Source organism: Lathamus discolor, chromosome 3 (genome assembly GCF_037157495.1).
Source record: "Lathamus discolor isolate bLatDis1 chromosome 3, bLatDis1.hap1, whole genome shotgun sequence".
NCBI classification, from domain to species: Eukaryota; Metazoa; Chordata; class Aves; order Psittaciformes; family Psittacidae; genus Lathamus; species Lathamus discolor.
Genome location: NC_088886.1, coordinates 150,211,166 through 150,283,254, shown reverse-complemented (window position 1 = coordinate 150,283,254; position 72,089 = coordinate 150,211,166). Strand labels below are relative to the sequence as shown.

Here is a 72,089-nt window from a genome sequence, read left to right as displayed (position 1 = left end):
AGTGTGTCCAGCCTGCTTTGAATCATTCTCGGTGTACTTTTAGCTAAGTACAAATTGGACGGGCAAAATCTCTTAGTGTGCACTTGGATTAGAAAACAGATATTTCTGCAACCACTGAAACGTTTTTGAGAGAGAGAAATGACAAAGCTGGCCTTTTTTCCTCCAATACTTAGAACATATCACACCTTTCATGCAAGCATGTCACAATACTTTAGGGAGTAAATAAGAATACACTATTTGATATGACAATTCAAAGAAGACATTACAGCTGAAGAACTTTCTTGCTGTCAGATAAAAGCAGATCAGTTTTTGTCCTGCACCAAGCAGGGCTCTCTGTGACCTGGCCATTGCTTAGAAAAAATCCTGTAATTCCTGCTATATTTTCACGTATTTTTTTGCTGGTGAACTGAAGCTGTTTGGTAATAGGCAGGATGAAGAGCTGAGGAGCTCTCAGTACAGCTCACACTATTCTGAGGCTGTATCTTTTCACTTAGAGACCCTGATTTATCATCAAAACCAAACTTCTGTACAAAATTCTCAGCTGGACATTCACGCTGACAAGTAAATACATGTAAGTATGTCCATACAGGTACCACACGCTTTGCTAAAATACGTGTGCATGCAAAATTGAATGAACATTCTCTGTTCCTATTTTATCACTACTGCACTTCTAAGACAATACTCTGCTACCTCTATAAAGAATGATAGGACAGGCAGGCTGGAGTAGCTGCAGGGGATCCTATGCCTGTTGACTGCCAAAGCTGCTTACTACTTAACAACTGATCAACTGGCCCCCAAGGCAACAGCTTAACAAGCCCCAGTAGAAGTGGACTCAAGATTTCTTCCTCAGCAAAGAAAATGAAACCATTTACCAGGTATGACCAATATCTAGAAATCAAGGGCAGCAGCACCAACACTTCAGCTCCCCAGCTCTTTAGAAACAGCAAGGTATTTTTAATCTGAATTCTGAAAGTTGAGCATGGCTTACTAATATTGCAGTAGGAAAAGGGAATGTGGTCCAGGGCTGCTTTGCAGAGGCAGAGCTTGGCTTGCACACTTAGTGCCTCCAACACCGCCGGTGAGAAGGGATGCTCGTGGGTGCTCCAGGGCAATACCGTGTCTGTGCGAGGGAGAGAGAAAGAGAGAGCTTCAGTACTGAAATGCAGCAATTCCTCTGGGGTGAGATGTGGCAGCTGTTTACCAGCACAAAGCAATTCTGTGCAGCAGTTTCGGGGAGGAAATGAAGAATACTGTACTCGGCTGAAACTACAGGGGGGATTTTAGGAAAGCAGAATTTAATTACCCGAGCTGGAATTTGGCCAGGACACCAGGGCTCACACCTCTGCTCTCGTGAAAAGTGCCAAGGGGTCTTTAATAGTAACAAACGGTCAAGGTTTGGGGTCAGTGCTTCACCTGAACAACGCTTTCAATAACATTTTGTTCCTTAACAGCACAAAACTTCATCCAAAGTCCTGGGTTTTGCGGTGGAGTTACCATGAAGAACAGCTTTTCTTAGGAATCATAGAATCACGGAATGATTTGAGTCGGAAGGGACCTTAAGGCTCATCCAGTTCCAACCGCCCTACCACAGGCAGGGACACCTTCCACTAGAGCAGGTTAAGTTTCTGTTCCTCTCAGGATCATCTAGAAATAGCCAACTTGTAACACGTCTTCAGGTCCATTGCAGGAAATGAAAGGAATATCTGGATTTTCAGGCGGGGTAGACCTTAGGGGCTGCCACCTAATATATCCAGATTAGCTGAATCAGTTCCATAACCTACCAATAGCCTGACACATTTCCTAAAGCATTCGTACTCCATTTCTTCCATCCCTTGAGTCAGAAATGTTCTAATTTTTTAAGGGATTTTTCCAAAGGAAGCTTGAGGCTGGAGGGAGGGTTGGCATTTTTCATTTGCTTTCTATAACTTGCTGTTTTATAGTTTTAATCCTGCAGCCATCAGGAGAGGTGTGAAGAAAACCTGCAAGGACAAACCCTATATGAAAACTGGAACAGCCTGTTGACAACTCAGCTTCCTACACACAGGCTTACTCACATATGTTACCTGGTGCGTTTAGTGGGGTGTGTTACATGGGTGACTCCCAATTTCTCCTCTGTTTTCACCTCTGCTTTTTCTTCTTTAGCCACGTTCTCCAAATTAAACTTGCAGCTCTTCAAATGTCCTTTGGTTCATGCCTCCAGCTCTTCATTTCTAGATCATTATTCACCCTCTCTCTTTATGAATATACTAAAGAACTTGACAATAATGAGGCTGCAGATTGCTGAAACTACCCTGTATGACATTAACTAGTGTCACATCATTTCTTCGTATTTTCTACTTGCAATAGACTCTTTACATTTAGATTGGAACAAGAAGTGCTTTGTGCTCCATGCCCCTGCATTGCTCTCTGTAGAAGCAGGCATGAACAGTGACCAAATTACTACTATTAATGCACAAGATATCAACTCTGGAAACATATTAAATGTCCGGATAAACTGCCATTTGCAAAAGCTTCTTGGAAAAAGTGGGGGCTCAAAAACATTGGCTAACTCTAAAATGTCTGTGACAGCTTCTAAGAAAGTCAGAGTCCTCAAGAAGATGGAACAGTACAACCCTGAGGTCCTAAGTGTTTGGATGAGCTGTGTCAGACCTTGCGGCAGCTTTTGGGGTCACCAGGCAGCTCGTTTCTTAAGGAAATACTTGTAATCAAGCTCGGAAATGCTAATCTAACACACGTTACAGCACTCTCGGTTTGAAGAGGGAAGTGCGGATGGTCATTAAGACCCATGTCAGGGAGGGCCAATAAACAGAAATCGAGCATCAAGCCAATAAACTGTATCATGTCATACCCAGCATCACATGCAACACATGAGAAAACGGATGTCATGCCATGTCTGCATTAGATAATCTCAGTGAAAGAACCCAAGTACAAAAGAAAGGAACAAACCAGCGTAGATTTACTCAGCAAGAACATAAACAAAACCTTTAACTCAGGATTCCAGGCATGACTGCTCTTGCGATGCTGCAGCAATATGTGAAATGTGAGCTCCACGCCTGCCAGCACCAAGAGGATTTCAATATCACAAGTCCTAATGATTTCTATTGCCTCATTGTAGCATCCTCTGAAAGGAAACACAGGACTGGATCAATGTAGTCATTGACTGACTCAGTGTATGGATAACTGATGCACATTAATACAGTCTACATTCAACTGGAGTGGTCCTCAGAATTACAACTAAAGGTATAACAATGCAATCTTCACTTTAACCTGAGCAATAGCTGAATTGACTTTTCCTGCTCCGTTTTCAAGTAGACACTGCTAGCTTCACTGCAAGCCCCCAAGCATCCTCTCCATATGACGTGGAGCATTGTTAGGTGAATTAACCCCCAAACACCCCCTCACAACATACATCTGCTCCATTGAAAAGTTGTTTGTGCTTCTAAAGTATCTCTGCAGAGTATACTGATCTATAAGTGCTTTATATATACTCTTAAAAACCTCACAGGCAACGGTGAGATAAGAATCAATATTCTCATTCTATGGATGAGCAATCAGATTAAACAACACACCAAAGGCTACACAAATTTTTGTACCATGTGTTCATAAATGATTCCTATTCCATTGCTAGGATGCATATAGGATTTTCTCCTAAGCTATAAAACTCATCTTTCTCTCAACCACTTGCTCATAGCATAGAACTATCTGCAACTTTACTGCTTGCCTTTTTTCATCTGTTGCTTTTACTGACCCAGTGTCACCTCCGTAACATGAAAACCCAGACAAACCATCAAGTTCTGCTTCCTGACACAGCAGAGCAAGGGGATTACAGAATAACTGTTCAGCCTGTAAAGTTAAACTACATATACCTCACATGCCATACCCCATTATGTGCTGCAGAAGAGATCTTGTCAGTGCAGCTGAGGCCTGAGCCAGGTCCTATGTGTTGCACTGTTTATTTCAAGGGAAAAGTGACCAGAAGGAGGAAATCCCTTTGACCAATAAAATTAACACCGCAATTCACTAGTACCCAGAGGCCAATGGCAAGCCATAGGTTTTAGAGGATGAATACCTAGCAACCAATAATTCACCCAGCCAAGATAACTATCCAGAGTAAACAGAGTCCCAAATGTAAGTCTGAAAAGAAATGAAGCCCTACATACCTTCCTTCCATGTGTTCATCTTAAATTTTGATTAGTTCAGTCCTCGGTCCATTGTTTTGCACAAAAAACCAAGGAAAATGTAATTGCGTGCCAGGGGGCTATTTTTAAAGAGAAATAAGAAAAATTAGAGTTTTACCTTTCAGGAGCCAGAGGATTTCGGAAAGCAGGACTCCAAATCGTGCTTCAGTGTGATTAAGTTGCATTTTTGGATGTTGGTTTGATAGATTTCAACAGAATAACTTCTTATCTAATGCATTGAGAGAGTAAATTAGCAGGGTAACGTACAATGCGATCACCCATACTACAACTACTAAAACAATTACTGTTGCAGATTTTCTTATTTGGCATATATCTTCTATATTGAGTGATGATATAATTTGGAAAATCATTAATAGTTAAATGCCTCAAAATAACATTAACCTTTGAATGTTTGAAATATACTTTTGAATACTTTGAAAAAAACCTTCTTCTTTTTCTTGCTTTTCCTTTGTGGAATCCTGTAATTCGCATCTCACCATTGGAAAACAGGTCAATCATGAAAGTCTTATCTACAGATTAGCTTATTCAGCGTGGTCTAGTTCTAAATTCAAGGCAGAGAGACCGTCACTTTTTTGATGTCACACAAAGTTTACCAAGTTTAAGCAAAATATAACTGTGACTTCTTAGCAATAATAAAGAAACCACCCTTTTCCTGTATTGGCTTATTTAGTACACGGCCATCACAACTCTGGGGAATCATGTTTTTGTACAGGTGCTGTTAAAGAGATCTATTAAGTAAAACAGTACCCACAGTACAAACTTCAGCTCCATTATTCTAAGGAATGCTGAGAAATGATTTATTATCTCTGCTATAAAAGCTTTTATTTCTTAAAAGAAGTCTTCTCACGCCCCTTAATTTTCTGCTTGTAATTTCAGAAGTTCTCAGTGACCATTTCCCAGCTATTAGCAACTCTCAAATGAGACAAAGCGCTATCACACATATATAATTATGGCATCTACAAAGCTAAAATACAGCTAAAAATCACACATTTAAAATGCAACATCTAACAATTTATAGATACGTTTGCATGTTTGCTCCTTGTATCTTCCCTCACAATGAAAAAAATCCCAAATTCCTGTCGTTAAGTGTGTGGAAAACTTTGCGAAGATTTTAACTCCAGCCAGTGAAAGTAAATTCATGATATTTTCGTGTTCAGGACTCCCAACAATTTTCCTTTTCCAGTGAAAGAATTTCGCTTAACATCATGGGTCAATCAAGTGGTTTCGTCTCAGGAGGAAGTGGAAGAAATCACTTGAAAATGGCTGGAAAAAATCTTCATTCCAGAAGGAGTTTTGAAAAGGTGGACTCAAGGTCAGTAAAGTGCTAAATGCTGTTCCTGACTCTCACCAATCCCTTGGTGATCCAGTTCATACAGCAAGTTGATTAGAACAAGCAAAGCTGACTGCCTTAAAGATGCCTTGTAATTGACCACAGTGCATCTGTTAGACTTGTAAAAATATGGGATATTTTATGGAAAGCTGAAGCATACTTGTTTACACATCTTAGAAGAGGAAGAACAGATGCTCAGTGCTTTAAAAGGTATAAATACGTACGCTGTGATTTAAGTAATAAAGATGCATAAACACATATTTTTTAGAATCCTTCTCAATTTCCCTTAAGGATCTAAAGAGCCGTGCTCGAAGTAGACAGCAGCCTTTATATCATCAAACTATTTTTCAGAACAGGACTTAACTATACAGCAGAAGCATTTCTGAGTTGGTTTGTCCCGTTTTGTTAAGCCTGTATGCATAAAGAGCGATGATCAAACTAATGAATGTCATAGTGTTTTGGAGGTGACTCTTCTAGCTGGAGAACAAATACTACTATTGACCTGAAACCCAATAAACTGACATTATTATGTGCTAACCAGTCATTTTTATATTAAGAATAAGCTAGTACATGTAGATTGATTATAAAAGCTAAATGCTCTTGGGATCCCCTACACTGAAATTAAGCTCAGCAAGCTCCTAGGAAAGCTAAACAAACTGTCCAAGCTTGTGAAGCTTTGTTAAGGCTGGGGATACTGGGAAAAAAACAGAAGAGAGGATTTTCAGCTTTTGAAATAGGTCTTCCAAAAAGGTCACCTCAGTTGTTAAAGCACCTGCTGGATTCCTTGGCTGGAAAAAGGTTTATTTTCCTTTTTATGTCTTAGCGATATATTTATTAATTTGATATATTCAGAGCCAGTTCAGAACGTTTTAGACTGCTGTAGTTGACCTAAGGATTAGCTGACCGTACTAAGCCTCTGACTTTTAACAGCAACTTATCTTCTTGTTGAACTTAAACACTGTTTTTTTACGTCTGTAGATCATCAAAGGTGAAGTCATTTACCCAACAGAAGAACTGAAATTTAAACTACAGTAACATAAAGTGTAATAACATAATCATATTCAGGAAGGAATCCGTGCGTTTTTACATGCATTCATGTATGTTTTCTAGACACAACATGCATGCAGCTTTCAACAATGATTTCAGGATTTTCATAACTAATAATTTCAGATTTTTTCTCCCGTAAACTTTCAAAATATATTCTTAAATACACTAAAAATAGGTTTTTACTAAAATTCCACCTGTACAAAGAAATTTATGGTTTAACGCATTTGAGTCACTGGGATTTACCATGTGAAAAATAGGGTGTTTTATCAAAAGAATAAATTAACAGCACTGCATTTTATAACTGCTCATTTGAATTTAACAGTAATTCAGTAAAATTATTTACCCTACTTCATAACACAGGGGTCTGACAAAGAACAAAGTCAAACCTCTATTTCAAGTCAAAATTGTTCTGTGATTGAAGTACCATAAAAGTAGGCATGACAGAGCTATCACAACACTGGGTGAACAAGCAGCGCAGAATGTGGACTGGAAACCAAGTCACTCATAAAATCACTTTGATAACTTTGTCAAAACTGCACAAAGAGCCTTTATCTGGACTCTTAACAGGAAAGACAATTTGATGCTTTCCCTTTAAGCAATATTAAAAGTCACTTCAACAGGACTGCAGTTTGGGAAATAACTCTGTAATGCTTGTACCTGCGCAAACCACATCTTCCTTACCTAGAGCTTCTGTATTTCTACAGATATTCTATATAAAAAGATTTTTAAGGCTATGAAGTCATTGTAAGCTTTTTTCAATTTGTATGGATTTCCGCAAAAAATAGCGGTTGAATGCATGAATTACTTGGTGGAATTCCATGACCGCTTATGTAGAAGGCCAGACTGGATGACCATAATAGTCCCTGCTGGTCTTAAAATCCATGAGTCAATTAATGTATGAATCTGATATAATTTAGAGGGTTGTTTTCATGGATCCACTTGAGATTAAATAGAAATGGCTAAGCTTTAATTATTTTAACATCTGATATTTGTCAGGCAAATTACTTCAAAATCAAACCATGACTTTCCATCCTGGTGAAAACATTTAATTACAGTAACTACTAGTAAAATTAGTTCAATCTGGTCTCAGATGCTTTTGGTTAGTGTTAAATACTGACATGTCTATTTATCATCCCTCCGGGTTCTAATGCTCAGTAACATTTCTCACTTCCAACTGGGAAAATGTTCATGCACTCACCTTCAACAGAAGCAACAAAAGCAGCTACCTGTGTTTTGTGAACTAGTAAGTGATTCCAAAGAGCTGAAAAGTAAGAAATACTATTACTATGAACGTGAAATCTTTCAGAAGAGCTAAAACCATGGATTTGTGTATAAGCTTAAGAACTGTTTTGAAAAGCCTTCCAAACAGTAACTCTAGATCAATAAAACCTAGGTTATAAGGTACCTGCAAAGCCGGTACCAGGAGAAGGCAGCAGTGCTTGGACACACAACCAGCTGAAGGGATTCTGATTATCAATAGCGTTCCTTTCTTTTGATATCATGGTCACAACTTTTTGATATCATAATGCACATGAAGAAGATGTTAGAACTGAGAAATACATTTTCAGGCATTCTTCGATCTGTTTTCCTTACTGTACCTGCAATTCTTCAATAACTTTGTTTTACATTGCAAACATCATTTTGGAAGCCAACTGACTGTGCTAAGTCAAGAAATAGAGAAAGCCAACTGTCTGAGTAGAGGCAGAGTGTTTGAGAAGTTTACAAACAGCAGTGTTATGTTAGGTTTCATTTGTGGTTATTGATATAAGTGTGATCACAGTGAGCTGAGGTAGCAGTTTTGCTTTCATTTGTTCATCCTGAGCATTTTTCTTCATGACAGTAAATTAAAGTTCCTTTGGAATAGCTCTAGTACTGCAGTAGCTGGGAGTAGTGAGGTGAAATATGGCAGAAAAACAACATTCAGCCAAACAAGGTGTTACTGAGCACTGTGACGAAAGCTGGGTTTGATTTCAACAAGGTCACATCTTTAAAACATCACACGTCCTGAATGCATAACTGGTTCTTACACACTGAGTTTCACTTATGTGAGAAGGCGGCCTGTTGCACCCTGATTTAAATGCCCAAACTGATAACAATTACTGTCATTGCTTTAACATGAAGAACTCTGCAAACCCACATATCCAAACTCAAAGCCCAACAACACCTGAGTAGTTGACTCAAAGTCTGGACAAACATTCATGAGCTGTTGAAGAGTCAGCTACAACCTACCCAATGATTTAAGCTGAATAGGTCACAGTCAGAGATAATTAAACTTATTTGTACTGCATAGAACTAAGTCAAATTAGAAGTGAGCATTTTAATATTGCAGAAAAAAACTTTTATTGTATTTGTCTAAAATGAGATAAATTGATTTAGGATTTTACAGACATATTAAAACGCATGAGGATAGAGTTAAGGTTGCATATGTAACCTCACCTTGAGAACTTCTCTCTGCAGAGATTTGTGCAGAAGCTGCTCCTACCAGTTTAAGTTTCCCTGTGTTGTTTTTTTCTAGGACAATATCTCTGGCAGAAAGGTGTAGTCAAATGCAAAATGCACTTCAGGCTGATAGTTCTAATCTCCTTTAATCTTCCTCTCTTGATTAACAGTAAGGGCTTCTGTGAAGGACAATTGACATGGTGCAATAGGTCATTTTCCGGTCTCAACCTTGACAGTGTAATCAGATAGATGGCATGCTTAATAGAGGTCAGTTAATGCAAAGATTAAAATTAACTGAAAGTCAATAAGGGAATAATAAAGGAAAATGATCACCCTGTTGCTCCTACTTTGTAAGAGTAAACCTTAACATTGCAGGCCAGTAGTGAAAAAAGAATAACCTAGTCGCAAGCTATCCAATAGGCCTTCATAAGCCCTCCAGCAAACAATTTAATGATTTCAGGTACCCTTTAAACTAAGTGGCCAATCACTGTTAAATCCTTTGGTATTCGTTGTAATAACATTGATCATGATGAACTCTTTTGGTATTAATGTGGATGTAATATATACCTTTTTAATTATAGAACAAGAAAATCCAATTACCCCTTTGCCTCATCAAAGTTCTTTGCTAGCTGTGACTATTTAAACATACATTATGAAACATTCAAACTTAAAGTGATTTTTTGTGCAAAGCAAGGGCCAAATCCTGCCAGACGCTGACCACTCCATGCAGGAATTATGGAAGAAAGCAAGAGTGCTGAGCATTGCTGACAAGATACATGGCTCTCTGTAGTACCAGCACATGGAAAGCTATTGGACATAGTGATGAGCTTCAGGAAGACCCTGATTAAAAAGGCAGAAAGCATTTCTTTATATAATGGAGTGGAAGCTGTTATAAGCAGTTAATGTGATTATTAGTTGGGACAAAGTTTATTCTGTAGAATAGGGAAGAAAAATGATGAGCTGAGCAAACTGATTTGGGTTTATTCCATGTGCTTCCACACTTTTTAACCTTGCTTCAAGAAAGAAGTTGTGTTCCAGCTTAAGTCAAGTGGAAGCAGAAGCTAGGGTCCTCTGATGCCAGTAGCCTACTTTGCAGCCAAGCAACACAAATGAACTCTATGATACAGAATCATGGAATGATTCAACTCAAATGAACTCTATGATATAGAATCATAGAATCATGGAATAGTTTGGGTTGGAAGGGACCTTCAAAGATCACCTAGTGCAGCCCCCCTACAATGATCTCCAACTAGATCAGGTTGTTCAGAACCACATCCAGCCAGGCCTTGAATGTCTTCAGGGATGGTGAATCCACCACCTCTCTGAGCAATCTGCGCAGGGTTTTACCACCCTCATTGTAAAACATTTCTTGCTGGGCTTTCTTACTTGGGTAGACATCTGCTCCCCACTCACTATGCCACGTGCGCAGGGACTATTTATACAAGTAAAACCATCAGGATTTTCCCCTGCATCAATAACCAGAAAGAATTATCTGGAGGAAAAAAAAAAAAAGAGTAGCCCCAAGAGATCAAATCCTGCTTTCTTATTCAGTTCCGACTTTGGGAAAACTGGCAAGCTGAATTTAGAGTTCAAAATTTCACTACTGGGAAATAAAAGCAAAAACCCCAAAGTTCTAGAATTAAGCAGTCCTTTTTGAGATGAGCTTCTGCTGTAAATAAAACCAGCTCCAGAAATCTATAATTACACAGTGTATCCGTCAGGTTTCCCATGCTCAGTGGGAGTCAACCTTTTGTGAAGGATGAGATCAGCCCGTGCCCAGTGATTACACTTCATTACTTAATACAGTTGTGGAGGGTTGCTCAAATACATTTACTGTTGTCCCCTCCTAGCAACTGGCCAAGCAAACCTCATGTCAGAAATTGCATTTCTTTTCATTTTGCTTCTTCTTGGCCACCCTGTCAAGCTCAGTCCCATAAAAGCAATGTTTGCCAGAACACTTCCAGCAGAACTTCATAACGTCACCAAGAACGCAAAATATTGCTGAAAGCTGATATTGAAGGGAAGCTATTAGGTGTTTTCTCTTATTCCAGTTGAAAACGACCACAAAAATCATACACAAAAGGAAAGTTTAATGACACCTCCAGTAGATTAATCTAGGCATAGTTGTCCCAAATGGCAAGCTATAACCGAGGTAGCAAAGCACACTGCTTGCAGGTAGGCATACTAGGGATCAGGGGAGTTATGTACTTACTGTGATATATAAATATACTTAAACAATACATGCTTTTACAGCAAAATGGCACTGTAATCATGTCAGACTGTAATTTGTAAGATATCACTGAACATTTATGAGATAATTGCTTGATTTCTATAGCTCCACTGCAACCAGAACCTGTTAATCTCGGAAGTCGCATTCAGAAAGAACAATACCAAATCGTCGCAATGCTTTAATGCTACATGAGGCAGCATAGGATTAATAAAGATATCTTAAACGTATGAAATGTTGCTCTTCCTTTAAGAATTACGTTATCAAAATCTTTCTTAACCATGATTTGAATAAAGCCTTCATTACTCACAGTCCAAAGAAGTTCATTAGGAGAAGACCACTTTGGAAAGCATTCAACCAGCTGGCCTTTCTTCTCAGCAGTGAATTACATTAGCTACTTCCTAGTTATTTAAATCTTGAAATAAAAGATGTAAACGCTACAGTGACATCTTAAGATCATTGGTAAGGCAGGTCTTGCATGCACAAAAATGCCCAGCTGGTGCGGAGATAAAACAGATTGATAATTAGTGGCAAAATGTAACATTTCATCAGGAATATTTTGAATAATCCAATTTATCTTTGTCAGATATGCACCACATATTTTTTTTCCCCCCTCTCCCCCCCTCTTTCCTTTGGAGGCTCTTTGTTCTTTAACATAATATTATAATTTCAGCCTCCTAATTAAAGCTCCAGTCGGTCGGACCTGCCTTGATGTCCCGCCACCGATCGGAGCCTGACTGCACTGCATGGAGATAAGGTGCCTGCCCTGAGCCACACGCCACCACTAACTACCGCAGCGCCCGCTGCCTCCCACCACCCCACGGAGGCTGTAACGGGTTTGATACGGGGGAGATCAAAGCCGGAGGGTTTGAAGGGAGGAGGGCCTGGCTCTGCTGGCTGGTCTGTGCGAGCGGGGCCGGCATAAGGCAGCTGAGACCGCGAGTTCCCAAAGCAGGAAAAGCATCCCGACAGAGCGGGCTCCTACAGGCTCGGCTTCCTAATTAACTGATAAACATGCTCCGTCCCCCCTCGCTGCTCCAGCGGCTCCAGGAGGGTTTGCCAAGAGGGATAAGGGAAGCCTTGAAAAGAGGAGGGTGAGAGTGGAGTGAGTGGGGCAGGAGGGAATGCAAACACATGCAGCGGTGCTACCGATGCCACCTCCACTGGTTCCCCCATGCCACGGAGGCAGGACCAGCATCACACAACTGGTATTGCCTTTCTTGTCATAATCTCATGCTTTTCCTCTTGGAAAAGTGGGATTCCGTGTCTGTGCGGCTCGTGGAGCTCCATAACATCTGTGATGGGAATGGAGATGCTTTTCACAGGAGAGTAGCGTCTTTGAGAAGAACCTACAGCAGGACTGGTGGTGAGGGCCATGACACAGGGCAGAAAGGAGATAAAACCAGCCACCCAGGTACCTGCTACCACCCTTTTCAGAGGTCCTTCTGCCTGAGAGAGGGGGCTGCTGTGTTAGAAACACACAGGTGCAGAGATCATCCTGAGTCCACCGCAGCTACAGTCAAACACCCCAAACTTCAGCCCTGGTGCAGCTAAAGGTATTCCTTAAGCAAACAGTGCTTTGAGTGCACCCAGTGCGGAGGCCACGTTTACGTCAGAAGTATCAGAGCTGCTCTTGCAGAGCCACTGAATGCCTTTCATAGAATCACAGAACTGACAAGGTTGGAAAAGACCTTTAAGCTCAAGTCCAACCCTTCCCCAGCACTGCGAAGGCCATCACTAACCCATGGCACTGAGGACTTTGCCTACACAGTGTGTGAACACTGCAGCCCTGCCCTGGGCAGCCTGTCCCAATGCCTGAGCACCGTCTCGGTGAGGAAACTTTTCCTCTGGGCCAGCCCTGCCCAGCACAGCCTCATTTCCCAACCTAGATCCACCCTGCCGTGTCAGAGAGCAGCCTACAAATACATAGAGACCCCAGCCAAACTGGAGCAAAGCTGTGTCCTCAGAAGCCCCACAGTAACCAAACATCTCACCTGGCAAAGACAAGGCTGAAAGCTTTGCCATTAGCTCTTGTAGTATGTCCTGCTCTTCCTCTGCCTTGTGATTCAAATACATGCTTACACTTGTAGAACGTCGTGCACAGTGCCCCTCAGTCAGTGTGGCCGTGTCTTACACTGTGAATGAAGAATGAGGAAACAAAGATGCATTTGTGACCTGCAACAACAACAACTCATGCGCTTTAAAATATTCACCATGTTGTTGGCTATAACTTGTACAATTCATTAAATAAACGCTGCTCCCCATGCAATGCTTTGACTTTTTTAACTTCATAGAATCATAGAATAGTTCGGGTTGGAAAGGACCTCAAGATCATCCAGTTCCAACCCCCCTGCCATGGGCAGGGACACCTCACATTAAACCATCCCACACAAGGCTTCATCCAACCTGGCCTTGAACACTGCCAGGGATGGAGCACTCACAACCTCCCTGGGCAACCCATTCCAGTGCCTCACCACCCTCACAGGAAAGAATTTCCTCCTTAGATCCAATCTAAACTTCCCCTGTTTCAGTTTTAACCCATTACCCCTTGTCCTGTCACTACAGTCCCTGACGAAGAGTCCCTCCCCAGCATCCCTATAGGCCCCCTTCAGGTACTGGAAGGCTGCTCTGAGGTCCCCACGCAGCCTTCTCTTCTCCAGGCTGAACAGCCCCAACTTCCTCAGCCTGTCTTCATATGGGAGGTGCTCCAGCCCCTGATCATCCTCGTGGCCTCCTCTGGACTTGTTCCAGCAGTTCCATGTCCTTTTTATGTTGAGGACACCAGAACTGCACACAATGCTCCAGGTGAGGTCTCACAAGAGCAGAGTAGAGGGGCAGGATCACCTCCTTCGCCCTGCTGGTCACGCTCCTTTTGATGCAGCCCAGGATACGGTTGGTTTCTGGGCTGCGAGTGCACACTGCAGCCGGCTCATGTTCATTTTCTCATCGACCAGCACCCCCAAGTCCTTCTCTGCAGGGCCGCTCTGAATCTCTTCTTTGCCCAATAATTTCAGCTGGTATTTATGAAAATACACGTATTTATGACAAAAATATTAATGTGGGGACCTAGATTTAAGTTTCGTACTAGCTCCATGCCAAACTGTCTTCAATAAGAGATGGAAGTCATGTAGTCTGCACCTCTGATGTGATAATGATATCTGTACCGCCCAGAAAGTAGGTCACAGTAATTCTTCACAGCAGTTTTTGTAACCTACTCAGGGACTACAAGGCCAGCTATTTTAAAGATGATTCTGAATTTCTGTAATAAGATTCTATTGGCTTCAGATAATTGATCCGATTATTGAAACCTGGGGAAAGTGCTATTGACCTGAATATATACATCACTAATTCTCTTTTTTAAATGAATTTAAGTCATTCCAAACTTATTGCCTCTGTTTAATGCCAGGCAAGGGGCTCATACAGGCCTGGTAAACAGGCACTGGTCCCATACTTGTGCATTTTCCATGGTCCTGCTCTTCCCAGACTACACGGGCAGCTTCTTCCTCCCACTCTCACTATGGGTCAGGGGACTTTAAGCCTGTGTTAAGCACACGAGGACTGGTTTCACTTTGACAATGAGAAATGTGCATTTGTCTCTTTTAAATCTTTAAATCCTTTTTCCTTTTCTCATTTTGCAGCATCAGCAGATGTCCAAGCCTCTGCAGTTGTGTGCTGTTTCTGGTACTCCAACCACTCCAATTGCTTTTCCACCTCATTCTTCGCTTACTTTCCACACCATCACCTACAAGACTTTCTTCCATCACCGATGAAATATTTGTTTCTACTGAACATAGCCCAACCAGCCCTCTCACACTCCACTCAGAGAAGGAGAACCACAGCCTGGGACTCACAGAACCATTAGGGTTGGAAGGGACCTCTGGAGATCATTCAGTCCAACCCCCTGCCAAGGCAGGGGCACCTACAGCAGGTTACACTGGAACGTGTCCAGGTGGGTTTGGGATGTCTCAAGAGAGGGAGACTCCATAACCCCCCGGGCAGCCTGTGCCAGGGCTCTGCCACCCTCACATAAAGAACTTCTTCCTCGTGTTGAGGTGACACTTGTTGTGGCTCCGTTTATGGCCATTGCTCCTCATCCCGTCACTGGGCATCACTAAAAACTCATTTCTAGTGACATCTCCGCATCATCCCTCTTGTCCATTACCTGCTTTGTGAGGAGGCCACTGCAGTGTGGTTAAGAGGAGACATCAACTCCACCACATGGGTCTTTTTGCAGACTTCCCCTGTGATGGGGGCTGCTTCAGAGCAGATGGTCCATGGAGATCTTTCCTGTCCCAATGGGTGATGGGGGCTGTTTCAGAGCAGATGGTCCATAGAGATCTTTCCTGTCCCAATGGGTGGAAGCGCTCTGGCTGTCCTCCCTTTCCCTATAGGCCTGCTGCTGTGTGGACTCACATCCACACACAAATAAAAGCTTTACCTAGGAAGGGAAAAAAATGACATTTCTCCATTTCTTGCAGTTTATCAAGGCTCAGTCCAGGGTGGCCGAGCTGCTCTGATTGCCTGGGTATGCCCCGCTGGCTGGGCTATTGCTCACCCTATTCCCTTGCTTTAATGCAATGCACTTGATTAGATCTCACACACCAGCTACAGCAGTGATGGGCAGGATAGAAATACACACGGAGACAGAGCGCTGGAACAGCCTCATTCCCACTGGTCATATATAATGTTACTGTAATTATTTGTACAGCCGTGTCTTGGACCTGCCTCTATCATCCCAGATCAGTTCCTGATGACTGATCTTCTGCAGAAGCTGCGTGTTGCGTTCAAGAGGAGTTAGGAAAAAGTCATAATTGGTTTATTATTGTTTTATCCACTCCTCAGCTGTAGAGTTCTCAAAACAAACCTTTCCTTGCCTATAATAACCTCATTTTTAATGGGACTACGCAGAGGATTTTTTTCTTTTTACTTGGATTTTGCTTTTTGCATGGATTTTTTCTTTCTTCTGTACAAACTCCAAGCCCCATTCCTGCTACTTTAAGCACCTTTTTGTTCAGATACTTTCTGTCCTGAAGCAAAAGACTTTCTCTAACTACTACAGTTCCAGCCCGTTAGCAGCTCCAAGCTGACGGCGTGGATGACCTCTTTGCATGACTTGAAATTCTGAAATGATAGGAAGGTTTTGTCTAAATGGGTATCAATACCAAGCTGTAAAGTATTAAATTATTACCAAGGTCAAAATAAAGGTAACTATGAAATCGCCTTTATGTTTATGAACACCTCACTCCATCCTCCTGTAAGGCAGTCGTAGGGAGCAACCAGGTCCCCCCCTGAGCCTTCTCTTCTCCAGAATGAACCCCCTTAGGTCCCTCAGCCGTTCCCCATCACACTTGGGCTCCAGGCCCTGCACCAGCTCCATTCCCTTCTCTGACCCCACTCCAGCCCCTCAATGTCTCTCTTGCAGTGAGGGGCCCAGAGCTGAGCACAGGATTTGAGGTGCAGCCTCACCAGTGCCCAGTACAGGGGCACAATCCCTGCCCTGGCCCTGCTGCCGCACTGGTGCTGATACAGGCCAGGATGCTGTTGGCTGCCTGGGCACAAGCTGCTTGTGCTCAGGACAGCCCCAGGTCCTTTTCCATGAGCAGCTTTCCAGCCACTGTCCCCCAAGTGAAGGACCCAGCGCTGAGCTTTGTTGAACCTCATACATACACAGATTGGGCAGAGAAGAGATTCAGAGCGGCCCTGCAGAGGAGGACTTGGGGGTGCTGGTAAATGAGAAAATGAACATGAGCCGGCTGCAGTGTGCGCTCGCAGCCCAGAAACCAACCGTATCCTGGGCTGCATCAAAAGGAGCGTGACCAGCAGGGCGAAGGAGGTGATCCTGCCCCTCTGCTCTGCTCTTGTGAGACCTCACCTGGAGCATTGTGTGCAGTTCTGGTGTCCTCAACATAAAAAGGACATGGAACTGCTGGAACAAGTGCAGAGGAGGCCACGAGGATGATCAGGGACTGGAGCACCTCCCGTATGAAGACAGGCTGAGGAAGTTGGGGCTGTTCAGCCTGGAGAAGAGAAGGCTGCGTGGGGACCTCAGAGCAGCCTTCCAGTACCTGAAGGGGGCCTATAGGGGTGCTGGGGAGGGACTCTTCATCAGGGACTGCAGTGACAGGACAAGGGGTAACGGGTTAAAACTTAAACAGGGGAAGTTTAAATTGGATCTAAGGAGGAAATTCTTTCCTGTTAGGGTGGTGAGGCACTGGAATGGGTTGCCCAGGGAGGTTGTGAGTGCTCCATCCCTGGTGGTGTTCAAGGCCAGGTTGGATGAAGCCTTGGGTGGGATGGTTTAGTGTGAGGTGTCCCTGCCCATGGCAGTGGGGTTGGAACTGGATGATCTTGAGGTCCTTTCCAACCCTAACTATTCTATGATGATTCTATGAAATTACATGCTCTATAAATAAATAGCCAGAAACCAAGCCAAACCTCTGGGAGTCCTGAGGGGTTTCCCTTCTCTGCAGACACCCTGTCCATTTTCAGGTTCCCACTATCTTTGCTTCAATCCTTTTTTCCCCTTCTTCTGCTGCCCAGAGGGGAGAATTTGTCACTAAGCAAGAGCAAATCTCAAACGTCTAAGAAAATCATAAGCAGGCTGCAGTCCCTCATGAAAGCGAAGAAAACAAACGTGTGAAAGGCAAAATCAACTATCTTTAATTTATCATGGAAAAGCTAATTGCATTCCTTCTTAGAAGCATCAAAAAGCGCCTCAAAGTATTGCAAAACATATGAGCATTTAGGCCATCCCCTGGGATTATTCCAGCCGGGTCCTGGTACACTCTGTCTGATGCTGAAGGAGATGGCTTGACCCCACAGGCTTCATCCCTCCAAAAAGTCCCTTTCTGAGGTGCTGCTCCCCATCACCCTTAGCTCAGGCAGTGGCAGAGCCTATGTTCCTCTAAGTTCCCATTAAATATATGCTTATATTTAATATATAAATATATACATATATTTTCCTAAGACACTGTTTAGGTTAGACATAAGAAGAAACAAGTCTTCAGCATCATGAGGAGGTTTGTGATTTGGCCAAACACTCCTTTAAGAATTAAATGTGCCTTTGGAGTTGTCCTATCGCATTCAACAGGCGCCTCAGTAAAGACAGAGTCAGCTCCTGCTGATGCTCCTCAAAAGAACTGAACAGAACTGATGTTACATGGGATTTTTATAGGAAAACAAATTTCTACAGTAAGATAAAACCCTCAATTAAATTGTATGGTCTGGTATAAAAGGTGCTCTATAAAGGCTGTTATTTTCTATTAACAATAAGGGTTTTCTTTAAGCCTCTCAGCTCAGGAGGTGTCTTCTCAGGCCTGATTTAAGACAGACAGAGATGAGACTGAGCCAGAGGCCAATTTTCCTGAAAGTCAAGTGAAACATCAGCTCCGAAGAGCATTGGCGTAGCAAGGGGGATAATATTCCCCTTCCCTATTCCAAGATGCACAGCGCATGGACATGGGAAAGCTGGATGGGAGATGCTGAAGGAGGAAGCTGCACATCCAACATAAAAGAGCCCTGATTTTAACACTGGGCAACTTGGAAATGTATAATAAAATACTTCTAGTATCTTCTACAAATATTGGTCCCCAAATACGAAGATTTTGGGGATTGCTGCATGTTCACAGAACTCTTTCTTTGCACTGATCGATAGTGAAAAGGTGCTAAACATAGAATCATAGAATAGTTAGGGTTGGAAAGGACCTCAAGATCATCCAGTTCCAACCCCCTGTCATGGGCAGGGACACCTCACACTAAACCATCCCACCCAAGGCTTCATCCAACCTGGCCTTGAACACTGCCAGGGATGGAACACTCACAACTTCCCTGGGCAACCCATTCCAGTGCCTCACCACCCTTACAGTAAAGAACTTCTTCCTTACATCCAATCTAAACTTCCCCTGTTTCAGTTTGAACCCATCACCTCTTGTCCTATCACTACAGTCCCTAATGAAGCTGTTCTTAATGAAACATGTGCTGTACTAAAATAATATCTAATAAACTTAGTACAGAAATGATATTTTTTCTCTGTTTTATATATATTAGTTTGCTGCAGACTCAGGAGAAAGGTCCCTATAAATCTCTATACCTCAGACTTGGGGTTTCACGTTCTCTTTGTTGATCCTTCCCCGGGACATTATTGCAAGTCTAGTTCGTTTGTGTATAATCAGTATCCTCCTGCCAGTGGTAATGGGACATGTGATAACATAAAGACAGTCCCACTCCGAAACAAATTATTGACTCTTCCCATTAATAATTTCTGAAGTTTGTTTTTCCTTTACTCCAAACCAAAAATAAGCAAGGAGTATGCTCTTTGTATGCATAAAGCCATCATTTGAGAGAGCTATGGATTATCTGTGTATAACACAAGCTTTCATCACAGGTTTATGTTGGATGGGCTGCAACGGTTTCTGTAAACTGTAAAGGGTTTACAACTCAGCTGCGCGCTGAGATGTGTCGTTGAGTTTGCAGGTTATCAAAGTAAATGTAGGAGTAGAGGAAAATTGCCCTTTTTTCAGCAGATAGAAGCCATCATCTTTTCCGGGACTGAATAAATGCGCCATTTCCAGTCTGAAAACCACTGTTTCACTAAATTCTCAGAGCACAGGTGAGATGCTTTAAAGGAAATCTCTGTGACATTGGGACGTTTTAGCAGCCCTCTTTAAAAGTCTTTTTTAATGCAAAAAAGTTTCATCTACTTCGTTAAAAATCCCACTTTCAATCATCCATTTAGGAACAGGAAAACAAATGTTACTTCTGCCAAACAGAGCTGGGATATACACCGTGATACACACTAACCTGGTGATCCTGAATTAATGGTAAAGCAAAAGCAAGTTAAAGTCAGTGTGAAAAGGAAAAAGTAAGACAGAAAACACCTAAATTAAAGAACTCTTTCTCTGCAGCAGCTCTGACTGTCATCAGGGGATAAATCAATTTGCAGCAGCTGTGGACAGCTATTTAAGTGTGAGCCCTGAACAGCTTAATTGGGGAAGTGTGTTAAAAGTTGAAGGCACAGAGTCACACCGAGTTCAGGGTATACGTGCAGGCGTGTGTGCAGGCGTGAGCACACATGTGCATGTGTGTGCACTTCTATGTGGACCTTAGGAAAGTCTCTTGCACTGAATTCCTGGGGTCTGCAGTCACAACACACTCATCTCTGGTCATCAGTCACAGAATGGTTAGGGTTGGAAAGGACCTTAAGATCATCCAGTTCCAACCCCCTGACATGGGCAGGGACACCTCACACTAGACCATGTTACCCAAGGCTCTGTCCAGCCTGGCCCTGATGATCAGTGAAGCTCCAAATATTGCTCTTATCTGATTTGCAGAACTCGCTCAAATAAAAAGGAATAAAGAAGCTGATGCAGGGGGGTTATGGACCTGACTTAGGTTAAATTTGAAGTTTTAAAAGAGCCAAGCCTGTTTTCTCCTTTGAGAATGGTGGTGATGGAGACCAGAGGGCTGGTGGTAGGAGCACATTCAGCTCTGGCAACAGCTTCCAAAAGCCTTGGAAAACATTCATGAGATGCTTCAAAGGGACAATACAACTCTGGTGTCGTGGTTTAAACCCAGACGCGCAGCTCGTTCACTCACTCCCCCCCTTCTTTCCCTCCCTCTACTCCCAGAGGGATGGAGAGGAGAATCGAAAAGAATGCAACTCCCATGGGTTGAGATAAGAACAGTTCAGTAACTAAGGTATAACACAGATCACTGCTGCTGCCACCAATAGTAATAATGATAAAGGAAATAACAAGAGGAAAGAACACCTCAACACCAGCCAACCGATAACTCGCCCAACCCCACCTGACTGAGCACCGACCGATACCTTGTCCAACCTTGCAGTGAACCAGCCCTTCCGGGTAACTGCCCCCAGTTTCTATACTGGGCATGACATGCTGTGGTCTGGAATACCTCTTTGGTCAGTTTGGGTCAGGTGTCCTGTCTCTGCTTCCTCCCAGCTTTCCCTCTCCCTGGCAGAGCATGAGGCTCACAAAGTCCTTGGTCAGACCAAACATTTGTGCTATCAGCCCTGTTCCCAGGCCAAAAGTCAAAACACAGCGCTGCACCAGCTACTAAGGAGAAAAATGTCTGCTACTGCTGAACCCAGGACACCTGGGGAGCACCTTCCTCAGGCCCAGCAGCTCATGGAGAATGGGATTACACATCCCTTAGCTTTACCTCATCTAAGGCACATATTGCAATCCAAATCTCTAACTGCTCAGTCTTTAAACCCATGAGCCTCCAAACTTCTTGAACTCTCTCAGGAGACCTCAGAGCAGCTTCCAATACGTAAAGGGACCTACAAGAATCCCGGAGAGGGACTTTTTACAAGGGCATTTTGTGATAGGACAAGGGGGAATGGTTTTAAACTGCAGGGATTTAGATCAGGTATCATCAAGCTGTTCTTCTCTGTGAGGGTGCTGAGGCGCTGGCACAGGGTGCCCGGAGAAGCTGTGGCTGCCCCATCCCTGGCAGTGCTCAAGGCCAGGTTGGACACAGGGGCTTGGAGCAAGCTGCTCCAGTGGAAGGGGTCCCTGCCCGTGGCAGGGGTTGGAGCTGGAGGAGCTTTAAGGTCCACTCCAACCCAAAGCATTCTGTGATTCTGCGATTCTTGTGGCAATGAATCCTATGCCTCACCTGCAAAATGTCTGTCTCTTGTCATCAGCCTGAGATGTGGTCCCTGCCTTGTCCTTTGGCCATTCGTGTATTCTTGTATCACCAGAAAGGCAGGGAAAAGGTGTCCTCAACAGTTTCCTGAGCTCTATTCATTATTTGATACCTCTTTACTATTTTTATTCGTGTTAGCAACAAAGTTCATCTTACAATCTTGACAGCCTCTCGCCATACACAAAGCCAGCCCTCTGTCTAGTCGTTTCCGTCAACCATCTGTGAACTTTCTATACTTCAGCAGTACCTACTCTGAAATGGAAATGAACACAGCGTTTAAGACAAAGACACATCACCCCTGTATGTAAGAGCATTCAAATAGTTCAGTGCGATTTTCCCTCCTGTATTTGCTTACATCCTACTCTATGGTTTGCTTTTTATCAGTGGTGCTGCACAGGGAAAATGATTCCAAAGAAGTAAGAGCAATGTTGGATTTGGTAGAGAGAAGTCATCCTATTATCATTACGGTTGACGAAGGGTTGGTAATCCATTTTTTCCATACTGCAATTTTGCCCCCAAAGTTGATAGTGATACAAAGATTAAATCTTCTTGTTAAAGTACTCTGGACCCCTCTCTTGTTGGGCACCCCATAGTACATTTAGCACACATCCTAGAGAAGTAAGTTATTCCATGGACTGCTAGCCCTTACCTTGATGTCCTTAAGGGATTCAACCAGGTAAGGACTGCAAGCGAAGGCTGTGTTATTTCTTGATTCAAGCTCAAGCCACTCCAGCATCTGACTTAATGCATTGTATTGGGCACTGTGAGAAACCATTTAGTCTGCTCAAAAATGTTAACTGCATAGCATAAATAATCCTTACTCTGCTTGTTGGGAGACCATGCTTGCTCTGTCTAAATCCATTTGCTTTCGAATGCTTAATAAAGGGACTTCAAAAGCTGTTCCATTAGTCCTGACTGGAAGTGACAAAACAGTATTATTTTTCCGAATATTGGAACCTCAACAATATATCACACTAATCTCCGAGCCACAAAGGTATTTTATAACTAAAGCAGGGTGTTTTTTATGGGTCAGATGTTGTTGTCCTACAGTACCAGAGCTTGTATCCTCTTGACACCACACATGTTTTTTCTCTACTTAATTTTTAATGTATGAATTTGTTTTTATATTAAAATTCAATAAAATTTTAATTATAAAACATAATATATCACACTGAAGTATATATATCTGCAGAGACACACATCTGTGGTTTTACAACAGATGCGTGTTCCTCTGCAACTATCTAAGATGCAGATTTTACCACTAAAATGAACCCACATCCAGCTTGCTCACACATAAAACTTTCAGGTAGGCCTAGGTTGAAGGCACCTAAGTGGGTCCCTGATCTCAGTGGAAGCAGAAAGTTGATAACAAGATACTGAATATCATCAGGAACCAGGGGGAAAAGGCAGAATCAGAGGCACGAGAAGCCAAAAGAGATGGAGAACATCTAACACGCTGAACCAGCTTTTCCCCAACTGTGGTTTTATAGATCTAAATACTCACCTCATTTGTCTGGTGTTGCTCTTCATTGCTAAGAGCACCTCTCACCCTGCCTTTTCTGGACCGTAGGTCCACTTGGTGTCCACTGGCACAGGAAAGATTTTCTGTAGATGTCTCATGTAAAGCATGCACAGCAGATTTTAATGGCTCCTTTTGGTTTATAAACCAGAATTTACTCCGCTGCCTTTGACATGAATGGGATGCCATGTCTGTTGTCCTCTACGTGTTATTTCCTATGAGCGTTTCACAGATGCAAAACCAGAGCCTAACACTCAATTCAGAAGAAACCTGGGATGAGAGAGAGGGAATGAAGATAAGAATGAACCTCCAAATTAAAGGCTGGTTTCAGGGTTTGTTCAAACTAGCCCAAAGTCTGGGCAATGGTCACGTACCTATAAATCAAATGTAGCCCCAGTGAATAAATAAATGCAATGGGAGCAGAAGCGGGCCCTGTGGAGAGCAGCAATGCAGCATTTATCAGAGCAAAACTATATCAAGATGTTTTTTCCAGCTTAAACACCGGCGTTCCCAGTTTCACCACTGCAATTTTGGAGCGGCTCCTCAGGTGTTGATGGAGCACTCTGGATTTGCACTGACATAAGCAGGTGCTAAATCTGGATCCTGACATGTAGGGAGGCAGCACTGGGATGTAATGTGAGCCCACACCACGGCAGCAGCCCTCAGAGTGGCCGCGAGGAGCCCCTCGCACAGCCCAAATCACACCTAGGTCTGAGGTCGGCAAAAAGCCACCATGGATTTGGGGCTCGGCCAGGACGAAAGGGCCACTCAAAGTTCCTTTCTCAGCTCCTTTATCTCTCTTTATCTCACAGCAGCTTCCAGTTTCTCAGCTTACACTTCCAAATGAGAATGTGGAATAGCGAGGTCCTCATCTGAATAATAAATAACAACAAATCCCCATCAATCATCCTACGACGGCACACTACCACTCGCTTTGCGGTACCCTGCGCACATCCAAACGCTTCAATTGGCACCTCACACTTAGTTTCACTAAGCGTTAGCAGCATTTTCTTTAAAGACATATAAAATTCACTTCCTGAAATGCAGATTTTCCTATTCATTGCCCACATCATAAGGCTGACCCACATAATTTTAAGCAAGAAGCTGAAATCTTAACCCAGCTCCACAGAGATTACATGTGATATTGTTTTAACTGTTTGCTGAACTCTTTCTGTTACTATTTGTCCTTAATTTGGGTGAAACACAGTGAATAAATGATCATCTTTCACCCGGGAGTATGAAATTCTAACGATGAGTTTTTAGCAATGAAGCCATTTTTGGGGAGGGGTGAGGGAGAAATCTGAGGCTGAGAGCAAGGTCTGCAGGTTGTCTGCGTGCTTCAAATATTAATCAGTTGGCAACCTTTCTCCTCTGGAACAGGAAAAATGAAGGCAGAAAGACGCGTTGCACAGAGCCAATAACACTCACAACTTGAGAAAGCGTAAGGTGATCCTTTCCTCAGCAAAATCCATCAGCAGTTTAACTCCGACAACAGAGTCAGTTCTCAGGATTGCTTTCCTTTAAGCACATGGAATAGCTGTTGGTTTTCTTAGGAGTAAGGAAAGGCCGATGCTAGCTATTAGTTTCTGTCATCAACAAGAAATTGCAGCTAAGCCCCTGCCTTGGCAGAACTCTTGGGAAGTGCAGCAAGAGCCAAAACTTCCATGTCAGACTCGTGCAGATGGTGCAGATTTATGCTCTCTATTAGACTCCAGTGTAACACGCTGTCTTTCACCTTATTTTGTAATTAAAAAGAAAACAAAAGCAGCTATTATTAATAATGCATAATATATATAATACAATGGCATTTACCACTCTGTGATTTGCTTCTTACAATAACTCTAATTGGAGTTTATAACTCCACAAATAAACTAAAACCTTCATGCTTTGAGGACATCAATGCTGTTTGTGAGGAGCTTTCCCTTGCTCCTTGCCTTTTGCTCCTTGCAGCGAAAGCCTCAGCGGACCGTCTTCTTAGACTTCCAAATATGACACGGGGATCTATTTTTAAGCATCTATTTTCAGACATAGAAATAAACTCCTTATTAGTGGCTTTTTTTTTTGCTTTCCTTATTTTAAATATTATGGGAAAAACGCTTGCTATGACGTTCCCTTCATTTTCAGCCCTCCCAGCCAACATGTTTGCCGGCACTGTATGCAATGCTGGGTGTGCGATGCGAGTATGTCAAGCCCAAAGTTCAGTCTCCCTTTGTCTTCATGGGTTAGAGACAGCACATTAGGGTTTGGCATAACACTTACTCCTTTGAGAATCATGGTGTTATAAATGCCACTGGTTTGTATACCATCATTTTCCTATTTCTTTATAATGAAAACTGGACCCTCAAATCCTTTGTAAGTCAGTCTAGGAGTCGTGAAAATACAACTATTTCCATAATCTGAGTGGGAATTAGAAATCAAATTACTTTATAGATTTATTTATATTTGTCCACAAGGGACTTCATCAAAACAGCCCTCAAAGAGCTGGAAAAACGGGGAGTTTTTTAAGCGCAGCTTTTCTCCCTCAATGTTAGGTTAACAGGTTCAACTTTGTGATATTGTAGACCCAAAAGGGGAGAAGGAATTGTACTCTGAATTTAATGAATTCACTACCTGTGGTATAAGGCATCTAAATGCATATGAAAGGAGCATGAACATGTCACAACACTGTTATAGTGGCGATACTCTTCTCGGAGTTACCTGGACAAGCATGTAGGTGAGATTCGGATGTGCCATAAATCACGTTCAGTACATCCCAGTCGTGATGCACCTAAAGCAGCTTAGTCCTGGTGCCACGGGGACTGAGCACTCCAGCTGTGTTCTCCTTCTCGACTGCATAACAGGGATATGATTTTAATCATGGCTTTGTAGAGAGTTTGCTGCTTTTCTTTTAATGTCTCACCTTTCATATTTGGGGGAATCTGGTCTTTTTACTGGTTAAAATTTGGGATTCTGAATTAAAAATAGTGACCTTTTGATGCAGTCTACAAACTGCTCCCACTAAACAGGCAATAAGTGAACCTAATAGACACCCCAACCCACTCCAAGTCCCATAAAATCAGGGTGTGAAGCATAAGGGAGAGAGGGATTCGTATTAATAATTCATTCCAAGCAAGCCCCTGGAGCAGTTTTACTATGATATGCTATGCAGAATGCTTCGACACACTAATTAATATTTTCAAAGTGTTCCACGAGCCCCTTTTAGAAGCACTTTTTGCCATTCATTGAGCATTCTGCGTTTTAGAAGGGAAAGATCAGTTCTGCCCTCCCACTCCCCCCCAAAACCAACCGATGAAGTGCCCCTCTTCAAGCAGGACTTGCGGCGCAGATGAAAGCACCGCAAACACCAACAGAGGCACCAACCATTCCACATGCGCCACGTGAACAGCCTGTGCTCCTCAAACCCAAAATTAACTGGAATAAGTGATGCTCCCTTTGCAATACATGGAGCCGAAAACGCAGGTGACCTCAAGAGATAGCTTGTAATTGCAGTGAAGAGTCCCTGCCGCATTCCCCTTTCTAGCTAACGCGGAATGAAAAGCACTGTAAATAACTTGGTATTGATGCAACGCTAACTTCTTATGCACATATCTGTTGCGTCTTGCAATAACTTAGAGTGTATCTACTAAATGTTCACAAACCAGCCTGATTTCTTACTTCAATTAACAAGAAAATGTAGGAAAGTTGTATTTGGCCATGACAAAAAGTGGAGTTTTATGAGTGATGGACTTGACCCGATTTGTGCACATCACTAGGAAAATAAATCTGTAGCACTGCCTCAGCATTGCTCTCTCCATCATCTTCCTATTAAATGCACCGTAACACTTAAAGAAAAAGAAGGAGCCAGGGGTGATGCACAACCTGCCCAAGGCTCCCAGATCCTAACAAAAGGATTTCTTCAGGAAAAATGAGGCAGAACATATCATGGGAGGGAGGGAACTCTGCCCAAATGATTGTTTCCTGCCTTATACAAATAATCTCTTGTCTAATTAAGTGCTGAAGAATTCAATGAGCGAATTATTATTAACCTGTGGTGTGCCAGGGAATGCTTTGCAAAGGTTGGGAAGGACCCAGGACTATGTTTCAGCAAAAATTGACTGGGTTTGGGTGGAAAAGATAAAGAAATAAGCTGCCTATGACACCTAGAAGGCCAAATACTCACAGATTTCCCACACCCATGTGAGATACAGGTCCTTTGAAGATCCGGTTTTTGCAGGTTACCTGCACAGGGCTCATCCTTATCTCATTCTGGGTTGAATGTAGGGTTTGACCCAAAAGAGGTGCTGTCAGCCAGCTGCTGATACAGATGGAACGTTAAACCACCCCGACATGAAGATAGGCTGAGGAAGTTGGGGCTGTTGAGCCTGGAGAAGAGAAGGCTGCGTGGGGACCTCAGAGCAGCCTTCCAGTACCTGAAGGGGGCCTATGGGGATGCTGGGGAGGGACTCTTCGTCAGGGACTGTAGTGACAGGACAAGGGGTAATGGGTTAAAACTGAAACAGGGGAAGTTTAGATTGGATCTAAGGAGGAAATTCTTTCCTGTGAGGGTGGTGAGGCACTGGAATGGGTTGCCCAGGGAGGTTGTGAGTGCTCCATCCCTGGCGGTGTTCAAGGCCAGGTCGGATGAAGCCTTGTGTGGGATGGTTTAGTGTGAGGTGTCCCTGCCCATGGCAGGGGGGCTGGAACTGGATGATCTTGAGGTCCTTTCCAACCCTAACTGTTCTATGACTCTACGATTATATGACATAGCAGGATATGTGAGCAAAAGCAGTAAAATAGGCTTGTCCACCATGTAGATGGATCAGCTGCTGCCCAACGGGCACCGCAGACGTGCGGCAGTGAGCAGTGCAGGGACCGTGTTTCTCCACACAAACCTACAGCAGTTCTGCCAATGCAAATATTAATAATCAAGATAATGGTGTTGATTTTGGACACTCCCTCAGGAATGGCCTCTAACCCCAGCTTGGCACTTCCTGAAGGATGCAATCTAGCACAGCTCTGAAACCTCTCGCTTTCCAACCACCCTCAAAAGTGGCCCCATGGGTGCTGGGCGACAGTAAGAACAGGACCCTGCAGCCCAGATAACACCCAGAGGGCAGCAGAAATAATAGTCAATGGGAAGGCAAGGTCAGGTTGGGTCTGGGAACCATTCCTCATTGCTCCGGCCCCAAACCGCCTTGCTTGCCATCCGCAGCCTAACTCCCCTTGCTTCCCCAATATTCACCAATGTACCAGACACCCCAACAACAGGTCTTGTACCTGCTGAGATCCCAACCTGGTACCAGCCCCTCTCCTAATCTGCTGGCACCTTTAGGGTATGTGTTACACTACTACCTTTAGGATGTGTTTCACACCAATACCTTTAGGATGTTCATTAACCTGGTACCTTTAGGATGTGCATTACACTGGTACCTTTAGGATGTGCGTTACACTGGTACCTTTAGGATGTGCGTTACACTGGTACCTTTAGGATGCGCGTTACACTGGTACCTTTAGGATGTGCGTTACACTGGTACCTTTAGGATGTATTTTACACCAGTACCTTTAGGATGTACTTTATACTGGTACCTTTAGGATGTTCATTAACCTGGTACCATTAGGATATGCATTACACCGCTACCTGGGAAGCATCCCCACCAAGGGCTCATTTGGTGTGCAAGGGGTCAGAAATCTGTCTTTTTTACAACATGTGTTTTTTGGCTGGCCTTGATTTTGCGGTGCAATGACCCTTTGCTACTTACGTTTTTAATATGGGGTTGTGCTCGGTTTTGCAAGATTAAATCTGACTCTGGCAGCTCGGGCTAGTGGATGTGAGGACGGCTGACACAAGGCTATGCTGGAGGCCCTCTGAGCTTCGCTGCTGGTTCAGCTGCTGCCCTGCCTGGCGATGATCCGTCCCTGTTTTTGCATGAGTGAAATGGTGATGTGAAGCTCTCTTCCCTTGCAAAACGGGTTGGCAGATGCTGCTCTAGCAGGAGCTGTGGCATTAGGTGCTAACGGTCAAGACCCGATGGAGATGTTCAAAGCACTGTATACTATAGGTAGGTGATACCCTCAGGTGAAGGTGGGAACAAAGGAGCAAGGTCTTGTTTTTCCCCCTGCCAGGACAACACATCAGATCAGCAACCTGCATCCAAATCCAGGGCAAGTTTCACCCCATGCAACCACCATGTACCATGGGGCTGCAGACCTGGAACATCCTTCCAGACCCCTGACCACAATACCCAAACCTGGCAGGTGGGGAGAAAGGAGCAGAAATTGCTTCCATGGCTATGCTGGTGTGCAGTGATTTGCTGACTTCCCCGACAGGCACACACATACCTCCCAGACAGGGCGATACAGCCATCGGGATGCATGCATTGAGAGGGGCAGGATCTGCCCCCACCACCTTCTTCCTTTCCAATGTGTGCTTTAATATGGAGTAAATTCAGCTCTCCTAGAAGCTGCCAGGTTGACAGCAAAGAGTTTTTGCTTTTAACCCACAGTTAATAGTTAAAACCCACTAAAACTGCTCAAGAAAACAGCCCACGCTCCTGACTTTTGTACAGCTTCGGCTGCGCAGAATAAGCTACAAAACAAAATATCTGACCTTTTTCCCCCCACAAATGTCCAAACACGAGCTTTGCTCTTGGGCTGTGGTGTTTGCAGCCTGCTTTTTGCAGGAAGGCTTAGCAGGTTGTTTGGTGCATCTAAAATAGCATTTCCAGCTGCTTCTCAATGCCCTTCAACTACTCAAGGGACCGCAAGATCGGGGTGCCCTGCTCATTGCTCGTGGTAGTGGTGGTGGCACTTGAGCTGCAGCCCACTAGGTCATGGTGTGGGGTGGCCTTGGGACAACCTGGAACAGCTGGGTTTCAAGGGGGACTCCAAGTTGTGTGTGTTGTGTCCATCGTCCCCCACATTCTTCTACCCCTCCTTTGCTTTTGGCAGGGGAAAAAATCGGGTTTGCATGAAACACTGAGTGGGATGAAATTGTTTGAAAGCTTAAGAGTGCCATCGTGTGGATAAGGGACTCCGAGCCTCCATTCCATCGGCCTGGGAGGGGAGCAGGGTCCAGGTTGCCCCCTTAGACCCCCAGTCACCCCAGAGCATCTCCAGGCAGGATGCTGGCACACATCACCCCCAAAACACAAGATGAGGGATTCAAACACTGGTCACCCCAAAACAGGGATATCTCACTTGCAAAGATGACCACTCCTCAGTTTTCCCAGTGTTCCTACACAGAGCATCTCGGGGATGGAGGAGGGATTTGGTAGCAGGCAAAAAACTGACCAAGGCTTGAACAGCACCAGCCATTGCAAGGGGTAACCCTTCCAAAAGGCTCAAGTGGTTTGCGAGCACAGATCCCAATAGCTCCCAAGGCAGCCTGTCAGCATGGGAAGCACAGAAATGCTTCTGAAGCGTCTTCCTCCCCTACCGTAGTTATATTTAACTCCCTAATGAATCTACTTTGGGGTCCCACCGCATCACCCACTCCGTATCCTTACAATACTCTTCACCTTTCTGCTTTATTTTCACCATCATATTTTTATCATCATTAGTTTTTATTATCATTGCACTTCATTACTGGTTTAACCTCTTCCCTTTTCCGTTTAGAGAAGGCGCTTTGTCCTGGCACAAATCACATGAAACTAAATAAACCGTGTTACAGGGGAGCAAGAAGAAAACAAATGTCTTCATTCTGAAGCCATTTCCTTTGTGCTTTTGGACTCTGGGGTTATTTGTGTCTCAGAGTTTCATGTTTGAGCTGATTTTAATTGCCACATTAAAACCTACAAAGATACACTGCTATTTGTGCCTGTGGTTTAGTAATATGCAAAAGATTGTATTTCTGACATTAAATATCTGCAAGGCTTTAAATTCCAGATATTTTTTGGTAAAAATGGAAACAACGGAGATATCCTAAAGCTCTTTCCCAAAAAGCCAAGTCAGGATTGGCTTTTCTCCCCTCTTAAGATTTGAATGGTCGTGGACAAGCAAATACACTTTTGTTTTTTCCCCATATTAACTGATGTTAATAATGAAATAGTGTTTACAAGCTATTCAAAGGATGGGACTGATCCTTCTCTAAACCTAATAGGCTAATTCCTTTTCAGCGCAGTAAATACGGGCTAAATATCGAGGGGTTTTGTCACAGAGTCTGAAATCCAGATCTGTTGAAAGCAATGGAATGAATCCCGTTGCCTCAAGCCCCCAGAGAATGTTTTGCCCCTCTATATCCATTATTAAAGGATTCAGGGGCCAAGTTTGACCTGCCTGCATTGAAACCGTTCTGCTCTGCCAAAAAGCAGCCCCCGGATCCCAAGTTTTTCCTTTCTTTTTGAAAGAATTCCCAAATTCAAATGCCACGAGGGGGTTGATAATCTTCCCCAAAAAAACAAAGCCATTGCCAGGAGAAAAAGCAGGATTTTACCCCAAATTCTGATGGCCCCCCACTGCTCAGCTTCATTACCAGGGCAGGTTTGGCGTGTCGACCTGTATATTGCAATAACATGAAGCAATCCAGAAAGTGAGAAAGTCAGGGTGGAAAATTGCATCTAATTTGTTTTAAATCCACAGAAGTCTTAATCTTATGGGACATATTTTTACTTTACATATTTGTTAATGTGAAATGTTCTCGCTGCCAAATATGCTTAATATGCAACTGGAAATGGATTCTGCTTTTTGCCTCCTCACACTGCCTGAACCAAAACTAAACCTGCTTCTGCATTACAGAGATCTCCCTCGTACACCAGTCCTTTAAGATGCCAGCTGAGAAAGTATAAGCACAAATGTCACTGGGAAGGTGGGATTTTCCTTTGCTCTAAACTAAAAATGTTGTGCCAGAAAATTCCTGCTTTTCCAACCAGATATTGTTGTGGATTTGGGAGAAATAGTGCAAAGCGTTTAATGCAGGGCACTTCTCTTCCGAGTGTTAAATCTCCGCAACTGAAAGTGGCTCTTCTAAACTTCATTTTAAAAGCAGACTACAGGCGGGCTATTACAGCCCTGAAATTGAATAATTCATATTGCTTGCCATCATTTAGGAAAGCTGCTGAAGGAGGGGGAATAAATATTTGGAAAAGTACTGAAGTCTGTCCTTCAACAACGGGGCAAAACAGAGAAGAAGGAAGAACAAATGCATGCTGAGGCACGGAGGCAGGAGTAAAAGGCCGGTTTAAAGACCACCCACCCAGCTCTGCCAAAGAAAGGTCCAGTAGCAAATCCTCTCTGGATGATCCTAAATGAGCATCCCCATCACTGGGCCTGAATCCAGCAGGGAAAAGCCCCAGTGAGGAAAAAGGCTTCCTGGGGAAAAACAGCAACCTGCTCAAAACCGCTCCACCAACCCCGCTTCAATAAAGCTTTAGTCTAAAGCTCGAAGCTCTTTAGGGTCAGGAATAAGCTGTCTCTAACAGACATATTCCTTCTATTCCTGCCTTTGTCATCAGTCATTTGATGGTAATAAAATCTGTAAGTGTTTCACTTACACTAGTGCTGCGATTTACCTAGTCTAATAGACAATGCAAATGCTAAAAGGCACATATACATCTTCATTATATAAGCTGGTGCCTGAGTCATTTGCCTCCAGAGACAGTTTTATTCATTTTTATACAATTTGCCTACTGTACAGTGCAGATGGTTTCTATTAAGTAAAATATCTGTTTGCTTCCAAATTTTTTAGTTTTCATGATTAAATTACTTTAAAATGATGGTACACTGTATTATCCTCTTTCATGGCTTAATTTAGTTGCAATGGCACACGTATAAACTCTAAACCCCAGTTTCATCCGCTCTGAAAATGGAGATTTTGACCACATGCTGAGGATTTCTTAGGTCTGTTTTATGCCAGCTGCAGCATTTTTTCCATAAGCTTTCACTGTGAGAATTATTTACTAAATGTATGGCTTCACAAGGGGTTGAAACAAAAGGGTTGGGCAATGACAGGGAAAAACGATGTGGAATTACTTTGGGATTGCAGGCGAGCGTGCGGTGGGAGGCAAGGCCACAGCAGCGGCGGGATGCGCCACATCCGTAGCGGTGCTGCCATCGGGTGGATGGCTCGGAAAGCTGCACGCTCCCACCGCGCCGCGCAGCCAGGGTGGTGAGGACCACCAGCTCCCAGCCGGGCCTGCAGCCACCCCTGTATCCCTGCAGAGCACAGAATCCCCTCCTGCAGCAAGCACATTCCTCAACTTACTCCCCATCCCTGGCAGTGCTCAAGGCCAGGTTGGACACAGGGGCTTGGAGCAAGCTGCTCCAGTGGAAGGAGTCCCTGCCTGTGGCTGGGGGTTGGAACTGGGTGAGCTTTAAGGTCCTATCTAACCCAAACCATTCTATGATTCTATGATTGCCAATTACCTGCCATTCTCCAGCTGCCATTGACAGCATTTTGAATGATCAAAGAAACCACCTTCACTTTCCTACATACTCAGTATCAGTCTTACTCATTCTTTTTAACAGAAATAGCGAACTATTCTGGTATGATTGGTACTTAGAATCATAGAATCATAGACTAGTTCGGGTTGGAAAGGACCTCAAGATCATCCAGTTCCAACCCCCCTGCCATGGGCAGGGACACCTCACACTAAACCATGCCACACAAGGCTTCATCCAACCTGGCCTTGAACACTGCCAGGGATGGGGCACTCACAACCTCCCTGGGCAACCCATTCCAGTGCCTCACCACCCTAACAGGAAAGAATTTCCTCCTTAGATCCAATCTAAACTTCCCCTGTTTCAGTTTGAACCCGTTACCCCTTGTCCTGTCACTGCAGTCCCTGATGAAGAGTCCCTCCCCAGCATCCCTATAGGCCCCCTTCAGGTACCGGAAGGCTGCTCTGAGGTCCCCACGCAGCCTTCTCTTCTCCAGGCTGAACAGCCCCAACTTCCTCTGCCTGTCTCCATACAGGAGGTGTTCCAGTCCCCCGATCATCCTCGTGAGGTGGATGGTTTAAATTAGTACTTCAATATGTTTGAAGTAGATGATTCTATGATTATCTATTTGCCCACTCGAATAACAATATCCTGAGGTCGCACCTTGCTGTTGAGGCATCCCCAGGACAAGGTCCTGCATGAATCTGTACTGAATAGGAGGTGATACCTTGCACCCAGGTACTGCTGCACCTGAGCAGACCTCAAAGCCCACGGCAAAGCCCATCACTGGCGTTTCTCCCATGTCTCCCAAACCCTTCTGCTCCACCACTAACAGACAACTGGGTTCAAGTCTCTGTAGAACACCCCGTGGCCACCCTGTACATGGGGGTTTACCATGATCTCTTGAACTGCCATATGCACAAAGTGAAGCACCAGCTCCTGTCACGCTGCATTACATAAAAAGCAACTCTGAGATGTAAATCTACCGTGTTTCACTGCTTTTGAAAGTCACAGAAGTGGCAGGAGGTGCAGGAACCCAGCTGTGGGGGAGGGATGGGGGACAGCCATGCCCTGACAAGGGTCCGCTCCCCCTTGGCAAACACCCTGCACCCACTTTGTGGCAGCCAAAAACCTGGTGGCACACGGAAACAAACAGAAACAAACTACAGGGTCCCTCTTAGCCAGTGCTTGATGCCAAGCATGACCTAAAAGGAGCTGACAGGACTTTCAGAGCTCTCCTAAATGCTGTCAGTGCAAGCAAGACAAACTGGCAAGTGATCCAGTGTCACTATCTGCAATGGCAATTAAAGTTCCATCCAAGGGAGTGGAGGAGAGAAGCAAATCCTAAGCAAGCAGCAAACAAGGAAAAACTGATACAGCCCTGATGGCTCATGCGAACGGTAGCACAAACCCATTGTGCTCTCTTCCCACCCCAAAAAGAAGGCTTGTTGTGTCTGCTGGAACGTACAAATCATCTGGAGGAAGATAAGAGAAAGAAACGTACATCTGTAACAAGTCAAGTAAAAACCCAGATAATCTACTGGCAATGGCAACGCACAGCCATAAATCAGACAAGCAAAATATTGCTTTCATATCCATTTGAGATGTTCAGGGAAATAAGGCTCTCATCTCTTCAGCTGACACAAAAATTATCTGTTACATCAGGAAAGGCAGATTTTGAATGTCAGCAAAAGCAACAAGAACATCTGTTCAGCCTGTCCATTGCCTGGGTTCTTGAGAGAAGCCAGAGAGCGAACCTTATAGCAACCAACAGCAGTTTCTGCTGTGGTCAGAGAGGGGCAGGCAGCAGACAGCTCACCAGAAAAGTTATTTGAGCAGCCATGACACATCCTCAAACACCATAGTAAAGGAGGTAAGAGCACCCTGATGTCAATAGCAGACCACCGGCTCAAAACTCCAATAGCGACCAGGCACACAATGTGCCACGAAAGAGCGAAACTGGAAGTCAAACACTTCGCCTTTGTTTCCAAACTGAGATATTACACAGATGAGTCTGGGAAATGTAGTCACACACACACAGAATGGAAAGCAACCACAGACGCACATCGTGATACAGGTTGTAATCTTACCCTGTCCCATCCCTAAATTTAGAGATCTGTTGAAGATGGGAAGCAGGACGTTAACTTGTACAACATGCTGGGTACCACTGAAACATAAAATTCCTGGTTTTCCATCTGCCATCCCTCAACAGGGTAAAGAAGCTCCTCCTACAACATCAACAATCTTCTGTGTTACAGCTTCTGAATGGAAAGCAAACAAAAACTCAAGCCTGGAGTTTATCAAAACCATCTTGAACAGCCTTCTAAAAGCCACCCTTTCTGATAGCTGCATCAGCTGCGTCTAATCACGCCAAATAATTCCTTCCCAGGTATGCAGTGAGATCAGGAAGTAACCAGAGCAACTGCAGTTTGAACCCATGTGATGAGTACAGGTGGTTGACGACAGTGGGATAACAACTGGAACAATGCTGCAAACAAGTTGCAGGTAACCAATTTAACTAAGGCCAATGTTGCTTTGAGAATCAAGTCCCATCATATAATAACCACAGAATAAAAGCATTTCCTGGCACCTAACACATGACCACATTCCCAACTACACTGGAGTTTAGCAAGTAATATCCAAAACCTGTAATTGCAAAGTTGCTGTCAGGAGGATGCTATTGTGACTTAAACCAATGCCCAGTATGAACCACATCACTAAGAACCACTGAAGAGGAGTGGATTGTGCTGGGTTGATCTGCGGACAGCAAGATCATTGACCTTAAATTCTGAAGACACCACTCCAAGCTTTTCATTTTTGAGCTTTCATGCTCTCAGGATACATCTCCATTAGCAATTTAATGCACCCCCAGGACAGAAGTGCGATGCTTTTGAAGGTCTCTGATCCCTGGGGCCAGTAGTAGTTTGAATTTTAAGTTCACCAGGATGTTTTAAATGTACTAAAAAAATGGAGCCTGCAGGATAAATGGAATGTACCGAAGTGCCACAGCAAAAGCACTAAAGGAGAATAAGTGTTGAAACAGCATTACAAAGCATAGACAAAACCAAAATTAATGTAGAGAGCTCTCAGAGAAATAGCCGATAATGTCTTGAGGAAGTGAAAGGGGCAGAAAGCAACATATATTCAAAAGTAAAGAGATTTTCAGATAAGAAGCAAAATTACGAGGAACAAAGGAATCAGGACTATGAAAACTGTAGAAGGTGGAAGCTGGTCAACCACAAGGTCTCAGATCTTCCAGTAGCCCAACACAACCAAAGTCCCCGGGTGAGGAATACCACAGAACAAGCCCTGTACATACACTAGCAGGTGGCTCATCTAGAAATGTCTTTTCCAGAATCAACTTAGAACTTGAATATGAATACAGATGAAAACCTGACAGCAAAAGGGAACAGTAGTATCAAACCACCCAACAATGGCAAAGGCATGGCGCAAACACCCTGCCATTCTTCTTCCGCATGCAGCAAGAGTATCTGGAAGAACACACAGCAACACAAAGCAAGCAAAAAAATACACAGTAAGCCAAAACTGGGATGGAAACTAGTTCTTACCTTGGAAACGTGGTGGGTTCCTGAGCAGATCTGAGTCCAGCAAGACCATACCACAGAAAGACAGTATCCAGTCGAGCTCTGAATGAATCAAACCCTGACCAAAGCAGAAATGCTCTCTCCTGCTCGGTTCAAAGGGCAGAGAATAATTGGCCAAGTGTTAGTGACATAAACCACAGTCACACCAATACAAACTCTTCAACAGAAACACTTTACACAAAGTTTCCTTCATGGCTGCTGCCATTTCATATGAAGTGTTTTTAACACACACTGATTACTTGGACTTCAATGGAAGAGGAAAGAGAAGGAGTGTTGGGGTCTAGTACTGTTCATTTTTTGTCATGTCTGAGTGAAGGTTCATCTTTTCATGACGAATGAGCACTTCTCATTTCATTGCGCAGACTTCCTGTGGCGTTATATCACAATGAAGATTTGAGTAATAATGCATAGACTGGAATGTAAATGCAATATTTCAGAGGTGGAGGATAAAAACTGAAGGGAGGAAAAAGGAAAACTATTCTCTGTGGAGGAAAAAAGAAAAACTCTCAAGGGTTTAGTAGAGTACACGTTAAACCATGTGAGTTTAACCAATGTCTAACAACTAACACTGCATGTCATAGAACCTTAGAATAGTTTCAGTTGGAAGGGACCTTCAAAAGTCATCCAGTCCAACCCCCTGCAATGAACAGGGACATCCTCTACTAGACCAGGTTGCCCAGAAACATATCCAGCTGTGGCAACGTGCTGAATGAATCCTCAATTCAGAAAAATCAGTAAACCATAATCTCAGCAGTACCATTCACATGCCTTTAGGATCAAGTTTGCAAAGGGAAATTAAGTCTTGATCTGAAAGTCTTGGAGTATGAAACAAGAAATATGCTTTTCATGCTTCAACAGGAGCAAGTTTCTTGCACAGTCTGGGCATCAATTAAAACCTTATAAAACTGCATCACTTCTGTCTTTGAAGATAAAATCATAGAAGCACTGAGATATGAAATATGGAGATCCAATTTTGGTTGAAACTACAATACAAACAATAGCTGTCCATAGATATTCACAGATCAAGATCAGCAAACCATTGGCCCAGTTCTGATATCACATCCACAAAAGTAGATACACACCTTTTTCCACTGGAGTTAATACAGATTTATATCCCCTTCAGCCAGCTGGTCAGTCCAGACAGCATGCTCTCTCTGTATCTCATAGGGCAGTAGTCATTAAAACCAATGATGGACTAACAGTGCCAATAGTAAAGAACTTGCCCATCTGCTGAATGTCTCAGGTTCTAGTGAAACAAGTGGGTCCATCCTTGCTCCAGGCCAGCTGGGAAGTAGAAAGACTTCTGAAAACTCAAGAAAACATTCCAAAGAGCTGTAATAGAAAGGAAATCCACACAACATCTGAACTGCAGGTTACCCTGCCACTCTGTCCAGTAATACCAGGGTCCCTCCAGCAACTACGTTATTTAATAGACCATTTAACAGACTATTGCGAATCCAGTTGTCTTCATTACACCAAACTGGCAAATGCACGGATAATGGAGCTATTTTGCAAGTGGAACAAGTTCTGGGAACAAAAGGTGAAACAACACACTGATAAACAGGGAAGTGTCACAACTGCCAGAAGCAAGAAAGTGTTATAAAGGATGAAAAACAGAAATTTCATGTACTTAATAATAAATAGCGCAATTCTTATGCTATCCTAACAAGTGAAAAGCAAGAAATGGATTAATACGAATAGGAGGGGGGAGGCATGTGGTGCTAATTACCTGACATAGATCACGTTTTTAAGTGCTTGCACAGATGTTGAACATTTTTTAGGATGAGTCAAGACACTGGCTATTTCTTCAGGACAACCCCACATCTGCAAACAATCAGAATGGAGACAAGGTCCAGCATTTCACATCGTTCTTACGGAAAGCGGTGATTTAATATTTGCAGGGTCATGATTCAATTCCAAAACAGATCGAGTGAGGATGAGCCACGTGGTGTCTGACCCAAGGAGGTACCCAACACATGAAAGAGAACAGAGGGAAGCATGTTCAGGAACATGCAGGAGAGCTCAGCACATGACAGTATCAGTTCCTAAATCAGCCTTACCGTGACCCTGCTGGAGCATCACTGGGAATGCTGGATTCAGTGGCTGGAGATTTTCAAACTTAAACAGGTGAGATTTAGGTTAGACATAAAGAAGTTCTCTAAAGAAGAGGCGCTGGCACAGGGTGCCCAAAGAAGCTGTCCCATCCCTGGCAGTGTTCAAGGCCAGGTTGGACACAGGGGCTTGGAGCAAGCTGCTCTAATGGAAGGTGTCCCTGCCTGTGGCAGGGGCAGGGGCTGGAGCTGGATGAGCTTTAAAGTTCCTTCCAATCCAAACCATTCCAGGATTCTATAACTCTTGACACAGCTTTTAACTGGTCATTAACCGGGCATTCCAGTATGTTTTTCAGTTTTAGTACTTCATAAAGGAAATTCAAGATTACTGGAGTCTTTCCTGCATTATAATGAAGCAAAATTCCAGAACTTATAGAAGTTACTTATTCCTAAAACATCCTAAAACAAATAATATAATTTCTGTTTCCAGATCTAAACCACTCAATCGTTTTACATCCGAACTCTCCACCTTTTCTAAGTCTGTGTCTAACTGGGACCTTTCCTTGGGGTTTTATAGAGGTTTACTATGGGTGCAGAGTCATGCCCACACATCCTGAGGCTGCTGCAAGTGGGAATCCTACACTTAAGGAAAAAGCAGGATTATTCTATTGTTGTCTTCAAGAGTTCTAAATGGTTATGTACTGCTGGACTAAACTTAGCCACTAATCTTGCTGTTCCATTCCTTATGGTGTAAATTAAAGCTGCTTTCAGACTACTTCCTTCAGAAAGACTACTGTTAGTAGCAACAAGCCATTTACAACCTCCAACATGAAACAAACAGTTTGGACGTTTTGATTCTCCACACTTTAGCTTGAAAGGGAAGTCAAATGAGCATGTGGACTTGCAGCTCTGCCCATGTGCAAACAATTTCGAAGACAATTAACCTTTCAGTTAGAAGGCTACAATACAGCGCTGTGTTAGAGCTATCTCTTGTGCCTGCGCTTAGGACGTACCACAGCCAGTAGCTCTTACTCCTGGAGATAATCATAGACTCATAGACACCTAGAATGGCTTGGGTTGGAAGGGACCTTAAAGCTCGTCCCATTCCAACCCCCTGCCATAAGCAGCAACACAATAAGTTAGAGAAAAGTTATAACCATAACTTAGAGAAAACCCAAGTCCGCTTCTCCAGAGTTTGAAACAAACAGGAAGCCACCATTATTCACATTAAATATGCTAATATAATCTGAGCAGAAAATCGGATCAGGAGGAAAAATGCATTCATATATGAAAATTTTACCAGAGCCCATCATTAACACAGATCAGGATGTCTAATGTAAAGTGTGTGCTCCAGTGGTCTTAAATACAAGAAAAAGTATGTCTTGGCAAATTAGTTCTCTGGAGGCCAAAGTTGAGAATGGAATAAGAGCATATCTTCATTTTCAGCAAACATCAATTCTTTTTCATGGTAATACCATTAAACAACCCTGTCAGTGTTAAATTTCTCTGGGAGTGTTCCAGGACAAAAGTACTTTTTCCTCTGGGATTTTTTAGCGTGCAAAGGAATCAATATTTTAGCAATGTTTCACCCATTTAAGTGCTAGCCTTGCTGCTGCAAGAAGACGATGGCGTGTTCACCCATGAGACTTTGAGGCGTTTCCAGGGTGAGTTATCGTCATCTGTGAGGGGCACATAAGGTTTGGATTCGAGTTTGTCACTGGGATTTAGCATAGGTAAGGGTGCAAAAACTAGGTATGTAATACATGGGGGATCTTCCTTTAGATTACAGGAAATCCAGCTTCATCAGCTTCCCTAGAAGGACTGGCCTTGGTGGTCCATTCCTGCTGAGAACTGGCAGGTATGGCATGACCACATCCACTAGAAAGATGGGAAACCGGGACTCAGAGCCAGTTCTCACCATCAAACCGGGAAGGTATGTTCCTACTGGATATTAAATAAGAAGCAGACCTGTGGTTTGAATGAAAACAACACCCAGATTTTACTGCCCCAACCAGATTAACTAAATTGTGCTTTTTGCTCTTTAACAAGGCATCAAAGCACACAAAAAAATTATCAAAATTACCAACATGAAATCGCAACCTGCTCTAGAGCTGATGATCCTGTAATTTCCTTGGAAAAAAACACATCTTTGGCCAAAACAGACAGCTCAGCAAGCGCTAAGTTTGTACCAGCATCTGTACCAGCTTCCTGGGCACCAATGCTGCCTCATGGAAAGAGCAATGAGAGGAGGAAAGATGAGAGGAGAACATGGAACGGTTGAAGGGTTTCTTACTTTATGGCTCATCTTAAACCTTCGATGGTTGAAACTTAATTCAAGATAAAACAGTTTCAAGAGATGGGCTTTGAAATGAAAGTACAGAGGAAAAGGTGTCACCACCTCTGCATTAATAACTGAACTCCCTTGTGGTACCCAATAAACGTTAAAACTTTGGCTTTTATTTGTCCCAGTTGCAATCCACAAAGTGCTACCACGTTTCTTCAACATCTGGGACTCATCTTCTGTCTTCTAAGGACTCACTGGTCTGCAGGAAAGGCTGCTGAGACGCAAATGTGCAGTCACATAGACCTAATGGCATGCAAAAGGAACAAATATAAAGGTATGTGTTAATGATTAGGGGGGTAAGTGCAGACAGTTTGGAAGGTGAAGGATTGACATTGGGAGCATGGAGGCAGCCAGCACAGAGGCACAATCAAGAGTAAACAGGCCTTTCTCACTGGGCCATGGTTACTAGCCTGGGTCCTGCTGCTAATGGGCTTCATTAGGGAGAGGAGCAGCTCAAGTTCTCAATGTCTTCCCCCCTCTTGATGCCGCTACTTGGCTGCACGTACAGGTGGGCACTTACAAGACATTTATCGTTGCAGCACACAAGGACACATCAGTCAAATCCTCCTTCTGCTTAAAGAAAAGGCAGACTTTTTCTGAAGTGGTTTGCTAATGGAAGTTTGACTTTGTCGAAGACATGCATCTTTGAACCACACTGCCAGAGAAAAAGCCATTTCAACAAGTACATCTTTTATACTAAACGCAAGGAGATTCACAACCAGAAAGGAAATTGTATTTAGGAATAAATTTGTGTTAGGATTTTATTACCAATTCATTACACTCTTAATCTGAAAAATCCTGAAGCAGCACAACTACTTGAGAATTATCATTAATAATTACACTGATACTGAATTCTTTTATGAAATAGTACAGTAGACTTAGAGATAGGACTCTCTGTAAACCTCCTGAGTGTTTGCAGGAAGTTTAATTCATTTCATATCTCCTTTAGTTTGCAAATGAGCTACGAAACAATTGTCTGTTTCTGGAAGGTGTCAGCATTCAAGTGCCACACATGGTACGTAGGCAGCTCGGTGAAGTTAATGGATTGGAGTGTACTGTCATCCAATATATCCAATGTCATGCAGTCACCGGGTGAGGTCACCCAGGTACTATTAATTATTACAATTTATTGAGTGCTGACAGCGTTCTTGGCACTCTGTAGATGGCCCTTGTCACTTTGTAGGTCTGTAAGTGCCCATCAGCTCTGGTGGGAGAGGAGGTAATGCGGAGGATGGAATAGGAGTGACACTGGTACCCACCTTGTAAAGAGGAATACTTCAGCCCATCATTAGGAACTCCTCTGCCTTCCCCAAGGAGGGAACGGCTTCTGAGCACGTAAACACCAGGATGGCTGATGAGATGCTGAATCCTCCTACTTTCATTTTTTTAAAGGAAAATACGCTGTTACCAAATACTTCTGTGGAGGAAACAAAACAATTTTGCTGAAGAGATTCCATTGGAATACGTTGTGCCTGAGCCTCATCCTGGAGTATCTCAGCTTTCCTCAGTCTCTGCTAATGAGTTTAGCTCCCTGGGTAGTATGTGTCTGGTAAATTTTTCAAGAACTGATCATTAGCGATGTTTTGTGTATTTTATTTTCTTGTTTTCACTGTATATAAAGTTGTCATTTTTAATTCATTGCCCACTGGAATTTTACGAGGGAAAACTTAGATCCTCTTAAAAACAATATGAGCGCGTTGGCAGGGATTTTAATAGGTACATGTTGTGCTGCAGGTGAAATCTTCCAACTCTAATACAAGTATGTGAGAAACCAGGAGACATGGACCACACTGAGAAAGTACAATGGTTATAGAGATAAGAAACTTGCTCTTACCACTAACCTATCCTTCCCAGTTCTTCCACATACACAATGTGGCCATTGCTGTTTCTGAAGTGCATCGCTGCTTCTGGCCTCTGGCTCGAGATTAGAGAAATTGAGCTCAGCAAAGTAGGGATTTTGTTGGCACAAAACCCTGAAAATGCAAGTTTAATCCCGATCTGGGGGGAAGGGGGGAACAATCTTCTTACTTCTCAGCATTTAAAAGTGCACAGCAGAGCCAAGAGGTTTGGCCTAATTCAGCTGGTTTTTCTATTACGTATCTAAAACAAGATGAACTAAAATTAGTGTGACCACGCACAGAGCATCTCCTCATTACGGGTTGAGAAAGGATTCTGGTAAAGAACTGTGATTGTAATAATGCTCGTTTTTAACTCTTTCTTGCTTTTTGGTGTACTACACCACTGTGACATCACAATCATAAATACAGACATTTTTCCATACTACATGATACAGAAGTCAATTTGTGGTTTGCCGCAGTGGCCCCCAAGTTGCAGTTGGGTGTCTAAGGTAGGCTCACCCTGTGGTGCTAATGGAGATTACCACCCTCCAGCATCCTTACACCATCTAAACCACAACAACATGAGGGAGTTGCTTATTGGCCATCACTGAGTTTGGCAATCAACTAGGAACTATTTTCTTACTCCACAAAGAGAGAGTGCAGCCTGGCCTGGGGATGTTGGTACCCAAAGCATTCCCATAACACTATGCCAATCTGCCCTTATCACATCCCATTCAAATGTCTTCCTAGTGTAAAGAACACAGTTTTTGCATCTCTCTAAGTGTCACAAACTAAAAGAAGAGCAACCAGAACCTCATGCAGAGCATTTCATAGAATACTAGAATGGTTTGGGGTAGAAAGGATCTTAAAGTTCATCCAGTTCCAAACCCTGCCACGGGCAGGGACACCTTCCACTGGAGCAGCTTGCTCCAAGCCCCATCCAAACTTGAAATCACAAATGCATTTGCTATGATGCTTATCGATCATGAAGCCAAGCATTTAAAAACCTGCCTCAAACCCTACTGACAACTCCAGTGTCTCTCAAGGAGCATAAAAAGCAGAACAATATAGACGATTTGCAGAAACCTGTGCATATTAAATGACAGCATATTTGTCTGCTTTTGTTTGCCCTTTGAAAACAAAGCAAGTTTTATCGTGACTGAAGAAGATGGATAGGCAGAATAAGCTACTGAGTAACTAAGCCCAGATATCGGAGGACAAGGAAATATTTGACAACTTTGTGGTAAATTTTTATCAGAAAACCTGCGCAAGAAGGAAGGGAATATTAAAACGATTCCACAGGAGAAAAATGTATGACTTCAGCCGTACCCCTAGTGTTCCAAATGGGCTTTGTCAGCTTGCAGTCTTACAAGGCTCATTGATAGTAAATTAAATTTGGTCAGTTTATAAAGGTATTGCTTTCAAGTTTCTCTCATAAGATCTTACATTCCTCCGAGGTTTGGAATCACCTTGCTTCTCCTAGCTTGTCTTCTGTCTTCTATTCTTCATTACACAACAGATGACCTATCAGATATTCTTCTTCTACGCCAACAGACTTCCCGTTGCCAACCTTCAATGAGAATAAAGCCTGCAACCCTTTTTATCTTCATTCCGCCGCTGTTTCCATCGGGGTTTTTCTGCCTTCCTAAAGATCGTTTGCCAGCGTTGCTTTCTCAGTTTTACCCAGTGGAACAAGCAGTGTCTTCTGAACTGACAATTCTGACTTTTTGCTGCTTGTGATTTTTTCTAAAGCATGACAACCGCTTGCATGAAGACATGGGAAACCTTTTCAGATAAGGAGCTCGAGAAAAGAGCAGCCTTTCAAAGAACGGTGGGAGCTACTGCAGAGCCAAACAAGTCTCCTATGTATTAATTTAACTCAGTCGCACCTTTTCCATGGCAAGATCGATTAGAATCGTGACTTTTTTAACACATTAAATTAATTATTTTTTAAGAAAAAGTGTATTATGATACAGATAAAACTTCTTTTTCTAGCAACATGAAAAATCTGACTGATGTTTGATACATTTTCTCCTGTATGAGAAGCATTAACAGAAATAAACAGGAAATGGATCACTATATTAGAAGTAAAGGCAGGTCTTGGGCAATACTGAAAAAGAAGTTTCCACTGTGTGTATCTCATCTTCCACTTTGTAAAGTAGTTCTTGATTCATGGGCAGGCATAAGAGGGTATAGAGGAATGTAATGTTTATTACTGGCTGTGCTGTATTTTTGACAATCGAGCCGAAAAGGGCCTACAAAGACCCAGCAGCATGTTCAAGCTCCCCATCAAATACAGGAATGGGTGAGGCTGCAGAAGTGAAACACATCCACCTCCTGCACTGGATTTTCTCTTGCAGAAGACTCTTCCTCCTGACCACCCCGTAGTGTTTCCTTCCACGCAGGCTGAAACAGAGAGGCAGCCACCACCTCTGCGTGTAGCATGGTAGAGTACATTTGGGTTTCATACTCTTAGCAAAACCTCTGAGGTTTTCCCCTCTTTTCCACCCTCCTGGTTTTAAAGAGCAGTGAAACTACCTCTCTGCCCCACCAGAGCTTGCAGTTACAACAGCAGGACATAGTGTCTGTTCTTCAAAACACCTCTGCAAGTGTTCAAGGTCAGGTTGGATGGGGCTTGGTCTAGTGAAAGATGCTCCTGCCCAGGCAGGGGTTGGAACTGGGTGAGCTTTAAGGTCCCTTCTAACCCAAACTAACCAGGATTCTATGATCCCGAGCTAAGAATTAGAGGAAAATCACTGGTTTCTGAATGAAAGAAAAGGGCTCTTGGGTACATGCCTAGAAATTGCTTCTTAAAAGTTCTTGGTGTGACTGAGCTGTGAGTAATGAGGCCAGGAATGGAGCAGGGACATGGGGAAACGTGCTTGAGCTGACACCATGGAGCTGCCTAATGCAACACCTGTGTGCTGGGGAGAGCCAAGACAGGCTTAAGATAACACATGAAATAAAGGAGCAGCCGCCAAGTCCACAAATCAGTCTGGACCATCTGATCAAGTATCTGCTGTGCAGATAGTGACCTGTGCTGGAGCTCAGATAGGGTGATGTGGCCGAGGGCCACTCTTAGAGGGGCCTCGGGCGATGCTGATGGATGCTGCAGCTGAGGGATGCTGCTCCAAGAAACCTGATTCAGGTTTGCAGCCTGAGAACTGTAAAAGAATGATTAATGGTGATGAAAGAGATGGTGTTTGTTTTGCACAGTCCTTAATACAGTTAATAGAAGTTCAAGGGAAAAAGCTGGATGCCTTTTCAGAGTGAAAGGCATTACCCATGCCTTTATCTCTGCTCTTCAGAGGGAGCTTTCATCAATATTCCACCTTAGTGAAATGCTATTAAGACATACAGTCCTAAGGACAGCAACTGCTACAAATGCAGCTGAGGAGAATAAGTCAATAGATCCTTACATACAGAAACAAAACTATTTTATCCTTCTTCCATAATGGATTGGGAGAACAGCTATCAGGTTATATTATCTTATTGTAAATGTGAATGGAGGCTAATAGCCTTCTCCAGTGCTAAATTAAAAGGAGGATTGAATCAATATATGCGAAAAGATGAATCAAGTGTCCATTTCCTTGAACTGATAGCGAAAATAATGTGATAATGCATAAGGAGCCTTCCTCTGACATTGCTAGCGTGTAACTGTAGAGCTTTCAGTCAGTGCCAGTGAGAGAATGAGGCTCTTTTGACTTGGGAAGTCGAAAATGAGCCTTGATGCAAAAATACATTGCAGAAAGGAACTGTGAATTCGACTACTTACCAATAACTTTTGCTCAGCAGCAAATCTGTCAACTTCATTTGTTCTTCTCTCCTGCTAGATTGGAAGCCGTGCGAAACAGATGCTTTGAAATCACTTATTATCATATCTGCTATTGTTTGTTGGCGCTGGCAGCAGCTCCACTGTAAAGTGATGGCCCTGTAACAGTTCCAAATTGGCTTTAGGAGTTATTTTGCAAGACTGAAAGGCAGCAATCAGAAACACATCACTTGCTCTCTGCTGACTTTCCTAGCACCAGGCAGGACAGTTGAAAGGCGAGAGAGCATGCAATATGGCTCAATCCCGCCTTACCTCCTCATGGAGCATCTTCTTAAAGCCATCAGCCCTGCTCATCAGCTTCAGTTTTAGAGAGAATTAAGCTGTCATTGCAAAAATAGAACCGTTGCTGTTATGTTTGGAGCGGCACTGATGAATCTCACAAGCTTTTGAATAAAGTAGTAAGTTCCTCACTGAGGCAATGTGCAAGGGAGGAAAGAGACAGCCATCGATGTTATTAATGTATTGATTGGAGTAAAGAGCCTGGATTCTGTTTCCAGCTCTGTCACAGACTTTCAATGTGACCTTGAGCTTCTCCCTTTCTTCATCCCATTTCCCTACCTGTACAATTAAGGCAATAATAATTCCTTACCCCTCACTTTTGTGCTGTGAGAGGTGACACAGATTATCTTCTGACAGTACATGAAAGTGCCTTTCCTGGACCCGCTTTGGTATGAGAGAACACAGATATAACCTTTTCCTGCATTGAAACATGGTTTTCTTTCAAAATTAAACTAAAAAACAACAAATCTGACTGAGTTTGGCTCAGAAGCTGCTGAGGAGTTCAGATAGCATCACCGTGCACTTATATTATTGGTATCTGTAGGAGTCATGCAATAACTGAGGTTGGAAGGGACCTCTGGACATTGTCAAATCCTCCCACAGCAACAGTCTGAAGCTTTTATTATCAGATTCCAAAACAGCACAACACATGTGCCTATTAGTTAACCTGAAACATAGCCCAGAATGGCTCAAGACAGGACAATCCTGCAGGACACCACTAAGACCTCCTTCTTCAAGGGAAATGAGGCCAGGTCTTTAGCTCTGTCCACAACTTCAGTCTTTGTTTCAACTCTGTTTCAGAAGCCTTTGCTCATCCTTCAACTAAACCCCAGGACTCACGAGCCTTTCTGGAAACGTCTGCTTCTCTTATCCTTCCCCTTCCGTTACCACCTTCCTCTTCCTCTTCTTGTGCGGAACATCCTACAATGAACCTCTGCTTCTCCTGACAACGAAGTTCATGGCAGAACAGCTTATCCACATAGACAGTTTAATGGCCATTTTTATACCAACAACCCTCAGATCTACCCCTCTGATCACAACGTGGCTCCTTTCATTCAGCCTTGCCTTTTACCCTCTCTATTGACACCTATTGCTAAATGTCTCCATATGAATTCTAATTCAAAGTGACCAAAATTGGACTCCTGATCTTTTCTCCTTCCTGAATTCTGTCAGCTCTGTCAATACCCTCATTTTCCCTGTCATTCCAAACTAGAAATGCAGTGGTCATTGGTGATGACATCCTACCTTTAATATTTTAGCCAATTCATGGTGACTAGAATGACAGAGATATGAAGATAATGAGGATCTGTGCTATTTTTTGTAGATGTGTCCACGAACTTCGATCTTTAGCAGTAGAAAGTATTATCTTAATGCAGATGCAAAACCTTGTACCTGGGCATGTTACATCTAAAATCTGGAAATAAAAGCTAGAAACTGACACAGACTTTCTTTAAACTCTCTGGAAAAAAAGTCAAGTATTATAGAATCATGGAACGGTTTGGGTTGGAAGGGACTTCAAATCTCATCCAGTTCCAACCCCCTGCCACATTTAGGGACAATTTCCATAAGCAAGACAGGCTTAAAAAGAAGTCCCTAATTAGAAGAGAAAGCTAACGGATGGTTGACAAGATGAAATATTAGAGTTTACATGTTAGATTTGGACTTTTAGGAAGGCAATGCATCCCAGACATTCAGATGCCTATTTAGTTTCCCAGCCCCAGTAAGGTGTTAGAGAGGAAAAGTCCCACAGTGTGCTATGGGCAAGAATCAAACCCTGTGGATTTATGCAGCCTGTAAGCAAGAGAGACCTGAACAAGGTCACATTTCTGCTTCCACTATATTACATTAACACAAGTACCATTCACCATAATGTGCTGGTGATGCTGGTTTTCAGGGAGCAGCATCAGGACAGCTCAGGTATGGACCTCACCGGAGAGTTCAGCCCGTGTCAATCGACTGAGCATCACTTCACGCACCACAGCATCTCAGCAGTCGGCGTGTTGCTCCCTGATCCATGCCCGTGTGGCGCTGTCATGCAGAGAGAGGGGAAAGAAAAGCTAATAAAACAGTGGAGCGCCAGAGAGGGAATATCAGATATAACACAAGACCAAAATGTAGCTCTTTCCAAGGGAGGAAATTGGTGGGAGGAATCGCAGGAAGGATGCTACTCTCTGCAGTCCTGTTGCCATCCTCCCAAACCCCACGTTCCTGGTCATCAGTGCAAGGTAAAGAGGAGAAATTCTTTTAAATACAGATAAACAGATAGAAATTCTATATACCTATAGCTATGTCTATACATCTATAAATAGAAACTCATTTAAATATCTATTTTTTTAAATCACAGCTACTCCAGTATCTCTGAGGTTTTTTGCTTCCTTTCAGACTTGCTACAGCAGTTTTTTAAACATAATAATTACTGACTTAAGGCTGCCAGACTCTGTCATGTGGAGAAGCTACAAGCCTCTCCTCCCGCTGCAAGACTGTCGTCCTGCTGCACCGCACACATGCCTTCTGGCTGTAGATGCTTTCAAGATCCCCCAAAGGCCTCTCCACTCTGTCAGGAAATAAGCGAGCATCTTTTTTCTGTACAAGATGTTGTTTTCTAACCTTTTCTTCTTTGTTCTTTTTTTGTTCTGGAACAAACTGAGGCATTGTCTTGAAATGGGAAAAGCATAAACTGTGCTGTCTGCCAGGACTTGCAGCTGCTTGAGGAGCATCAGCTTAAATTGTCCTGGCTGAGCTGTACTTCGGTTCAGAGAAGTGGGTTCAAAGTTTATGACAGGCATGAAATCACTAACGGCAGCTTTGCAGAGACCGTTTCAGTCCTGTAAAGACAATTTAATATAGATCAGACGGACTAAAGTCTTATATGGTCTGAGCAGGCTCATTTAATTCGATGTAAATGCGTCTTGAAACGCCGGCTGATCCTGGGTGCTTGCATAAGAGGAAAGTAATTCTTCCATAACACAAAGGGAAATAGAGAGCTGAACAATCAATTCCAGCAATGTTGCCAGTGCAAATGAAAGCAAAGATTGTCATATTTGCTAAATGATTGGGATTGTGTTTGCTGAATGATTGGAAGGTGTCCCTGCCTGCGCCAGAGGGTTGGAGCTGGATGAGCTTTAAGGTCTCTTCCAACCCAAACCAGGCTGGAATTCTATCATAGTTTTATCAAAATTGGAAGTTTGGGCTTTTCCAGTCGGTGATCCTGTAGCAGGGAAAAAAGGAAAAAGCAGCAAAATAATTCCAGGCAGTTCAAGAAGATGTAAATGATAAAACAAAGCAACTTTAATGTGTAACTTCCTCTAGCTAGTATCCGTAAGAGTCTGTGAGACTGCCCTAAATGGGTATTGCTTTTAGCACTGCACACACGTATCTTTTCCATAGTCCTGGTAAGACCATATCAAGTGTGTCTGTAAAAGTGAGTTTATTCATATTAAAAGAAATAATAATGCAGAAATACAAAGGATTTGAGTCTCACCTGATGTACCAGCTATGGCCAGCCTGCAGCAGAGGCTGTGCCAGGCTGTCAGAGGCAACAAGTGGCCTTGATGGCTTCAGCCCTTCCACACTTGGGTCTGCTGGAGCTGGACCAAAGCAATGCTCATCATCAAGGAAGCAGGATGCTGTTTTCCATCTTTCCATAAATCCAAAGATGTACCCAGAAAAGCTGTGGCATCACTCCTAAAGCTTGTAAGCAGCAGCTAAGTACACAGCTTGAGAACCAACATTAGGTCAAACTTTAAAACCCAGCCCCAAAACCCGAAATCAAAGCAAAGGGAACCATCTGCCCTGAGGCGCTGCTGCAGTGTGTCAGCAGGAGATCTGCCTTGCAGCCTTTTTACACCAACTTACTTTACACCTTTTTCTTTGGTGAAATCCATGTTAAAAGGGATGGCTTCACACCTTGACTTATCCTCACCCACAGCAGCCCCATGTTTTGCCTTCTCCCTGCAAGCATGGGCAGCACAGGCCCGCTGAGGATGAGCTGATGCCACCATTGCTTGTGCTCCCTCCCTGCCCTGCAGGAGTGGGGGACAAGCCCCCAGCAGCCTCCTTTCATGGCCTTGGCTTCCCCCAGGTGTCAGCAGGACCACATCTCCCAAGGCAAGGGCCTACTTTGTCAGCATCTGACAGTGCTACCTGGGTCTTAACAGCTGGAGCTTAAAAATCAGATGTATTTTATGTACTAAAGAAGCCCTTAGATTTGTCTGCTGCTGGTTGCTGGTATGCCCTGGAGTGGGTGTGATGCTCTACAGGAGCAGCTGAGAGCAGCATATAAATATACACTTGCAGTTTATTCCATATCAAAGCACTTTGATTTACTTAGGAAATCAAGTATCTTCTCCTGCTCCATTCAAATGTTATATACAGATTTAATCACAAGCCCCACGGTGCTCCCCGTTACTCACAAAGCTGTGCTTTTGTACATCTTAGATTCTTTTTCCTTTTCCTTTCTTTAAGTACCCATAAGGTTAAAGAGAACAGAAGCCAAATCCAGGGACACCAATGAGATTTCTCCTTTTAGAATCTTATTTTTAAGCCAAATGACACGATCTGGGGGACTTACCTCAATTCCTGAATGCGTGTGATTGCCGGTGCATTAAGAGACATGTTCCATCCATGGCATATAGCACATTATAAAGGACGGAATGCCACAAGTGGCTCAACGCTGCTGTAATAAAAAGGCACAGTCTGCTGGAGAGGAAAAAGGCTAAAAAAAGTAGGAAGAGAACAGGAGCAAGGACTTGGATTCAGTTTAGGAGAAGAAAGGGGTCTTGTGAAAGTAATAAAAGCTTAGGGAAAGGGTAAAGAAAAAAAGGAAGAAAAAGAGAAGGTTGAAACAAAGATTTGAAAGGGTCACACCTTTGTAAAGGTATTTGTCTGAACCACCAAAGCTTCATCAGGATTGAACCTCTGAACTTCCCAGGATACTGAATTCACTTCCCTGGACTCCGACCATAGAATCACGGAATGGCTTGTGTTGGAAGGGACCTTAAAGCCCATCCAGTTCCAACCCCCTGCCACAGCGGCATCTTCTACTGTACCACATCCCCGCACTCCACACAGGAGGCAGCAGAAGGAAAAGCCGGTGCAGCAGCTGAGCCAAAATCTGTTCAGTCCTCTCTGCTTCAGTAGATGCAGTGTATTCGAGAGAGACTGCACTTAGTTGTTCCTAAAACTATACTAGTTATATATACATGTATATATATATACACACACATAGTCTAAAAGCACACAGGATAATTTGTGCAGAAGGCACAGTATCTCCCACATACAGTTAGTACAATGCTGGCAAAATCCCTCCCTCAGCCCCACTTCTGACTGGCACTCACCACTGTGAGATGAGCATACTGCTGTTGGTTATTAAGATAAAGAGATAACAGCTATAGCATATCGTGGCTTTTCTTTCCAGAGATACCTCTGGGTGTGTTTCTCTTTGCTGGGGGTTGTCTCTAATCATTTTACCAAGCTTCCCTGATGCTTTGGGGTCATTCTTAGATAATCCAGCATCAACAACTTCTGTTTTCCTAGAATAAATGTTGCCTTCAGTGGTATCAAAGGTTCTTGATCCTTAGAAACTGTATTGGCCACATCTTATCTTTGCATATTCTTTGACCTTGCAGAATTACTGACTTTCTGCATCAATATTACAAGTGAATTCTCACTTAAAACAGTGTCCATCCCTCTGAGCTTGCATTTCAGTCTCATCCACTCACCAGGATTCCATTTTCCAAAAGCATCCTTCCTGGTTTTTGCACTGATGCCCCTGAAAACTTATCCTTCCCCTCTTTTCCGCATCGTTTACCTTTATTAAATCACATTTTTGGTGCTTCATGCACTGTGCTATGGACTAAAAGCAGTTCAGAGCACTTTTTAAGGGTACAGCAGCAGTGTTGCTGCTGTGGCAACAGCCACATGCATGGACAGCAAAGCAATGCCAACAGCAGGATGTGACCGAGGGGTGGAATAACTTGATCAACTCAAAGATGAACCTGCAGAAGTAGCCTTTAAATTTAACTACAAGAACATACCTGTTATTTTAAGCAGATTGGTCTGTCTTAAACATCTAGTGGTAGCCATATTCTGTAGTCAAATTCAGCACTGCTTTAATCAGCATATCATATATCTATACATTTGTTTCTCCATATGCCATGATTGCTGTCAAATGCTTATTTCTAACCCAGTAATGATAACTGTCGGGGAAAAATACAACTTAGGTTTATGGCTTGTACCTTGTGGCTGTGATTTTTCCCAATGCAGTTTTGCAGCTTCCTCTTGCACAGCTATAACCATCATCACCCCTGCACATTTGGGGAAGAATGCACATGAGTTGCCTAATTTGCAGGTCAAATCTACACCTACTAGAGAGAAATGAACACCCATATCCTACAGAACCACAGAATCCCAGACTGGTTTGGGTTGGAAGGGACCTTAAAACTCATCCAGTTCCAACCCCCTGCCACGGGCACGGACACCTTCCACTAAACCCCATTACTCCAAGCCCCGTCCAACCTGGCCTCAAACACTTTGAATCAAATCCAGCAGCAGGTTGGGGTTGTTGGAGCCAGGAAAAGGCTGACTCACTGCCAAAAGGCATCCTTAGGAATCCCATCCGAACTTTGTCCTTGGAAATTGCCATGTGGCCATCCTAATGGCCAAGGAGCGCATCACCCTCAAGCATCTTGTGGTGAGCTGTAGCCGAGTTTTGATGCAAAAACACTGTCATTTTGTGAAAAATTAGTGATAAATTATTACAGCACCCTTCAGCTATGGCATTATAGAAGCAAAATACTGGATCATGAGCCAATACATCAAAAAACCCAAAGCAGACAAACTTTGGCTGTGATGATGTAAGCCTTTTCTCTGCCTTCCCTAGAACCAGATAGACCCCACCAGAACAAACATGGCGCAGGACAGAGGGAAAAGGCATGGTAAAAGCCCCTGTGCTTACAAAGGTGCATGGTTAGAACACGGCCACGCGACAGAGCCAGGTTTAAGGTATGAAAAAAGGCAAGGATTTCAAACTTTGCTCATATATATTCTTCAAGTGGTGTTTAATACCGCTCCTTTTGTTTGTTTTGACAATGGATCTTATCTTTTGGTAAGGGCTGTGTTCAGGACTATTATTACCCTCTATAAAAGCCTCATAGTCTTTCTTTCCACTTGTTCAGCACACCAGAGTAGCATAGCAAATTTAATCGAAGAACGCAGCTCCAGGGAGAGCCTTTGGAGACTCTCCCCTTTTTCATCACGCCGTTATCTCCCTTTCCTTGTGTTGGGGATGCATAAAAATCACAAAAAAAGTCATTCTGAGTATATTCTTCCTGATAATTATTGTCAGACTCCGAGATAAGTACCCTACGTGATGTAATGTGTGTTAGACCCGGCTCTCTGAATGCAAATCCTGCAACACTTATAGGCCCAAACAATGGTCGTCCTAAACACTGGGGCCTGCTATTTTGCCACAGACAAGAGAGAGCTTTGATTTTTTGTGTTTCGATAAGGCGCAATCTGGGTGCCTTTATCTCAGCTGTTATACTTAAAGATGACATTCTAGCCTTGCAGCCTCGCCTATTGTCTTGACCCTGATTATCTCCGAATGTTGTTGTTTAGTCAAACTCACCGGTTTAATGAAAGGCCTGCTCCCAATTTAAGGCAAATTATTTAAATGCAGAGTATCCTCCACACTGCGCCTTCCAAAAGAACTAGGCGGTTAATCAAAAGTTAATTGTATAATTCTCATGCAGATTAGGGCCTCTCGCAAACGAATCCCAGGTTGTGATTATTAAAAAAGGGGAAAGTGCTAGAGTAATGCACAAGGGTCTTCAGTCTGGTAAACAATCAGCCAAGGTTTAATTTGTGGTAAACAAAGTGCTGATACACTCGGGGTCTCCAAAGGAGACAAAAAGGTGAAAATAAATTAAACAACAACATAGAGATATGATCTTTTTGTGTTGTAGGCATCTCTCAAAAACACAGGCTAGATGAACAAAAAGTAAGCCATTAATATTTACCGGCAGCATCCTGGCAATATGCAAATGAAAAGAGTTCTATCGCTATCCTCCAGCCCTCGGACAGGGATCCTGATCGCGCAATGTCACCACCACCTCCAGTAACGACCTATGTGGTCCTCCTGCCTGAAAGAACCAGCTATAATGAGCAGTTTGATTAATCACAACCTGTTTCTCTATATGCCAATAAACAACCTTGGCAGAAAAAGGCACAAGCGGTATGTTTAAAGCTGATACACGTGTTTTGGAGCTATCGGAGCAAACATGAACTAGTAGTGATGCTTTCATTGCTCAAAAAATCACTGCTAAGTTGAATCATAGAATCCCAGGCTGGTTTGTGTTGGAAGGGACCTTAAAGCTCATCCAGTTCCAACCCCTGCCACGGGCAGGGACACCTTCCACTAGAGCAGCTTGCTCCAAGCCCCGTCCAACCTGGCTTTAAACACTTCAAGGGATGAAGAGTTGTTTAAGTCAATCATTACAGCTATTTGTATTGAAGTAGTGAAAACTATGCTGAATTGTTTTCGTTAGTTATAGCTACCTATGATGAACAGTAAAAGTGATGTTGAACACAATTAGGGGAAGATGATACACAACTGCCTAAAAAGGAGGATGGAGAGAGGAGGTGGCTGGTGTCTTTTCCTAAGTAACAAGCGATAGAACAAGAGGAAACGGCCTCAAGCAGCCCCAGGGGAGGTTTAGATTGGATACTAGGAACAATTCCTGCCCCAGAGGGTGCTCAGGCATTGGAACAGGCTGCCCAGGGCAGGGCTGCAGGCACCGTCCCTGCAAGTGTTCACACACTGCATAGATGAGGCCCTCAGTGCCATGGGTTAGTGGTGGCCTTGGCAGTGCTGGGGAACAGTTGGACTTGATGAGCTTAAAGGTCATTTCCAACCTAGCTAATTCTATGATTCTATCATATGCAACTGCAAAGCCCAATGCTGCCATATGGGATTGAAAGGATGAGAAATACCTGTCTGTCTGCCAAGAATTAGTCTATTATTAGCTTATTTATTTAGTGATGACAATATGCTTGGTCCCATAGAAAACAGAGAATGGCAGCATTCTTATATCATAATTGAGCCACTGTTTTAGCCCTCATCCTGCATGGGCAGACCAGCTGACCCTGACCTCCATGAAGGCGTGTTGGGAAAGGCCTGCATTTTAACAGCAAGGTCTTAGGGGTGATCACCACCAACTCCCTGCTTTCAAAACCCAGGGGGGGTTTCAAAACCTTGGGGCGTCCCATGAACCACCCCTGAGTGGGGCACATGGGACCAGTCACAGTAGCTCCATCCTGGGACACAGGCCCTTGGTACTCACCTTTTTGCTTCTCACTTCATAGAAGGAATATGGGTTCATTTATTTTCTGCAATGAAGAAACAAAACCTGTAGTTTTAAATGAAGAACAGGACTGTCAGCCAGGTATGGGTGGTTTAAAAGAAACTTTATATCCGGCCACCCGCAGGAAAGCTAAGCAATATCCCAAAAGAGGAAAAAAGATGTATATTTATATACACACAGCACACAAATATGAATACATATTAATTTAATATATATGTAGAGATAGGATGAAGGGGAATGGCTTGAACCTGCCCGAGGGGAGACTGAGCTGAGCTCTTAGGCAGAAGCTCTTCCCTGTGAGGGTGCTGAGGCGCTGGCACAGGGTGCCCAGAGAAGCTGTGGCTGCCCCATCCCTGGCAGTGCTCAAGGCCAGGTTGGACACAGGGGCTTGGAGCAAGCTGCTCCAGTGGAAGGGGTCCCTGCCCGTGGCAGGGGTTGGAACTGGATGAGCTTTAATGTCCCTTCCAACTCAGACCAGGCTGGGATTCTGTGATTCTATCCATCCATCTATATGGGTATACGTATGTATGTATGTATGTATGTATGTATGTTTAAAACCATAATAATAATTTAAGGTACCTTCAAGGAGAAGAAACAGCACAGTGACAATGATCATTGTCAGATCTCCTATGAAGACATTAGCAAAACACACTGAAGTTGCCAGAATTTGACTATGTTTCTGAATGCGTGAGATTAAATATGGAAGCAGGGATGTAAACAGGGACTGACCACAAGAACCTGTCCTTCTACCTTCAGTAACAAAATGTTCTCATAAACCACAGCTTCCGAAAAGAAATGGATGCAACGCACTTCTAGGTACTCAGGTATTTAAAGAATTACAATGATCTGCAATGCACCGGGGCTGAGCAGTAACTTGTGCTATATTTAAAGAGATTATTTATACAAAAGATAATCGCCCAAGATAGCAAACCTCCTACAGCTCATGTTGAAGCCTTCATCTGGAGGTGAAGGGAATGTTATTCGACATTAATTAGTAATTAAAGGCACTGCCAGTTAATTGAAAAAAGATTACTAAGAATGAACAAATTTGTCTCTAAAGGAAGGGGTTTTTCCACTTTTACAGTATTAATCTTCATTAGAACATTTTCTTTCAAAGGAAAGGGAGGGAAAATGCTGCCTTACAAATAAAAACCTAAGAACTATGAATTGCCCATTGTTAACTTTAAAAAATAGCTCAGTTCCATATAGAATCATAGAATAGTTAGGGTTGGAATGGAACTTATGATCATCCAGTTCCAAGCCCCTTGTATGTGCATCATTATAAGTGCAATCATCTTCCAGGGAGCTGAAGTCTGAAAACATTTCTGAACTCTGCTGCAGCATTAATATATCTGCAGGTACTCCTGAAACCACTTCAGTTAAATCTCTGTAGAAGTCTGCTGTGCCGGGTGGTTTACATGGAGTTTCTTCTGCAGTGACCTCTGCAACCACATCTACAAGTCACTTGTGACTACCTGACCCCTTATTATCAATATTTACAGGGGTTTGCTCTATGTTCACAAGAGCTCCAGACTCTTTTCTTCTACTACAGGAACGCCAGAGACCTTTAAATAGCCCTACCCAGGGTGCAGAGAAGAGTAAGGTCAACTTCTTGCATACCTCAATCACACCGTTGCAGACACCTGAGAAACCCTACATCAGAGAAAGCCTTTTGAAAGTAAATTGTTCAGTAATATGCATTTTCAATCAAAGCACATGGGAGACTTTAAAAATTTACTGTGCATAAATAAAATATTTGATCTTTCTGAGCCTTATTTTCCAAACCCTTACAGACACTTCGCACTCATATTGACATTAAACTTCAATATCAATGTAGGAATGATAAAACGGAACTGCCCTATAAATGTTTTAAGGGGATGCACTAGGATGTTTCCACAAAAAGAAGTGTTTTCCAAGAAGCTCTTGACATTGCCCCTCCACGAGGATGATACACAGGGGCAAAGGGGTTATTCTGCGAGGGGAAACAAAACATGCTTTGTGGATCCATGTCTCTGGGTGCTTTACCATGTCCTTACTCATCAGGTGAGCTGAGAAAGCTACAGAAAGGCATAATTCTTTATATGGCACCATATATGTGTCCACATATATATTCATCATATGTGAGTTTACACATACTATATAAATGTGTAAATTATATATAAATTTATATATATGTATTTATATATTTATATATCTATAATTATATGTACGTGTATATATACACATATATTTTATATAGATAAAAATACATGTGTTTACACATATATTCACCATAATATGAAGCACACCACGTACTTCCTTAGTGCAGCAAGGAACAGCAGTCTCTATGGCACGTCTTACTGTTTCTACAAGTTCATTATACACTTTGTTGGATTTTCTCTAAGAAACCCCAACAAACCCCAGGGGCCTATAGGGATGCTGGGGAGGGACTCTTTGTCAGGGACTGTAGTGACAGGACAAGGGGTAATGGGTTCAAACTGAAACAGGGGAAGTTTAGATTGGATCTAAGGAGGAAATTCTTTCCTGTTAGGGTGGTGAGACACTGGAATGGGATGCCCAGGGAGGCTGTGAGTGCTCCATCCCTGGCAGTGTTCAAGGCCAGGTTGGATGAAGCCTTGTGTGGGATAGTTTAGTGTGAGGTGTCCCTGTCCATGGCAGGGGGTTGGAACTGGATGATCTTGAGGTCCTTTCCAACCCTAACTATTCTATGATTCTATAATTCACAGTTAGGCACGTTCTCTTCATAGTAGAAGAAGGAAACAACAAGAGCCAATACAAAAAATAGTACCTAATCCACTTTAAAAACACACCTAAAACATGCAATAATTAAGAGTTGGGTTGCATCGAACCGTTAAGAGAAATCAATATCCAGCACCAGGAAAGTAACTGCAAAGTACCTGATGGTCACTAATACAATCAGGACCATGAGAAGTAACAGACTGTATTTCGGGGCGGAAAAATGAAAGAAAAGAGAAAAAATATTGAGAATTTTCCTTGGGGAAAGGCAGAACTAATCAAAATCAAATTCTTCCATTTTGGAATGAGCTTGTTTTGCTAGTCAATATCCGAGCACAGAGGCCAGGACACGGGGAGCTGGCCAAGGCTCCATGCCAGGAGCTCGTCCTCCCTCCAAGTGACTGAAGAGACCAGCTTTGAGCTTCAGAAACAGTGAATTCAAAGCAAGAATTTATCAAAATAAGAGTTTGAATGGGTCCTAGCACAAAGAGTAAATAATGAGCTAAGGAAGCAATCACAGTCCTGCTCTTAGGACAAGAGGTTGACCTCAGGCTGAGGTTTAGGCTGGATATTAGGAAACATTTCTGCACTGAAAGGGTGATCAGGCTTTGGAACAGGCTGCCCAGGGCAGTGGTGGAGACCTTTACAATGGATTGCAGACATTGCTCTGGTTTTCTCAGGGATGACTGGAAAAAACCCCTTTGAGCCAAGCACAGACAGTGCAAACTTTGGGATTCAGTCCAGTGACACGGAACTGTGGACACATAAACACATTTTAAAGGAGAAATAAATTCATTTAGGGTCTTCTATGGAGTTTAAATTTGTCAAGAACTCTCCAGTGATTTCAAGTGAAGCTCAAGTACTTGGGGTTCCTCAATCAACCTTGGATAACAAAATCCATTGGCAAGAATTCTTCTCCCGTCCTACTGAGATGGGATACAACAGCCAAATGGCTACATCCCATTTTTCACACCATGCTTGTCTGTAGCCTTCTTTAAAGAGCTTCTCATGAAGCTGAAAAAGAAAGGGGGGGGGGGTGTCTTCTTTGCCAGCCCTCCTGTTCGTTATGAAGTCCATGTAGTCACTAATTAGACTCCAAGACAGAAGCAAGGTCTTCATCAAATAAGTGATTGCACCCACTATAAATTCAAAAGAGTGTATTACCATAAATATTTAGAGATGCGTACTGCACTGATTTACTATTGCATACTTTTAAAGTGGACTTTCAAGGTGCAGTAGGGAAGTCAATGAACTTGATGGCGGTGGATCATTCATTAGCAGACTTAGAGCACTGGAGGTAAAAGCATCTTGGTTTGCTGAAGTGATTAATATTTGCAGCTATGCAGGGAAACAAATCTCAAGCCAGCTCTAAGCAGGCCCAGAGAAGCAGAGTTTAATTGCTAATGGCAAAGAGGAAGGCCTCAGATGGAGGCAACTGAGCAAACAGCCCTGGCCACACAAAGGCTATGGGCAAACATCCTGAGATCATCATGCAGAGCATGGGGAGTTTGGGGAACCCCTGGACTGAACTGCAGGGGGGGCTTGGACCACGTGCCTGCAAAGCTGTGTTCAGAACCAGGGACTTGAGAACCCCAGCCTTGAATCATAGAATCCCAAGTTGGAATGGACGTTGAGGATAATCTGGTCCAACCCTTCCAGACAAAGCAGTACCTAGTCCAGCCTAATCCTAACACACTCCAACACTGGGAAATCCACCACTTCCATGGGGAGACAATTCCAGTATCTGATTGTTCTCATTGTGAAAAATTCTCCTCTTGTGTCCAGTGGGGATCTCTTCAGGAGTAACTTGTGCCCATCACCCCTCATCTTTTCCAGGGGACTCCTTGTGAAAAAGAAGTCTCCATCCTCTTTGTAGCCACCCTTTAAATACTGGAACATGGGAATAAGGTCTCCCCTGAGCCTTCTTTTCTCTAGGCTGAAGAAACCCTGCTCTCAGCCTTTCCTCATATGGCTTCCCAGTCTTTGAGTTTAACTGGAGAACTGTTCTGCTTGACCTGAATGGAGACTCAAGACCAACGATGCTCCTGCGCATGGGACTCCTAATTCAACAAACGTGCCTGATGGGTGATGGCTATAGATGCTAAATACACAGTCACAGCAAAATCTGATTTTTATATAGGGAACGAAATCTGACTGGGGCTGTTCAGCTGGGGCTGTTCAGCCTGGAGAAGAGAAGGCTGTGTGGAGACCTCATAGCAGCCTTCCAGTACCTGAAGGGGGCCTATAGGGATGCTGGGGAGGGACTCTTTGTCAGGGACTGTAGTGACAGGACAAGGGGTAACGGGTTAAACCTTAAACAGGAGAAGTTTAGATTGAATCTAAGGAGGAAATTCTTTCCTGTTAGGGTGCTGAGGCACTGGAATGGGTTGCCCAGGGAGGTTGTGAGTGCTCCATCCCTGGCAGTGTTCAAGGCCAGGTTGGATGAAACCTTGTGTGGGATGGTTCAGTGTGAGGTGTCCCTGCCCATGGCAGTGGGATTGGAACTGGATGATCTTGAGGTCCTTTCCAACCCGAACTATTCTATGATTCTATGATCTTTGTATAAGGAACTAACCCTGATTTTTAGATGAGGAACTCCTTACTAAAGAATTACTAAAATTCTTTACTAATTCATTGCTTTAGATAAAGGGGATAACAGCTGAAATAAGGACAAAAATAGCAACAAAGTAATCTGGAGCAAACAGTCACTGATTTCATCGAAGTCCATGAAATTAGGAGTATTACATCTAAATAATCATGAGGCTTGCAGCCTTGAGTCTAGGCTGCAGTGGTGATGTGTCTCTCAGAGGTAGGACCATGCTCAAAACAAAGCTAAGAAGCACATAGTAAAGCTAGACATCACACCTCTGGGCTTATCAATTTACATAGGGTCACTTTTAATCCTTTGAAGCCAATTTGTGACTCCATGTAAAGGGGATGAATTTTTGGGTTGGTTTTCTTTGTAGCTCGACATCACTCTGAGCTGTCTGAACCAGCCAATATCACTGTTGTTTCAACTAAGGAAAAACTTCATTCCCTGGGAATTAAAAGCTGGACAAATGAAGAAATTCTAAGCACACTCCCAACATGAACTGGGCATACTTTTAGAAGAGTGAGATCATTTTAACGCTTTTATATTTATGTCAGGTTTTAAGGCACCGAGGTCACCCATGCACGTTCCTTACTGTTAGCTTAAGTGCAGAACGTATGCAGAGGCATTAACTTGGTAATTGATACTCTTCCATGAATCAGTCACAGAAACAGTCAATAGCTGTATTTGCGAGTGTCGAGACTGTAGCAAAACAAGTTAGACAGCAGATATAAATTAAATTACAAAGCATGCAGTGATAAATATCTCAAGGAAGAGCCTGTTATGAGTTGTACGTTATTTCTCCCATCTGTTAGATACCAGATCGGTATTTCTGCTATTGCAACAAAACCTGAAACACTTATAAGCTCATACAAAATGAATTTGGGTGTACAGCTTCACGGGCACTACACTTTGTGTAACAACCGACAGGAGTCACATCTCATCTTTAATTCAGCTAAAACAAAGAGACTGCATGACATCACTGACATGTCCTAAGATAGCAAGAGCCAGCTGATGTCACACACGCGCTAAGTAAATATGTCAAACTATATTAGCTCATACTTTTATCTGGGCAGCTATCAAATTAAGTCAACAGAAAACAAACCAGGCTGGGAGCAAACATTTCCATCTTTACAGGCAGCCTCGAAAGGGAGAGAACAAATTATTCATAACGCTGCATTCCTGACACGCAGGCAAGACCTTTCTCTTTAGACTTGGGGAAAAAGAAAACAAAAAGTATTCCAAGCGAGCTTATTTTCAGGTTCCGCACAGATTCCAATTCCATAGGTGCATGAGCCGGCATTCCCAGGAGGCTGTGATTCATAATTCTGTCTAGAAACAGGCTAAGTATCGCTCGTTTTAATGTGAACATTGTGAGAGCTTGGGAAAAACACCAGATGACTTTTTCAGCTGTTGTTTTCACAGACAGCCCCTGGTTCTGTCTCTCTCACCCCAATCCCACTGTGAATCACACACACAAGTACTGGCACCTCTCAAGCTTGCGCTTCACCCAAGGCTTAGAGGCAAATGGCAGTGACTGAGCCTCTGCCACACAGCTTGCTGCAGCTTTAAATAATAAATAACATATTTTCCACGTTATTGACACATTTGTCATACAAGCCAAGGGCGGCAGAGAGCAGCGGCCACCTCTGTCCTCCTAAGGCTCAGGGTCGGCATCCCCACATGTTGCACAGTGGTTTTATCAGCTCTCGTGAGACCCCAGTTGGAGCACTGTGTGCTGTTCCGGTGTTCCCAGCATAAGAAGGATGTGGAGCTGTTGGAGCAAGTCCAGAGGAGGCCACGAGGATGATCAGGGGACTGGAGCACCTCCCATATGAAGACAGGCTGAGGAAGTTGGGGCTGTTCAGCCTGGAGAAGGGAAGGCTGCGTGGGGACCTCAGAGCAGCATTCCAGTACCTGAAGGGGGCTACAGAGATGCTGGAGTGGGACTCTTCACTAGGGACTGTAGTGACAGGACAAGGGGTAATGGGTTAAAACTGAAACAGGGCAAGCTCAGGTTAGATCTAAGGAGGAAATTCTTTCCTGTTAGGGTGGTGAGACACTGGAATCGGTTTCCCAGGGAGGTTGTGAGTGCTCCATCCCTGGCAGTGCTCAAGGCCAGCTTGGACACAGGAGCTTGAAGCAAGCTGCCCTAGTGGAAGGTGTCCCTGCCAGTGGCAGGGGTTGGAACTGGATGAGCTTAAGGTCCTTTCTAACCTTAACCATTCTATGAATCTATGCTTCTATCTCCATTTTACCACTGGCTTTCCAGTAATTTGTTTCCAAGGCATACCAGCATCCTTACCTTTTAGCAGGAACACCTGACATGGCAATGGCGATAGCAAAAGCAGCAGCTCGAGCCGAACCCCAGTGGTGATGGTAGCCTTCCTAACCCAGTTCAAACTCTTCATTTGCTCAAATTCCTGTGGGGCTGAATGTTTCCATGTCTGCTCTTCGCCCAGAGGCAAACAGCTCCTAAAAGAATCAACAGAACCTGTTTTGCCCTCTGCAAATATTCACAGAAAAGTTTGCTTTAGTCCCACAATCCAGAAACCTTCAGATGCGATCCAAGGGCAGGGAATTTTTCGGCTATTAATGGCCTTTCCTGGATATTAACGGCTCTGAGGAACAAATGAAGATTGAAGGGAATGATCTTTCTAGGTTGGGGACTCCAATTCTTATCAATTTTGTCACAAAGCTCACTAGCTCTGTTTCATTCTCAGGTCGGATTTTCACAAGCTGTGATGATAATACAAAGTCCCAATCAAGATCTGATGCTATTTTTTAATGGGATTGCTCAGGATTAAGGAAAACACCCAATGAAGTTGGGAACTATGTAGTATTTTCTTGAAACATCACTAAACTCTGTAACACTCAGGCCACAGGTCTAACAGCTGACACATTAGGAGAATCTACCTGCAAAACCTTTAATAGACTCCAGTTCAGACCATCTGATATAAATCAACCTAAACCAACTACTGCAAGTGGAACACCACAATGACACTGACATAGACCAGATACTAACTTAGTGCTGTACATTTTCAACACCATTGAAAGACACTTTGGTTTGGCAAAGTTTTAGTGCCAACACTGTAACTCATAGAATCACAGAATAGTTTGGGTTGGAAAGGACCTTAAGATCATCCAGTTCCAACCCCGCTGCCACGGGCAGGGACACCTCACACTAAACCATAGCACACAAGGCTCTGTCCAACCTGGCCTTGAGCACTGCCAGGGATGGAGCACTCACAACGTCCCTGGGCAACCCATTCCAGTGCCTCGAATGGTTTCCTCTCTGTTCCTCACAAAATATTAGTTCTACCTACTGTAACAGTGGTAAAATGAACTTATTCACCTACAATTATGCCAACATTAATTTGCACTTTAAGCTATCTAAACTGTTCCTCAAGACAACAGCCCAAGATCTTTGCAGATTTGCATATACAGGAGTTTGGAGATACTTGTTTAGAGAGACCAAGCTGACTGCCTCCATTTATCTTTCCATGTTGTAGAACCTTTATCCTCTAGACTGTGTTTTATCTCCTGCCATCTCCAAACACTGGAGCACTCGATAACTGCTTTGCAGATTAGTGTTAGATATAGTACAAAGATTCAAGACATAAGGAGCAAGGAAACACAAACCAAACTCAAAGCATGAGTTGACGATGCCAAGTGAAGAGGACAGTAAGTGGTGAGTTTGTCCTCTTTGGGCATCATTCTCTAAGCCACACATCTCTGTCTTAGCGATCTTCTCCATAAGCCACCACTACATGACCTGCGTAGATGCAATACCTAGGAACACGAAAGTGTCTATGTTCCTATAATAGAACCTAGTCATGAAGGCAGTACCTTTGATCAGCTCATGATTGCCCAGTCATTTTGGATAGCTGCAAAGACTTCTAACTCATCTGGTCTAATCCTCATTTAGGGCCATGTGAAAACAATATCGTTTTCCTCAAGTGCTCTTTGGAGCACAAAACAATTAAAACAGGTTTTAAGACACTACACGTGGTGCAGACCCTCATGGACAGCAAGGTTTGACTGTTCACAGAAACTGAGCTTGTAGATAAACCAAAGTGACGGAAAATTAACTTCTGGCCACAGAAAGTACCACATTCCATTTTGCTGCTGCTTTTGAACAAGCACCAAAGTGCAGCTCTCTGGAGATGTGTACTCAATATGTGCTCAGAATCAATTTGTAGTACATTGCAGTGACGGACCGGGCTGGAGCAGCTACAGTCTATTGTGTCAACGTGGATTTTGGGCAGGCTTTAATCTGTAGAGCCACTCGAGTGTTGTGTAAATGTGTATATTAAACTCATTACATTTTTGATAAAGTATGGTAACTCCCTATTCACAGCAGCCACTTTGCAATCCTGTGACTTGACTGTTTAATTTTTGTTGAATAGCAAAGGATGCATAAGTCTGCATCACAGACTGACTATATTCAAGATCATTGTTGTTGGGGGGGGTGACCTTGGATGGATGTTTGGTGCCCAACAAAGCTGCCCTATTACTCCCCTCCTCAGCTGAATGGGGAGAGAAAATTAATACAGAAGGCTCATGGGTTGATATAAGGACAGGGAATCACTCAGCAATTACTATCACGGGCAAAACAGGCTCAACTTTGGTAATAGGACATAGAAACATAGAATGGAACTAATTTTCCCCACCAAATCAGAGTCGGGCAATGAGAAATAAAACTAAATCTTAACACAACTTCCTCCCACCCCTCCCCTCTTTTCAGGCTCAACTTCAATCCCAGTTTCTCTACCCCCTCCCCTTCAGCAGTGGATGGGGAATGAGTTGTAGTGAGCTCATCCCACATTGTCTCTGCTGCTTCTTCCTCCTCAGGGGACGACTCCTCACAGTCTTGCCCTGCTCACAGTGGGCTCCCTCCCACAGCAGACAGTCCTCCATGGACTTCTCCAACGTGAGCCCTTCCCATGGGCTGCAGTTCTTCATGGACTGCTCCAGTGTGTGTCCCTTCCATAGGGTCACAGCTCCTGTCACCAAACCTGCTCCAGCCTGAGCTCCTCTCCATGGGGACAGAGGTCCTGCCAGGAGCCTGCTCCTGTGCAGGCTTCCCACAGGGTCACAGCCCCTTTCAGGCCTGCCTCTGCTCTGTTGTCCACCGCAGCCCATAAAGGTCCCCACAAATGCTCCACCACGGACCTCCCCGAGCTGCAGAGCTGTTTCTCTCACATATTCTCACTCTCTCCCAACTGCTGCTCCGCAGAGCTGTTTTTTCCCCCTTCCTAAACATGTTATCCCAGAGGCGCTGCCACCAACACTGATGGGCTTATGGCAGGTCCATCCTGGAGCCAGTGGTATGAACTCCATTGGACGTGGGGAAAGCTGCTAGCAGCTTCTCACAGAAGCCACCCCTGTAGTCCCCCTGATTCCAAAACCTTGCCACACAAACCCAATACGATCATATAGAATAAATTCATTTTAAATGACAACTGTCCTCTGAAAGACTCTGTAGCCCGAAAATAGTGTGTATGTCATCAATACCCCACTCATCCCTTACGTATCTACTTAAAAAATAAATACCATAGGGAAAGTGGGGTACATTACATTTAACTACACCGATTCATTATTCATTTGTACTTTAAAAGATCAAACATTTGCAAATATTGACAAACAAGGAGCAACAGAGAGAAAAGTATGGACTTTCATTAAGAGAGAAACAGGAAAACATTGGAGACCTGACCCCATCTTCACATTGGCTTTCCAAGACTGCAACTGGGATGTCTACTTACTCTTTGGCTCTTGAATGCAAGACTGCTTTGTCCTGTGATTCCACCCTCTGCACAAGTCCTCAAGGAAGAGCCATGGAGTTAAGAAACCTCTGCAAGCAAAAAGAAGGACGTCATTATTTGCCAGCTCCGACAAAAACACCTCTTCCTTCCCACTTCCACACTGCTCATAGGGTTTACTTCTCCTAAGTGATCCTTTGCCCCAGGAATACAAAGAGATCTTCATGAATACCCAACCCCACTGCGACTGCAGCTGATAGTCTTCAACCTTTATTGACTGCTCAAAGGAAGAGCAAGGAGGGGCCACTGCAGCTATTGTTCGATCCCCTCTTACAGAAGTAAAAACCTAGCAGAAATCCTATTTAGCAGGGATAAAAGACAGGAGAAACTGTATTAGCAACCCCATTCAACCACAGCTCTGGGCTTCCTCTTTCTCTGAACTCTGAATAGGCTGAACTTAGACAGGGCACCTGGTACCTTCCCAGAGCGAGACAATACATCTCCCCTGACGACCTTATAGTTCGCCTTGACCTGGATGGGCCAGACTTGGAACTGAGCTCCGGGGGTGCCTGGCTGTGCAGTGGAGCACTTACCTTTCATCCCTGAATGAAGAACCTGCTAGGAATAAGCAACCTGATGTATTCACCTGAGCAAATGATATACCCCTCACATAAAGCATATGCCCAAACGTCACCAACACTACTCAAAAAAAGCCGAAGGTGCATGTAAATACAACAGAAGAGCAGCTTTGCTCCCGTTGAGTCAAAGGTAAGGAAAGACCTCATGTGATCAAAATATCATAAAGGAGATAAACATAAAGAGGGCAATAACAAGAACATGGATAAGCCTAAGGAGAAAAGACAGCAACTTGAATTTATCAGGTCCACAGACAAATTCCAGCATCAAAGGGGCAACCTCGCTCCTTCATTTGCTACAACTACTGATTTTCAGTGTTCTCTCTCCTTTGCTGGGCATCACAGAGGAAGCAGGGCATGAGGCAGGCACCGTGCACTCGATCTCTGTCAAGTAGAAAAAGAAGGTATCAGTACACTTTATGCATACAGCAATGGTTGCAGAAATGGCGTAGGAATAACACATGCGATGTGCAAAACTCTAAAGTGTGAATGTGTGAGTGTTGAAGCTCAAGTTGTTGAAGATGTTTTGTCAATAGATAGAACTGTATATGGTAAAGAGATACATATACATTATAAAGATATTACATATAAAGATATTGGCAAAAAAAGACAAGATTGCTTTGGAGACGTTAAACAGCTGATTTGATTTTGATTTTCAAAGCTATGAATTACTGATACCCCTTTACAGAGTGGATAAGCTGAGCCACATCATGAATTTCTTCAGTAAAGCTAAGGAAGGGAGCCCTTCCATATGGATATCCTATATTTTGGCTTACTGTTGTTTCTCTCTCCTGACTGCTCCCTGGCAAAGATTCAAGCCAAGTGTGCAGAAGTGGGGTTCAGGGTGTAACATCTGTCTGCAGCGCTGTCATGGGAGTTTGGGAAAGAACGAAAGGATGATGAGTCGATTGTCCAGGAAATTTGTCACTTTGAGAATCAGCGCTGCTTGTCCCAACCTGGGTTATCAAAATGATGTGGCCCGAGACCTCCGCGAGCGTCCCAGTGGTCCTGGAGATTATAAGAACGGGAAAGAAGACATAAACCAATGCCAGGGCCTGAGACAAGGTAAAAGCATTTGGCAGCAAGCCTGGACTTGCTTTCTCCCTGGAGAAGATGTGTTGGCACTTGTACTGGAAAGTGATGAGCAAAACTTTCTGCTTATGCAGCATTTCCAGGACAAAGGGATGGAGAAACCATTCTGACTTACCGTGGGGTGTGTTCTGGAGGTCCGGAAAGGACAGCCTTGATTTGATTGTGAGATTGAATTTATCAAGTCCACAGACAAACAACATTCCAGCATCAAAGAAACAACCTTGTGCCTTCCTTTTCTACCTAATGCTGTAGCGAAAGCATCTACAGTCTGCACTCCTGAGGACCTGTCAGGGGAATTCTTCTGGCCCTTGGGATTACTTATAGTCAAGTTCCTGTTGCAAGACAACAGTAGTTAACCAACCTAAACAGAAGTTCCCAACTTCCACTTGAGACGTGTTTCAAGAGTCATAGCTGGCAGAAAACATGATATCATACCCCTGAAATAAAATAAAGAAGGGTGAGAACTCTGATAGAGCCGCAGCTGGTCTTCCCATAAATAACTGCATTGATTTCTGCTCCTGAAGGAGTTGTCCATGATGCAGTTTGAGCACTCCATAACGCAGGACCTGAGATCAACACTGGTTTCGAGTCAGTGTCTCTTCTTAGCTGGAACAGGGTGAAAGCAGGGAAAAATCCTGTCTCTCCAACTTCATTGGAAATTGGTCAGTAATACACCAGCAAGGCTGAGACTCAGTAAATACCACACTGTTCAATCTCTTATCCTCTCTTTGAGACAGTATTCAGCTCCATTTCCCTCTGGGATGTTGTTGAAATATTTCCGACTTAATTCAAATCCCACTTTACCATTCACCATAGCTGAAAAACGTAAGAAGGAACAGAGTCCTCTGCACCCTGTGTGGAAGTTGTAAGACCAGAATATTCCTATGGAAGGATAAGTCCCTACTGAGGTGCAGGATCTGTGCCACACAGCCTCTGTGTAGTTAGAACCATGTTCAGTGGTGCTCTAAATGGCTCTGGTACAGTGATATTCACTCCTCTCCTAATGTGGTCGTGGTGCTCAGCACCACTGGTATCCCCTGCTCTTGAAGGTACTTGCAGCATTGGGGCTGTAGCTGGAGACTTAAGTAAGTATTTCAGACTCTTGTCAGTGGTGGGGATGTTTCCTGCAATGGAATGAGGAAATTGTAGTAATAGAAGAGTAAGAATCGTACAGAAACTAATAGAAGAATCTGAAAAATCTGTGTTGCAGGAATCTACAACTCCTCTGCATGCAGCATTGAAAGAATAACCATTAAAGGAGAAGAAAGAGGCCAAGGGAGCACACGTAGATAAGAACATGAAGAGGAAATATCCAGGCTCGGGCATCCCTGCTGTTTTCTTTCATTTTCTTCTGAGCACAGGGGAATCTTGTCAACTCTTCCCACACTACAGCAGGAGAAAAGGAGCAGTCAACCTGCTTCCCAATCCAGGTGCTTTATGCTGAACAGAATCACGGAAGGTGACCCTTGGGGTGCAACAGGTTTCCAAACAGTTGATGAGTTGTCATACAACCATCAGAAGAGGTCAATGATGAGAGGGTGGAAAGCTCAATACCTGAGCAAGATGAGCAAGCTCTGCCAGTGTTACTGGTTACTACCTGGCTACTTATGTCCTCAACATAAAAAGGACATGGAACTGTTGGAACAAGTCCAGAGGAGGCCACGAGGATGATCAGGGGACTGGAGCACCTCCCGTATGAAGACAGGCTGAGGAAGTTGGGGCTGTTGAGCCTGGAGAAGAGAAGGCTGTGTGAAGACCTCAGAGCAGCCTTCCAGTACCTGAAGGGGGCCTATAGGGATGTTGGGGAGGGACTCTTCACTAGGGACTGTAGTGACAGGACAAGGAGTAACGGGTTAAAACTGAAACAGGGGAAGTTTAGATTGGATCTAAGGAGGAAATTCTTTCCTGTTAGGGTGGTGAGGCTCTGGAATGGGTTGCCCAGGGAGGTTGTGAGTGCTCCATCCCTGGTGGTGTTCAAGGCCAGGTTGGATGAAACCTTGTGTGGGATGGTTTAGTGTGAGGTGTCCCTGCCCATGGCAGGGGGGTTGGAACTGGATGATCTTGAGGTCCTTTCCAACCCGAACTATTCTATGATTCTACTTACTGAGATAGTGATAGCAGCCAGCCCGACGCAGCTTTGCACTGCAGCAACTAAAGCTCTGGAGAATAACTTCCTCTTTG

General features: G+C 43.6%; 2 long non-coding RNA genes across 2 annotated transcripts in view; both read right to left on the bottom strand.

Annotated features, from left to right (window-relative positions):
• The window catches only part of LOC136011334 (uncharacterized), a 14,194-nt gene extending 6,355 nt beyond the window's left edge, over positions 1 to 7,839 (bottom strand). Inside the window, exons 1-4 of the long non-coding RNA XR_010611338.1 lie at positions 7,775 to 7,839; positions 4,297 to 4,407; positions 2,983 to 3,121; positions 989 to 1,120 (exon numbers count right to left, since the gene is read on the bottom strand). This is a non-coding gene — a long non-coding RNA (uncharacterized LOC136011334). The remainder of the gene's footprint in view (positions 1 to 988; positions 1,121 to 2,982; positions 3,122 to 4,296; positions 4,408 to 7,774) is intronic.
• A 35,331-nt stretch (positions 7,840 to 43,170) lies between these two features.
• Positions 43,171 to 49,755, bottom strand: LOC136011333 (uncharacterized). Its single transcript, XR_010611337.1, has 3 exons — positions 49,662 to 49,755; positions 47,396 to 47,551; positions 43,171 to 43,199 (listed from the first exon to the last, which is right to left on the bottom strand). It is a non-coding gene; the product is annotated as an uncharacterized LOC136011333 (long non-coding RNA).
• Positions 49,756 to 72,089: the final 22,334 nt, after the last annotated feature.